Source organism: Nelumbo nucifera, chromosome 4, assembly GCF_055504915.1.
Source record: "Nelumbo nucifera cultivar China Antique chromosome 4, China Antique-T2T, whole genome shotgun sequence".
In the NCBI taxonomy this organism is placed as follows: Eukaryota; Viridiplantae; Streptophyta; class Magnoliopsida; order Proteales; family Nelumbonaceae; genus Nelumbo; species Nelumbo nucifera.
The window spans coordinates 46,165,468-46,237,556 of NC_142652.1; the positions used below are offsets into that span (position 1 = coordinate 46,165,468).

Sequence of the window (72,089 nt, forward strand, 5' to 3'; positions counted from 1 at the left end):
ATCATCCTCAATATCCTCTATCCTATCATCACCTTCATTTCCCTCCACTATGTTTTCATTTTCTATTTTGTTCTCACTGTTAACCTTTTCTAAACCCATTACCTCATTGGGGTTTGACTTCCATTTCACCCACATCATATTCATAGGAATGGTTCTTTGCCACCCGAATGGAGCTCAAGGTGAAGAGGGACAAGGGATGTACAACCTAGTCGTATCATTTTAGTTCTGGCCAGAGCTTTGGCCTTGGCCACAATGTCTTCCTTCCTGTCTTTGATCCACGAATATTTTGTCCGTTTCCATCCTTCCTCAGCTCTAAAGTTTTATCAAACTTGTGCCTCTTGGTTGTGTATTTTTCCTCTTTTTCATCTTAGTCCAGCCCTCACCTATGATAGTGGGGGGCAATTGCAAGATTTGTTTCCCAGATAACCACACCCAACACAGAGGTCATTAATATTCTCAAACATGACATTAATGATATGTTCTATCCCTCCCACAATTATAGGAATCTCTAGAATTAATGGTCTTGTTAAGTTCACAATGACACGTACACATGGAAAAATAATTCTACATCTCTTTTTAGTGTTCTCATCCATCATTATTATAACAGGCCCAACTTTCCTAATAACACTGTCGAGTCTTTCTAGACTCCAACACTCAATAAGAAGGCCCGGTAGGCTCACCCATATGTTGTCTTCATCTATGGTAGAAGTAAGTGGATTAAATCCTATTTTCCATTTCATAATAACTAGGAACAAACCATGGACCCTTGTCCATGACATATTTGTAATCAATTTTAGATTCAAATGTAACGAGTAGGAAGCCATTACCTATGCTTTGAATGTCCACTTTCTTCTTCAACTTCCACATAGTGGCTATCTTGGCTGTTATCATTTCGACCGGGACCAGTTCCCCTAGAATTTTGGCATGCATGCATCTTTTCCATTCTGTGCTCTTCTCATCTTCATTGTTGCATAAAAAGTCCATATTGACCTTCCCTGCTCTCTTCCACAAGTTTTTTCTTTTGAATTTGGTTGCTGATTTTTTTCTTGAACCTTCAGTGTATCAGCTTCACAATACATATGAGGTGTATCAGTAATGGTAGGAGGGTTGACTCAGGTGTTCGTTCTACTTCGCCTCACGCTCCACTCTATTTATATTTTTGATGGTTGCTTTTTAATTAATGTAGGTAGTTGGGAATCAATCCTTACTCTTCCTGAATCTGTTCCTATCTTTTTCCTAGGATTATACCCTTTGTTCCTAACTAACTCTCCATTGGTTACTGGTAGAGGAAATCTATTTTTTTCTAGAGGCAGATTCGAGCTGAGTTATCTGTTCCTTACAAGTCACATTGAGAACATAGCCTTTATCTTTCAGACTCTCCATTAATTTTTTACTTTTTGTTCATTCTTTGTTCCAAGCAACTCTTCCCCACTTTCATTTTGCATGGATTTTCGAGGTCCTTTTAAGGCTCCAAGTGATTGAAAATATTTACCCTACCAATATCCATAGTGTTTAAATCATGTCGAACTTGTGTTTCAAGCACCATAAATCTCTTTTTGATACATTATTGTACATAGAACCATTGGGTATTGATTGATTTTTTCTTCCGAGTAGCTTTTGTTCCACTAGTAGGTTACAAACCTTTTGTCTCGTTTCGTCGGTTCACTAGTTTAACACCATGCAAGCATGTTTACGTCTTCAATACTCATGGTTCTTAATGATGGACGTACATCCATTGACATATTTTCCCTCTCCTATAGTTTGAATTTTCTTTGTATTACCCTTTTCCTCACTACTCTCATCGTCTTCTATATCCTCATCTTTCTCTTCGACTATCTCAGCCACATAATTCATGTGGACGTGATGCTTGCCTACCACGAGTAAATTGCCCTTTATATCACTTTTAATTTTCTTAGGTATACCCATGTCCTTTGATTCATATCTTCCCAGTATTTTGTTTTGCTCCATAGTCTCCCCCCTCATACAACCCTCTCCAGTTTGGTCCCACCCTGCTTTGGGTTTGTGGTTGTTTTCCTTTAACTTCTAGACATTCATCTATTCCTCGCAGGTGATAGATTCTTTATTGAAATGGGTATCTTTTGTGTATAAGTATTAATTGTACCCCTATTATCACTTTTATATCTTTACATTTCTTGCTCCCATTTTTTATTTGTTTTTTTTCATTCAAATCCCTTAGTTTCTAGGATCTAATGTGGTTTGGTTTTAGACTGTGATTTTTCCCCCATCAGATTCACTTTTCACCATGGGGTTCATAGTACAAACTGGACATGTTTTATCCTATTAAGGGTAGCTTAGACACGTAACCATTACCGCATGAGAAGAGTCCTACATGGATTTGTATTTTCCGGTTTCTTATCACTTGGATTCTTTATCCTTATTCCATGTAATTGATGGCAGAGTAGCCATGGGCCCTCGTTTAATCCTTAACATGTTGGAATATCCAATGGTCATGTGACAAACTCACCAGAGACAACTTCTTACTCTAGAGGGCCCAACTTTTCCCATCCTTAGAACTAACAAACTCATGGGCATCTGGAAGGAAAGATTGAGGCACCACAAGAAGAGATCGTTGACCCAGCAGATCCTCAACCCAGAATATGATACCTGGCACCAGCTTGTTCAATTCTTAGCTGAATTATTTCTTCACTCACAAAAGGAGTACTTGCCCAATTAGTGGGCATGACAACCTTAGTGGAAGTCTAGAAAGCACTATAGGTCTCTTTTCCTTCACTCTCCATCAATGGTCTTGAAACTTAGATGCCACTCCAAAGTCTAAGGAAGAAAGCACTCTCTATTTTAGAATACGTGCAAAAAGAAAAAACTATAGCAGATAATCTATCCGTCGTAGACGAACCAATTTCAAAGGGAGATATGGTTCTATATATCCTCAGAGGAGTCGGAAGAGAGTATGAATCCCTAGTAACTATGATCACCAAGCGATCTGACTCGAACAGGTTAAGTATTAATGATGTTGTTGGTCAACTTTTGAAGCACAAGGATCAATCTAGTCCATCTGATCAGCCCTCTACAAATATAGCCTCATCGAACACCAAAACAACTTCTTCAACTCCACCTTCTCGGTCCAACTCAAATTTTGGAAGGGGTTGTGGCAGAGGTGGTCGAGGCCATGGCCAGTATTATGACAACCAAAGACATGGCCGTGATAATCCCAACCTTGTGTGCTATCTTTGCAAATTCTAGGCCATGGTGCCTAGAAATGTAGGTGGTGCTTTGATCAAACATTTTCTGATCCTGTAGCATATCATAGTGACACATCGTCTTTCTTCAATCCAGCCCGGTATCTAGATTCTAGTGCAACACACCACATGACGTCTGACCTTGAGAATCTTTGGTCCATATCTGAATATGGTGGCTCCGAGAAAGTTAAAGCTGGTTTGCCAAGTTATCATGTTGGATATTCTCTACTCTCATATAATGAACATAAGTTTCAATTGAAGGATATCTATCATGTCCCTAGTATTACAAAAAATCTTTTGTTTGTTAGCAAGTTCACTAAGGACGACAACTTGGTGTTTGAATTTCACCCTACATTTTTCTTATTGAAGGATCATATGGGAAGAATTCTTCTTTAGAGGACCCAATAAAGATGGATTCCCTCAATTTCCAGTTCCAACTTCATTATCTCCAAGCATTCAAGATGTTGCAACTTACATTGGTGAAAAAGTTCCTCTTACAACATGGCACCATAGGTTCGGCCATATAGCTTACAAAGTAGTTAAACATGTCTCATCTAGATAGTGGAGAATAATTTTTCTTGTAGTTCATATCAATTAGCAAAGAGTCATAGGTTACATTTGTCTGAATCAATTACAAAGATTGATGGTCCATTACACTTGGTTTATTCTAATGTATGGGGTCCATCCCCCACAACTTCTAATAATGTATTTAATTACTATGTTTTGTTTATAGATGCATATTCCACGTTTTCATGGCTCTGTATTTGATATTTTTCTTAAATTCAAAAGACATGTGGAAACTCATTTTTTGGTGCCAAGATCAAGATGTTCCAATCTGACGGAGGAGGAGAATACAGATATCTCTCTCTCACTATCTCGACTCAGAGGGTATAACTCATCGGCGGCCTTGCCCACACACCCATGAGCAGAATGGAACCGTGGAGTGAAAACATCATCATGTGATAGAGTCCTCTCTCTCTCTCTCTCTCTCTCTCTTTCTCTGTATCTATCTATCTACTGGCCTTGGCTTCTCTCCCTCACTACTTTTGGGTTGATGCAGCAAATACATTCTCAAAGAACCATTCAACCTAAAAACTTAAGCTGTTATAGGTTGACATTCTTTAAGAGGCTCCACCACCCACTACTCCGGGTCCACCAATGATCTCCTTAGAACAAGTGCAACCTTCCTCCACCAACTCCTCATCATTTGCATCATCAAATTCTTTAGAACCTCTGGTGCTTCATAATCGGTCTATTCAAGAGTTACTAGATTTGACACCGGTTATTCCTGCCCCGCCCATCAGATCGCGACTGGGTGCTCCACCACTTCCCTCTCTACTCATCATCCACTGCCAACTGGGCTTACTGTTGTTGTTTCTCCCTTAGAGGTTTGGCCTTCCACCTATTCCCAAGTGGCTAAACACCCACATTGGTTCCATGCTATGGACACTGAATTCAATGCACTACAAAAATATTTTACGTGGTGGCTTCTTCCCTATAACAAAGATATGCATATTGTTGGATCGAAGTGGATATATAATATATTAAGCACTAGACTGGTGGGACTATTGATCAATACAAAGTCCGTCACCTAGTCTATGGTTTCACCCAACTTTCGGATATGGATTTCTTGGACACTTTTAGTCCAATCGTAGAACCTTCTACGGTGCGCACTATTTTGCCTTTAGCAATGTGGCCCGTCTCTTTTTATCTATTCCAAGAATGGTGATTGTGTTTATTTGCTCATCTATGTCAACCATATTCTCCTCATTGGTTCTTCCTCGAGTTGTGTGGGTTCTTTCATTGCAGCACTCTCTCGTTGTTTTAAATTGAAGGATTTTGGGTCGTCCTTGCATTTTTTCTTGGGCATTGAGGCCCATCGTGATTCAGCTAGTCGATCTCTTGCATACTCGATGAATATACATCGCTGAGATTCTTAAAAGGGCCAATCTAGAGGGGGTTAAATATTTAAATTCCCTCATGGATGCTGCTACCAAGTTGTCTAAATTCTAAGGTGATCCTCTTCCCCATCCTTCTCTATACAAAAGTATTGACGGTGTTCTACAATATCTTACTATCACCAGACCGGACATATCTTTCATTGTGAACAAGGTATGCCGGTTTCTCCATGCTCCCATTGATGCCCACTGGACTGTGGTCAAGCGAATTGTCCGATAACTGAAGAGCACCATCGAGTATATATGGTCTATTCTTCTCCTTGTCATCTCAGTTACCTCTTGAAGCTTTTTCCAATGCCAATTGGACCAGTTTCCCTAACGATCATGCATGATCAATTGGAGGGTATTGAATTTTCTTGGGAGACCATTTAACCAGCTAGCCAGCTAGAGTGCTAAGAAGCAGCCAACTGTTGCATGATCGAGTACAGAGGCCGAGTTCCGAGCACTTACCAACACTACTACTGAGCTTCTCTGGTTACAATCTCTCTTACGAGACCTGCATGTCGCCTTGCCAAATCCCCCCACCTTGCCACTCATCCAGTCTTCCATGTTTGGATGCGCCACGTTGAGGTAGACTTCCATTTTCTCCACCATCTCATTCTTCAATGCTCTCTTACAATTCAGCATCTTCCCACCGCACATCAGTTGGCTAGCATCTTTACGAAGCCCTTACCTTCTCCTCACTTCCACCAACTCACCAGCAAGCTTCTCATGCAATACCGCATGAGAAGAGTGCTACATGGATCTGTTCTTTCTGGGTTTCTTATCACTTGTATTCTCTCTATCCTTATCCCCTGTATTCTCTCCATCGAGAGTTGTATATCACTACAACTAGAAGCCTTCACATTACAAATATTAACTGGGTTATGGAGAAACAACTACCGAACCCACTGTTTAAATCTCTATTATTCAAACTGAGCCTTTCCATCGAGAGTGTTCTTATCCAAATAGCTATAGTTCCTGATGGGTTCTTCAGACTGTCCATTTCGTCTGAGCTGTTCATTAAAACTTGCCTTCACTGTGTCCACCGTTACAGGTTCATATATACATATACTTGTCTTTTTCCCTTTTCTTCCTCTTGCCCTTGATTCCCATTGCTAAGTGGAAGACCACCAGGGATTATCGATTAGTTGAAATCTAGAAAGAAGATCATTATTGAGCGTTTTAAAAGAAAGTGAGGAACTTTCTTGATGCCTCGATAATAAAAAAAATGAAAATTTGAATATAACTAATGTAACAAACATACATAACTCGCATAATTAATATAACAAGAAAAACTTATAAAACTTACATAACTGACATATATAAAAAATTTACATAAAAATTAGCATACCCTTTATATTAAACAAATTAAATATTAAGTATGATAAATGAGGATTTTCTTATTAATGATGCAAATGAAAAACATATCAAAGTACTGCTCAAATTTCATTTGACAAAGCCTAAACATCAAAGGAGGCCTTCCTAGTGTTTATTTTAACTGGATATTTTATACTTTTTTTCTTTTTTCGCTTCATGGAGTTACATAGGTCATCTCTTATTTGCATAACCCCCAACCGTGGTGAAAGCAGGATTCGATCCGAAGGCTCAACTACAAAGTTACCAATTGAGCCCACCATCAGTTGGTGATATGTTTTACCTCATTTGTGACCTGATCTGCTAATAAAAGCCAATATAATAATCAGCAAGGAAGTTGATGATCATGTCGCTTTGCCTCCTGAACTCCTGCAAAACTAACATAACTAAAACTTATAAAACTTGCACACCTGACAAATATTGAAAAAAATTACATAAGAGATTAACATGCCCATGGTATCGTGTATTCATAGTATTAAATAAAAAATAAGTATGGTATAGGAGGATTTTTTTAGGGAAAATTTCCAATTAGTATCTTATATTTTGAGCCTAGTGCCACTTTGGTCCCTGAATTTTAAAACTGATAATTCAGTATCCGAACTTTCAAAATGTGTCAATCCGGCACCTGTTGTTAACCAATCCATTAACCAGCCATTAAGTGACATTTGAAAGACAAAAATGCCCTTTGAGTGTCATTTAATTTTCTTTCAACCATCCACATGTTGATAGAAATGAATAGTCTCAATCCTTGCTTCTTCTATTCAAGAAAGTTGGGGTTACTTTTCAGTAGGTATTCTGGTGATCCCAACTTTCTTGAACAAAAGAGGCAAGGATTTGAGATTGTTTATTTTTTGTCAATGTTTGGATGGTTCATAAAGAGAATTAGATGACACTCAAAGGGTATATGTGTCTTTTCAAATGGCACTTAACGGTTGGTTAACGGGTTGGTTAATGGCAGGTACTAGATTGGCACATTTTGAAAGTTGAGATACTAAATTTTTGCATTTTAAAATTCAGGGACCAAAGAGGCATTAGACCCAAAGTACAGGATACTAATCTGGAATTTTCCCATTTTTTTATTAATGATGCAAATGAAAAACCTATCTAGTTCAATTTAATTCATTTAACAAAACCTATATGGATATTTTTATATTTTTCCCTTTTTTTCTTTTTTCTTTTTTTTTTTTCGTTTATGATAGTTTGCCCCACTTGGTGGCAGCGGGATTTGATCCCAAGGCTCAGCTACAAAATTACCAATTGAACCCACTATTAGTTGGTGATGTATTAATTATACCTTATTTGTGACATAATCCACAAGTAAAAGCCAAATAATAATCAGCAAGGAAGTCAAAGATCATGTCACCTTGCCTCCTGAACTCCTTTGGGTCTGGAGACTAAGGGAAAAAAAAAAAAAAAAAAAAAAACTTAGAAAAGTAATGTAACTAACATATATACTAAGGCTATCTTTGGGAGTGGTTAAAAATAAGTGCTTATTCCAAAAAAGTACTTATTTGGGCTATGACCACACGCACTTATTGGTGTTTGAGGAATAAGTGGTTATTTTAAAAATAATGGCTTATTTTTTAAGCCTAAATTTCCAACTTTTTTTAAGTGCTCATACAATAAGCAGTTATTCAATTTTTTTTCTCCCAAAATTGTTCCCAGTACATTTTTAGAATACAACTATACCCTTTCAATATTGTTACTTTCATCAACAACATTGTTACTTTTGTGAAAGTAAAGTACTTTTACAAAAAACATTTTTATAAAAGTACTATTATAAAATAACTTTTATGAAAGCACTTTTATGAAAGTACTTTTACATGAAAGCATTTTTATGAAAGTACTTTTACATGAAAGCAAGGTTCAAAATATTGATACGCCGATAGGGGCGTATTGGGCGAATCGATACTATTTTTTGTTTACTTTTTTTTTATTTTTTTCTGAAACCGGTCAGACCCCCGATACACCCACTATAAGGGCATACCGAAGGGATACTAGAATGATACATATCGTCTATACGGGCCGATACGTGTTGATACTTTGAACCTTGCATGAAAGCACTGTTACGAGCACTTTTATAAAATCACTTTTACAAAAGCACTTTTATGAAAACACTTTTATGCCAACACTTTATCAAAGTACTTTTATGAAAGCACTTTTGCGAACTCACTTCTATCAAAGTAATTTTATTCATTCACTTTGGATTGAATGTTTTGAAAATTTGAAGAAAAAATGGACAAAAGAGTCACAAGTGCTAAGTGCTTGTTGGAGAAAAAGACCACCAAATGCCCAATATAAAATAAGTGCTTATTTTTTTAATTAAGCACTTGAAAAAGCTAGTTGCCAAATGCAAATAAGTGCTTATTCGAATAAGCACTTGTTTTTAAGCACTTATTTTAACATAAGCACTCAAAAACATGGCCTAACATCCATAACTAACAAAACTAATATACACAACAAAAAAAAAAAAACTTATAAAATCTGCATAATCGACATATATACAAAATTAACATGCCCATGATATTATATATTCATTGTATTAAATAAAAAATAAGTATGATAAATGAGGATTTTCTTATTAATGATGAAAATAAAAACTTATTAGAGTGCTACTTCAATTTCATTTAACAAAGTTTATACATCACAGGAGGCCTGACTAGTGTTTATTTTAAATAGATCTTTGGGTTTTTAGCATATAAGGGCAACGTTTGGGGTTTAATATCAATAAAAGTAATATATTTAAAAAAAATCAAAATTAGCTAACTTTTTAAAAATAATATCAATAAAGGAAAAAAACAATGTTCATCTTCTTCTTCTTGCCATTTGTTCACTAGAACCGTCGCCCGCCATTTGTTTGACCTAATCAGTTGGTTAAAACTTAGATATTAATTTCCTCTTCTTCTTTTTTTGTATTTTTAGCCATTTTCATAGTTAATGACAATAGTTCTCATTTATCACACATTATTTTGATGAATACATGATATTAAAGACAACTTTTCTACAAAAGCAGCTAAGTATTGTTGTCACTAATAATAATAAATTAATAAGGGAAAATCTCTTAAAATACCCCTAAGTTTTAGGAAACTGATTTATTCACCCCTATTGTTTAGAAATTGATGTTAGTAGCCCTAAGTTTTCTAACAATTGATCAAATCCTCCCCTATCACTAGTATCTTTTAATATAGATATGAAAAAGATTATTTTACAAATCATTTTTCTTAAAACTTTCAAAATGAAACACTTCAATAAGCATGCAACATTTGAATAACACCTTGCTGATCTTCTCATAGAATTTTTCTCCATTGGAAAAGCTTTCCAATAGATAAAGATGTCCAACGAAACCATCTACAACCCAAAAACTAAATGGGATCATCTCCCTTCTTGGTTGCTCCAAAGTCCTCTAAATAGGTGAACAGGAGGGACCATCTCCCAACCACAAATTAGATTTTAAGGATGTCATCATAGCTTTAGCTCCATGGCCATGTGTGTTTTTGACCTTCAACGTAATAAATGTTGAATGATGTGTTTTTATCCACAAGGTAGATGTTGAAATTTTGAAGAAAAATGGAAGGCAAAATCAACCATAAAAGGATTATATTGGATTTAAAAAAAATATATATCTATACATCATGTGATGTCATATTTGATCAGATTGATAAAACACTAACAGTGCAGGGTTTAGCCAATTATCAGAAAACTTGAAAATACCTAAACAATAAGGGTAAAGTTAATCAATTTCCTAAAACTTAGGAGATAACCCGGATGGTTGAACCACCAACTCACCAATGAGAGGAGAAAGCAGTTGTCCTGGCTGACTATTCTTCATAAAGGACTCGTACAAAGCACAAGCAACTAAATCCATTCATATTTTCCACTTGGTTCACAATGTTTCATGTTTCAATCTTACCCCTGATTTTTGTATTGACATTTACCAAAAATGCACTCGTGTCAATTAGCATCCTAAACCTGCACCAGTTTGATTTCATTTCGTGATTTGTATACCAGTAAATTCAGAAGAGCAGAAACTCGACACATGGCTGCATGTATGGGTCCAAAAGGGCTCTCGTCCTCTTACCGCTGGCTCCCTTTAATACAGAGTAAGATTCAGCCCAAAAGATGTTTGCCACTTGACCATCAGTTCATTCAACTGTCATTTGGAAACTCTAGAAATGGTGGAGAGGTCTATTCTTGGAGCCATTGAACTTGGCTTCAGGGCCAGAGGCCACCTCATTGAAAACCTAATAATATTAGGACTTGGTAAAATTTGAAATTCAAACATCAATCCATCCATTATCTATGTTACGACTTGGATAAACGAATGAAAATAAAACCCTAATGTTGTAGAACACCCACATCATTGAGAAAGTTTGCTCGACTGCTTTCTTGGAGCTCAGTTCTAACCAGCATGCATGATCACCTTTGGAAAAGGAATATTGTAAAATCATGTGGAGGCATAAACGATTTCAACCATCCCATTTCCCCTTGGAAGGGAAACAAATTGAGAACAGGCACACAGTTCAAAGCAAAAAAGATTCTGCCATCCATTCCCTACCATTTAACCCTATTCAGTTAACCTTTTTAGTGACACTGATGGAAAATAAAAATTGAAAAATACAATAAATTCAAATTGAGAACAGGCACACAGTTCGAATCCTTGGAAAATGCAAAACATTAAAACTGGCACCGGTGAAGCAAATTTTAACCTAGCAACTAGCATGTAGAGGAAACGAACTACTCCACTTCAGCCAAGTAATCATCAATTTCAGCCGGGGTCAGTACTCTGAAACAAACCACCTTGAAATATCAGTCTTCCCTCAGCAAAGAAATACAGTTGGTGCAAGATGTTCATGAGACGAATAGAATCAATGCTCAAAAGTGAAATGAACTTGTAATACACTGTCCGCATTATGCTTCTATTTTTTGGTAAAAGAAGTGGAATTTTAATTTCTAGGTTCTTTCAATCTCTCAGATAACAAAAACAGCCGGAATTCATTCAAATAAACCATCTCGGATGACTTTAAGCATTGCATTGCTTTTCTTTTCTGTATTCGACCGTCAGCTTCATGCTGAACATGTCCCAATGCCAGGATTCTTGGGGTGCTATCTTTTATCTTACACTTCAATAAAATTTCTATATATGATATCGCCACCATAATAGAATCATTTCTTTTTAGCGGGAGAAAAAAGCATAATAAAATCTATTAAGATGCAGACCATAATATTTTTATAAGTGAGGCCAGAAAGTATAGCTCAAGACGAAGCCCCTTCTCTTCCCTCCCTGGATGAGTTATGTCCAGTTCATTCATAGAGGGGCAGTTCCCCATACTTTCCCTCAAGGAGATGGGCTGAGAACAACTCCAACACAAGATCCATCCACAGCCAAAAAAAGATACAGAACATAATCATAAATATGACAATTTATTTACATAAGAGGGGCACTTCTAGCATAGCACAATTTCTTCAAATATTTAGTGCATTTTATTCAGTTAGTAATAGTTAGGCCACTATCTTTCTTACCTTGGGTAAATTCATTTACCCAGCAGATAAAATTTACTTAGGCAAGTTTATTTACCCATGTTCTTTTGAGTTTGGATCTGTGCTCCTCACAGAGCACGCCTAACACCATCCTCACAGTGCATCGCAGCCATGCATTGGGAACATCTTCCCATGAATGATAATATCAAGTATGGGAGATGTTCTCAACGCACGGATGCTTTGTGCTGTGAGGGTGTGAGGCACGCTCTGTGGGACCAAAATCTGATCTCTGTTCTTTCTGTTGAAATTCACTCAGATAAACGAGACACCCCAACTTACCCATGCTCTTTCACCTCACCAATTTTCCTAGGTAAGATGACCATTTTTTTCTTCTATTGCCAATTTTAAATAAAACCTTATCCAATAAATCAATAATCCTGAAGGATTATAATCATTATGCTTGCAACTATGTCATAACAATTTTTGTTTCTTTAAGTTTCAGCCACATAATAGACTAGCTGAGTGTTCATTAATGACAAAACAAAGATTATTGCAACTTGGTAATCCTTCAGGGGTATTTTTGTCAGATTAAAGTTGGTCCATTGCTCTCCACAATGGGAAAGTAACTTACCCACCTCTGAGGTGGGTAAGATTTTCATTTTCCCAAGTAAATGGCCAAATTATTTACCCAGGGGAATGTATCTTTTCCGTGGGTCCTACAAACATTTGCAAGAGAACATGGGAAAACTTTCCCACCTCAAGAAAGTGGCAAACGAACAGGGTCTTAATGGCTTAATGTAATAAAAATAAAGAAACTGCATACAAACATTTGCTATAGTCTAGGCATCTCCCTAGTTGTGTGAGACATGGGATGAAAACAACACTAACTGCAGGCTTCATGATATGGCAAGTGGGGCTTATGCAAACCCTGCCCAGTCCCCAATCTGTGTCCCAATAGGCAATCACCCAACTATTCAGACCCCCCCCCCCCCGAAGAAAAGTGAATGCCTCACCTCTTTAACTCATAATTATTCTCTACAACCAGTGTTACTTGTTTAGCTAATTCACTTATGAAATACCAGATTGTGTCTATAAACTACCATAGGATGTTTTACTTTTACCCAAGTAAAAGTTGTCCGCTGTCACAAATCAGAGCTAATAATTTCATCAAAATAGTAGGGGAAAGCTGGAAAGGGAGACAAACAAGCATTTTAACGTATATTTACATGCTAGAGGCAGCCAGACTTTGACATCTAATATGAACCTCATTCAGATCAGCAAACTCTACATCTGATTCTTTATCAAGAGGAAATAATAGAGATGACCTGTATTGGGGTCTCCCATGGAGGAGCCGGGGAGGGCAACACTATCTTTTGAGATACATTAGTTACCATCAGGTATAATCATAAGCCAGTTTTAAGCAGCTAGCTCTTATTTTATTTAGACTTTGAAAATTCCGGTTGATCTGTTAATTGATCAAAAAGGAGGGCATTTGTTGATCACATGGGATTTAATGCCCTTGAATGAAGTTCAGTACAGAAAATTTCAACAAGAACGGGGACATTCTATAACCACGTCAAAGGAACTAAAAGACTTGCCTGAAGTTTCTGTCAGTGCCAATTATCCCAATCTCAATATTTTTGCCAGAAATCTGTCCTTCAAACCTACAAACATGCAGAACAAGTCATCAGTAGGAATGGAATTAGGATTCAAGCAGAAGAAAGAAACAAGAGCAGCAAGGAAAAAAAAAACATTCATGATTCTCTTTTTATTCCTTATTCCTTCCTTTTTTTCAATGATTAACAAAATTTCATGCAAAGGTACAAATATTAGGAAGATTTAAAAGAAGCCATTCACAGTTAAGAACTTATTCATATTCAATGGATTATCTTCTAGAAAAAGCCTAACATATGTTCTTTTTCAATGTTAGGTCAAGAATTACCAATAGTAAAAAGAGCTACCTAACCTATAGGCAATTATCCCCTACTAGCCACAGTATACAGAAATTATGAAACAATATTAATGGACACAAAACTTAATTAATTTGGGGATGGCTCTACTCAAAATGAGTAGGGCATGTATCCCAACTAACCAAATAAAATAACTTCACTCATAAGAGCTGAGCAATGGTTAATGCAATGGGATCACTATGTGGCCTACATCTACCAAGTGGAACTTGTACAATCAGCTCTTCTCTTATGCATGTCTACAAAATATATATAGTACATATACAGCAACAGCCCTTCCCAACTGATCATCACATACGCTGTTATCTGTAAAACAAAAAATTAAATATACCCTTCTTTTAGTGTCAAAATAGCCGTGTGAACCGCATCATCTAGCTCCATATCATCAGTGTACCTACAGTAGAAAGGAAATTTTAACTAACATTGTTTTTCTACCGACAAAAGGACAAAAAGTTCCATAATGACAAAAATAAGCCAATGCACAATACTCAAGTCTAGATGAAAGAAATTGCAGGTTCTGTTTTGAAAGATGGAAATCTAGCAATACTAGTAGTGTTAAAAATAACATGTACCTTCAAAGAAGGGTAAAAGACTAAAACTTCCCTTGACATGTACACCAAGTACTAAGACCCCTCTATTTTTAAAATGGACTAAAACCTCCCCTATCAAAAGAATTAATGGTTGTTTCTAACGGACAAGTCTAAATGTCTAATATACCCTTACAGTCTAATCAAATTATAGTATTATACATAAAACTCTTTGATCATTTTCAACCTTGGACCAATAGTAACTGCCACCATCACTGCTGCATCCATTATCATTAAAAGAACCCTGTGCAAGAACAATAAAATTCTATTCTGGCCTTCAAGGACGGAGCTCCAAGTCCTCTTGAAATTGCTCAGACTTTGATTTTGTGGTGCTGATCAGTGTCATCGCTACATTTCTCAACCACCTATGCGTGTCACCTGTCACTATGCATCGGATTTGGATAGCTACATTGGAACAACTTGTTTTCATTTCAATGAATGAATTGAATATCTTTCCACAATAGGAGAAAAAGAAAGAATGGAACTTAGAAATAGGTAAACAGACCCCATTAAGGATATGTATGAGGAGGTAATAATCAATGTTAGGAACACCAGTGGAAGAGACTTCAGATTTTACAATTACGATGGGTCTTTATCAAGGTTCAGCACTTAGCCCTTACCTATATTGCACTGATCATAGATGAATTGACTAAGCATATTCAAGAAAATGTTCCATGATGCATGTTGTTTACAGATGACATAATTTTAATTGACAAAGGCCTTAGAAAAAAAAAGGTTTTAAAATAGGCAAGACTAAAACAGAGTATATGACATGCGAGTTTAGTAATTACAGGAGCGCAAATCAGGACACACTTGGGACTGAAAACCAAAAAATAACTCAATGTGAACAATTCTAGTACCTTGGTTCAACAATTCATAACAAGGGAGAGATTAAAGATGTCACTTACAGATTTAGAGCAGGATGGGCAAAATGGAGTGGTTCATCTAGATTAAAAGGAAAATAACTGTGGCAGAAATGTGAATGCTAAGGTGGATGAGTGTAAAAACTAGAAAGGATAGGATTAGGAGTGAAGTCATCCATAAGAACCTAGGAGTAGCTCCAAGTCATAAAATGAGAGAAAGTAAGGTAATAGAGAAAAGAATCTGTTTTGAAGTGGTCCTATAAACCTTAAGATTCAGAACTTTATAATAGAATGAGTTAACGAAAAATTTAAACTCAAAAAAATGTAAGTGGTTGTAATAGATCAACCAAATTTTATATAATACACAAAAAAACTAATGTTTAACTTCATGTTTTAAATGTATATTGAGCTGCTCAAAGTGGTAATCATGTAAGTTAGGCAAGAAATAACATTGTTACTCCACATATCTCCAATATTGTCACCAACTTATGTTATAAAACTATCTCCTTATGGTGCTGTGTTGGAAGTGTTCACTGGGGAACATGTCGATTCCAGTAAAATTTTGCATTGCTAGCCATGGAAGTGGAAATGGAAATATGTCACGGAAACTATCTCCTGTACTCCACATAGTGCTGGTAGTGTTCATTGAGGAATATGTCAATTCCGGTAAAATTTCGTGTCACTACCCATGGAAATGGAAATGTCATAGAAATATTAGGGAATTAAGGGACATTTTAAATCATGATGCATAGAGGACCATAAACAGTACCAGTTAGAACTTAGAAGAATTGATTTGTCACAAGTTGAAGGGGCTACAAGAGCTAGGGATAGACAAAGGACATGAGTACAAGTAATAAGAAATGATTTAAGCACTAATAATTTAACAGTGAATATGGCATTAAATAAAACAAATTGGCAAAACAGGATTCATGTAGCCAACCCCATATAGTTGGGATGATGATGATGACATTGTTGATTATGTAAAAGCTAAATAGCAAAGAAAAACTGCAACCTCAAAGTATCCATTTTGGCTTACTAAATTGACTGCATTAATGCATGAAGAATACTCTATCAATTTAAGTAGAAGGGTTGATCGACCTTCGTAATTTTTTACGGAACATAATAGCACAAACTCAAACCAAGAATAGAGGAGCCACCTAAACTACTGTGCTCAGAATGTTGATGGCATCCCATATCTATTTTAAAGTATAAAGGTACCTCTTCTCAAGAAATGTCTTTGCATTGGAGACATTCTTTCCCATTGCCGAAGCCTTCCATGAGAAGTATGAACCAGATGGATCCACCTGGAGAAAAAGTTAAAAAACATAAGCAAACTGTAAAATTCATATCTTTGTGAGTATGTCAAGGTTGCAGGCATAACAACTGAAGTAATGACCAATGACTAGAAAAGCTATCTGATAAACATATCAAATCTAAAAATAAGCGTATAAAAAAACATGAAAGAAAAGAGGCTAGTTCTAACATTTTTATGGGTGACTGGCCCTAACATTTTTTTGGAGAGCCGGTTCTAACATTCTTTTTCTGTTTTCTGTTTATGACTTGTATTTCTTAGGAAAGATAACTTATCCCCTGCATTACTAATAACAGATTAAGAGAATTTCTATTTAAAATAAGTAAAAAGAGAGGTACCAAGGAAGGAAAAAAGCAGGGAAGTTGCTAGTCCAGAAATAGCTCTCCAATATACAAGGTTCCCTAATAAAACTATTACCTGACTCCTAGATCAGTCCCCAAGTATAAATCTGGTCTATTGGCTACTTCCTTAACTAAAGAAACCTAAGATTTCATTTACATTAAACATCTGATGTTTCGTAGATTTCACATTGAAACTCTGAGTTGAAATTGGCCAATCAACAAAAATGGTACAGTGAGAAAAATGGTGTCCAAGATATGCCTATACCGAAAAATGTGTAAATATAAAGATACTGGAACCAAAGCCATTTTTTATCAAACTTGAACCAAAGCCATGGGAAGGAAGAAAAACCTCCTAGTACCAAATGGAAAGCAAGGAAGAAAAAGAAGATTAAAAAGAAATTCATAGAATCCATATATTCATGCAAGAAAAAGATAACAAGAAGAAATTCATAGAACCCATATATATTCATGCTAGAAAAAGATAAAATGTTACCAAGTCAGAGAGTTTGAACAAAGTACCTGATACAGTTGGGGACCATCGTCATCAAATCCAGCAACCAGAAGTGAAACTCCAAATGGCCTTACACCACTGGCATAACAAAGAAAATAACTAAATGAATAGCATTCCAAAAATATAGTTATAGATATTACTGAAACTTGTTTAGCAGTAATGATATAACAATTTATTAAAGGAAATCAAAGATCAAGTACAAAGCAGAGCAAACAAGGAAAGAAGCAAGTAGAACTGTCCAACATAATTCCCTCATTCACCCATAACAAGAACAGACACTATGAATCCAACCATGAAGCATGGACCCTATCTTCTACTCCAGCAAAAATGATGTTCACACTGGCAGCTAATCATCTCGACTCTCAGACACAGTGGCAATAAGCCAAAGGCCATCAATCCCCTCTCTCATCCAACCCACAACAATATACAAGTCACTCATCTCAAATCTATCATATCCAAGGGAATGTGCAAGGCAAAGCCCTCTAAAAAGCAACTACACCATGTCCCTCGAAGTATCACCTTACCAACTAGACCCAAATAGGCCTGTAAACCACACCTCTGTAGCTTCTGTAACCTCAGCAAAATCATTATTAGAAAATGCTGGAACTTATCTCTAGTGTGTACTCAATGTTTTACACAAATAGCAATGATTTTGATCCGAGCACTCATTTTTCTTTTATGAATAACAATCAGACAATTTTGTTAAGACGAGGTGGAGAACTCAATTACCAGTGATTCCTAATAGCAAAGCAACAAAAACAGCAAGTGCACAATAGCCAAAAGCTGAACAAAGAAGGGAAGACCAGTGAAAAATACTACCAAATTAATTGATCAATAGAAGGACCTGGAGCCCCCCCAAATCAGATCTGATATCCCTACTGGCACTAGCGAAGGTATCAGATAAAGCATTGGCCAATAATAGGAACCCATCTAAATGAGCTGTTCAAGAAAGTAGTTTGTGCCTTTGCTTCTCTAATGGCAAATCCAAAAGGCCATGGAGCTTCACATTTCAAGACATCCATTTTATTACCATTTGGCAGTCCCCTTCTATCAATAGCCACCTCTATCCTAAAGAGAAAGACAACCTAAGCACTAGTTAACAGTTCATCTCTAAGAGAATTCCTTTACCCCCACTGGCTCTGAGAAGCTCAGTACACAACAAGAATAGTGATGCAGGAGCCAAAGTCATTGGTTAAGTTGATCAGTTTTCTAATTTTTTATATATTTTTATACTTTTAGATAGCAGGGCTAATCAATTTACTAATTTCTGTACGGTCAGGCTCAGAATTTGATATGTATAGTCATATTGAGTTTGTGTTTAAAATTCCATAGCCATTGGCTAAGATGTCTAGGAATTACTTAGTTTTCTAATATTAGTGGCATGTAAAGTGCAAAAAACAGTGTATGTGACTGTGAAGTGCAGAAACATGGAGTTATGAATCAACAAAGTTTTTTTTTTGATAAAAAATAAGTGAAAAGTATTCATTAAATAAATTAAGGAAGTACAAAGAGAAGGGAGAGATAAACTCTCTTAACTCTCCCCAATCAATTTCAAAAGGTTATGACATATCCCAAAATAATTGACCTCCTCCCACCCCTTGTTTGGTCAAAGCATCAGCAAATCAGTTAGCATCTCTTTTCACTCAAATCAGATTCACCTCCATTCCCTGCGTTAACCACGTAAACCTTCTTTTTTCATTAATGTAGTCCCACCAACTTAGATCCTCTTCATTTTGAAGGAAGATTATAACCAACTTTGAATCCCCTTCAATTATCAGCTTTCAAATATTCATCTCCTTGGCCTTTTGACCCCTTCCAAAGCAGCTAGAATTTCAGCCCTCAAAGAATCTCCCACACCTCCAATTCCTGAGGGGCCCAGATTTCCTTCACTACTACCACCGAAGTTCAGCTTAATCAAACCACTGATGAGGAGACCAAGGGGCCTCAAGAAAGGCTTACTAGGAGTAGAATTAGCCACTTCCTTCCACCTTCTCATCAAGCGTGCCCCTTTCACCCAATGGATCGCTCTTACGGTGATGACTTCGATTGGAGCATCTCTACACCTCTCTGTTTAGAATCAATTGAGTTCATTTAAGTTCTTAAGATATATGGTAAGGATAGAGGATGTTTCCATGTCCTACCAAACATGGTTGCCTACTACAGCTATCTATGCCAAAGCTACTCAAAAACTTTATTAAAAATCTTCAATCATAGACCTATTTTCCTCAATTTGAAGTTTTTCACCATCTTGGGGCAAATTTGCAATTCATGCAATTAAACCTCTACAGTTAATACCCTTACTAATGCAAATGATATCTTCCTTTAGTCCCTAAACCTTCTCTAAACTCTATTCTAGCTAATCAACACCTTCTTAGGTCACCTTGGATCATAGTGATCCAACATCAATGACCGTAGCCTTAACTGGCTATTCTAATATTTCCACACTTCCCCAGACATTTTGCACTTCATACCAACCAGCACGAAGGCAGTTTTTTTTCCAATAAATCAGAGGCAGTGTCTGAGAGTGCTTATTGTTGTTTCTAAATAGGCTTTAATAAGTGCTTAGTAAATCAGCAGCTTTTGTGTGTTTGGTACTAAATTTCAAACGGGCCTTTTCTTTATAAAACCGCTTCTCCAAAACATATTAAAGAATAAGCCCAAAATTTCTCACACTTTCAAAAAGGGCTTTTGGGGTGAAAAAATATTGTTTTGGGCATTCTTTACTAGACATCCGAACAAGCTCTCTCGGGTTCTTTTGGAATCTAATAAGCAATAAGCCCAATAAGCACTTAAAAGAAGCACTCCCAAACATGGACTATATGTGATAAATGTAGTGTTAGATATATTTTGGTGTCAAACAAACCTACAAGCTTCATTATTAAAGTGCATAATGTTTTCTTCTAAATTCTCAACAGTGAATATGTTTTTTCTTTGAAGAGTAAAAAGGAAAATTTGAAAAGAAAAGGAAAGTGAATGTGTTCTCTATTTGCAGAGTGATGTTTTGAAATTCTTAATATGATGCTTCTCATGGTATATGAAATATGCTGATGAGGAAGACATGCAACAATGGAAGATTTATAGCTAAGTCATTCCAAAATACTTTGACCCAATGGTGAACCATTGGGTAAAGAGACCATGGGGTAATCCTATTCCTCAAAGAGTGGAGGCATTTGCATAGCTCCTATCATTGGATAGCATTCTAATTGTTGAACATTTGAAGAGCAAAGAACTCTGATAACCATCCTTCATGTTATGTGTAACATGAAGAAGATATGTAGTATCTTTTAATTCACTGTAGAGTTACAGCATTTGTATGACCATTCTTTTGTGCTCTATGATGAAGGCCTTTATACAGGTTGGCTGACCCTAAATGGATTTCCATTGAGGCTGTCATTCACTACACGAAAGGAGGCAAAAGTATTTTGGATATTGTTCCCCTTGTGGCATGTAAAAACGGCTTCATTTGGACTAGAATTTTGGAATAACCCTGATTTTTAATTGGTAATAAATATCCTTGATATTGTACTGTCCAGATGATTGTAAAATTGCAGCATTTCTAATTTACCTGCAATTTGTGATTCTAGTTCATTCAGTTATCTTAACATAACTTTCTTATAATATTCCATTTCTCTAATAAAATCTTCCTTTTATTTCATCAATCATAAAGAAAAATCTAATATGTTTTCTTAAGGTTTGGTTAAAACCCAGCTCCACCCAGATTTTCATCAAGATAGGGAAAGCCCCCACTTTTGTTGTCAATTAAGTCATCCTTGGTATAGTCATCTTTCTTCTTTAATCTTCCCTTTTTAACCACATTTTCTTTTTTTCTTACAACTTTGTCACATTCTCTTTATCTTCAACTTAGTTATCTTCTATTCTTCTTCCCCATATGGATTTTTCTAATTGATTATTGTTAAATCCCCACTATATTACCTTAACAAATTCCTCCTACAAAATTGTTTCTTGAGAGGAAAAGGAGAGGAGAGCTTGAAGAAAGTGGTTACTGGGGGAGGGGGAGAGACATGGAACAACGAAGACGAAGGTCAGGAGGAAGGTCTTGAGGAGACGGCTAGTGTTTGTCAGTGTTTGGTTCCAAAAGATAGATGTGTGCAGGAATCTTTGGGTTCGGGGGCTTTTCTGTCCTTTGTCTCAGTTTATTAGATTTTTGGATGTTTGAGGTCTAGTATGTTGTCTCTTTTGATTTCAGTGGGTGTTTTCAGTGTTCAGTGTCTGCCTCTCTCTCGGGTGATGTTGACACACACACACACCCCTATTTTCTTCTAAAGCATTTCCCAAGTTGGTCTATGGCTTCTTTCACAGATCTATGATGTCTGTTCCTCTATTTATTATTTTTTTTATCAGCAACTCTGAAATGATTTCATTAAATAGAAAAATTATGGATACAACAAGTTGTGAAAGAGACCAGCTTTAGTAAGCTGACCCAAACCAAAATTACAAATGAGACCAAAACATGTGTTCGTTCAACCCCTTGCTTAGCTAAGCTATCTGCCAAACTGTGGGCATATCTCCTCACCCATCTCACATGGATTGACATGTCCCTTGGCAGCCATTTAAATCCTCCTGAATTCATTCCTCAACTGCCAAATCACCCCTTCACCCTTTTTTTGATGTATACCCCTTCACCCCTCTGTAACCACTTTATCACAGTTTTTGAATCTCCCACAATGATCAGTCTATTAAAACCCAAATCTGTAGCCTTCTCAACCCCATATGCTGCAGCTAGAAACTCTGATCTTGCCACTTCACCCTGCTCCACAGGACCGGAGTACAGAGTAATGATATTTCCATCTTCATCTCTGATGCCCCCCCCCCAATGCCTGAGGGGCCCAGATTACCCACACAACTCCCATCAAAGTTCAGCTTCTTCCAGCCATCGATTGGGGGAGACCATGCCTCAACAAATTGCTGTCTTGTAGATGAAGAGGCTGCAATAACACCCCAAACCCTAAAAAAGTCTTCAACCTTAAAATCTGAAAACATCTTCAAGCTTTTCGCCCAATGTCTCACCCTAAACATTATTGTTTTGACCAAGTCTTCCTTACTTTTTTCTATTCCTTCAAAAATTCTTGCTTTGCTTTCCTCCCAAACAGTCTAAAGTAGTACTGCTCTAGCACACCTCCACAGGATCCTACCCCTCCTTTTAGTGCCACTGATACCATTAGGGCAGAACAAGCCATCCAATCTGTCATGAGAAGACCACCTGCAACCACAAAGGGAAGAAAACCAATTCCAAATAAAGCTAACAAAAGGAGAAGATATCAGAAGGTGAAAATCAGTCTCACCATTCAACCTACACAGGACACACCAGTTGGGGAACAAACACCAATTTGGTCTTTTTCTTTGAAGAACATCAAATGTGTTAATACATCCATGAAACACTTCCCAACAGAAAGCACTGATTTTAGGGGAAATGGGAGAGCACCAAATTTCCTTGATTGGGAAAGGATGAGAGGAGGTGGCTACCAACGAGTGTAAGAAGGATTTACAAGAAAACAACCCATCAGAATTAGGACTCCAAATCCTAGAATCTGATCCACCTTCCCCCAAGAACACTGAAGTCAGCAAGCCTAACAGCTCAGACACTATAGGAAGTTCAAACTCTCTGATGTTTCTGTTAAATCCCAAGTTCCAATTCAACCCTGGAAGGTGAGAAGGCTGACTTAGGAAATTAAAAATAGGCCTACCCTTGAACCTCCGAGAACCTCCTATTTGGTAATGTTGTTCATTCATTCATCCTACTAAAATATCTTCTTAAAAGGCAATTAAAATTATAAAATCAGTATTTCTTGTGTGAAAACTAAGAATTTAAGACCCTAACATGGACTTGTTTGGGCTTGCCTCGAGGGGTGTGGCACAAAGGCAGCTCATAGAATCAAGAATGTAATATGTTTTACATCACGTTAGCTACGTTAAGTAATGCAATTGAGGAAAAAAAAAAAGAGATTGTCAGTTTTACATGCTTGAAAATGTTTTATATGTTTGATTTTATTTTTAAATTCACAGTTGAATATGCTTTACATGTTATGTTTATGTATTTTAATTTTAGATAATAGGTTTTTTAAAACATTTATGTTCAAACTTAAAGTTTATATTTTTTTATTAATATTATGTTTAATATTTTTTACTTTTGCATTTTTTAATTTTTTGTAATTTTTTTGTGTTTCTGACATTTTCTATTTTTTAGCATTTTTTTTTATTTTTGCGCCTTGCTTCAAAAAGGCGTGTACCTCGCCTTCTGCCTCAGGCACAAATTGACCTATGCGCCTTGTGCTTTTAAAACACTGACCAATTCCCAAACCCTCTTCTTCCTTCAATTTCACCACCTTTTCCCATCTAACCAAATGATCTTTCTTTTTTCCCCTAGATCCCAAAGAAAATCTGTCATGATTTTTTTCAATTTTCCTCACTATCCCTTGTGGCATCCTGAACACTTGCATGTAGTATACTGAAGATTTGCTAGGGTATACTTAATAAGAGTTATCCCCCCCCCATCGGGATATAGTTCCTTTTCTACCCTGCCAATCATTTCTCGACTCTTTCCACCACCGGAGGCCAAAAACAAGAAATCTCGAGTTATCTCACAGACCTAAGTATTTCATTGGCCACTCACCCTTCTCGCAACCTAGGGATTCTACCAAAAAACCTCAACTCATCCTCTTCAATGTTGGTTCCAACCAATAAGCTCTTTGACTAATTAATCCTCAAATTAGACATCCTCTCAGAGTTTCACAACCAACCTCAAGTTTTCCACCCCCCTCCCTACAATCTCCATCACAAAAATTAGAATGTCATCTACAAACTGCAAGTGAGTGACCAAAATATTATCTCTCCCCACTGACCACCCTCTGAAAAGCTGTAGGCAACTTGCTCGAGAAATCAATTTGCTTAGTGCTTCAGCAATCAAGGTAAATAGAAAGGGAGAAAGGAGGTCACCTTGCCTAAGCCCACGGAATCCCTCAAAGAAATCATACAATGTCCCATAACTATGACTGAGTAGTGACTAGTTTGTAAACAGCCCTTAATCCATTTACACCACAAATCTCCAAAACCACACCTCATAATATCAATTAAGAAGTTCCAATCCACCAAATCATAGGCGTTTTCCATATCCAATTTGATAGCCACTCCTTTCCTCTTTCACCAGCCATTCAACAACCTTTTCCAGCCCTTTCCAGCACTGCCACCATGGAATTGAACCACCAATACTATATTGTTTTCCATCACTAGCAAAGTTTGATTTCATACCCAATCAATCAAAATTGCATCAGTTCCCCTTTTTAAAGGTAAACCATGTTGCATTGTTAAGAGAGGATGAGTTTAGATCAGGCTAATTAACAAAGCTCATTCACGGAGATTCAACCAAGACAACTTTGTTTCACCAAAAGCTCCCTAGAATCTTCTAGTCCACCATAAGTTTTGGGATTTCCCTTGTAAATTAGTTGATTGATTTCAAATTAGATTATTGTGTGACAAGGGACTAGAGAAGGACCATTAATCTCACATTGATTTTACCTTTTCCATATATCAGTGCAACTAGTTAGTTTAAACTAGCATGTTGCAGTGCCTTAACAACATGAATGCTTTATTTTTAGATTTGTCCAGTCTTTTAGGGTCAGTTTGGGAGGAGTGGAAATACAAATATGTTCAGTGCAAAACCTTGTATACAGAATATGGTGTTTCTAAAACGTGTATGCACTCCTCCCAAACTGAGCCTTAATTGGAAAAATTATGTAGCTTACTTTCCACAAATGGAGTACTAATCTTTTCAGTAGAAGCCTGCAACAAATGGAAACTATGTAGTAATAGAGGATATTAGTACCCAGATTGAGTGAACTCCTGCATAACAGCCGCCGTTTCCCTAACAAGTTGTGTAACAGGGATTTGTTCCTGCATTCACCCCATCATTATGAAGGTTAGAATTTTTGCAATCTGCAATCTGATATCACTAATAAACCATAAAGTTCAATATTAGAAAATCTTAAGTTATTTTCAGTACTGAGTTGAGATTCTATGGGAAGAAATAGGTCATCATAGTATACACAAATGTGAAGCTGTAGAAAGGGGGGAAACTGTAAAAGAAACTAAAGAAAAACAATTCTTCATCCAAGAATAGCAGGACCAAATCACGACCCAAGCAATTTACATAGATATAGAATTGGAGCAAAAAGCATCCTTGAATCTAATGACTAGAATGAGAAGCAAAACATAAATGGCAGCTACGGGAATCAATGGAAGGAGGGAAAAGAGAATAAAGTTATGAAAAATCAAATGTTACTTTATATAATCTGAAATACTGTTGTGCCTGCTTCCTACTTTTCCGGACCAATACTCGAAAATCAGGACCCATCCCACTGCACAAGAAAAAGAAACAAAGATCGCCACCATAAATTTCATGTAAACATGTGGAATAATAGAGAACAATATGAGTAAAATAAACAATGCTAAGCATGACAGAAACTAAGGTAGTGTTAACCACATAAGACTATTAACTAGAAACTGCCAATTCATAGTTATCCATAAGACACAGAGCTCAATGGCACCACACCTTGACAAACAAATAAATTGTCCAGAAGGCAAATCCAGGGAAGCATCCTCCAAGGGAAAAAGGTCAGACAAGGACCGGATCATTTTAATAATAAAAAAGGGAGGATTTGCTTTTACAAACCATTTCCCCATCCTTTCCTATTAGCTCAATAACTTGACCTGTATGAAGAATTTAATTCTAAATATAAATTGTTCCATGACACAAAATAAGACTCAGTGGAAAGTCAAAAACGTGTAAACCTCAAGAATACTAATAACAACAGGAACAACCAGATGTATTATTTAAGCATTGTCAAATTTGCAAAAGCTTCTCTAACTCAGCTATCAGGAATAATACCTCATGGGTAACTTCCTAACCACCACCATAATTGAAGGTTTGAAAGGCTCAGGCCTTTCAAACTCATTTCTTGGTGCAGTGGTAAAACCTTGGGCTGACAAGCATGAGAACACAGGTAAAAAGTCAGATAGGGTCACTATGTGCAAGAAAATACAATTGCTAGGCCCATAACCAGTCCACACTCCCAATACCCCAAATAGCAAGGATCAATATAGGTGATGGCCCACTTTTTCTCTTTAGAAAATAAGGACTTGTGAAAAAGTCAACTCTGAGTCTGATGCTACAACAGTTCTGCCTAACAAAGCCAGAGGGCCTAGCACCATTTGCCACACCTTCATCTTTTAAATGCTAGCAAATATCAAGAGCTTCTAAGCATTAACAGAAATACTCGTTTCAAGCATCTACGAATACAAAGACAAAGGACTCTTGCAGTTTTTTTCCCTTTTTTAGGGATGCAAACAAAACGGATCAGATTCAAATTAGGGTATATCCAAATCTGATCCGATAAATTGTAGATCCAATCAGATCTCACAAATATTGATCCGAATTTGAGTTCAATAAGGATGCTGGATATCCGAATTTCATCTGATCCGATTTATTTTTTAAAAAATAAATAAATTATTAAAAGGAAAGAAAATATAACAGTTTAAATAAAGAAAAACAAAAAATAAAAGTAATCTTTCAACTATTTTCATCAAATATATACATATTTTTATAAAAAATATATTATATAAAAATTTTACAAAAATGAAATATAAATAACATATTTATAAATAAATAAATAGCATATATATGTTATATATATGTATATATAAATAACACGCACACACACACACACACACACACACATTTTCTGATAAATATCGGATATGAAACTTTCAGATTGGATACTGGTGACCCAACCTGATCCAATTTTTAATAGGATCCAATTATCCAATCCGATTCAAAAATCTGAAATGAGGATATCATAATCCGATAAAATAGGATTGGACTTCGGATCGGACCGGATCGGATTGGATCATGATCGTACTATTTTTTATAGTGAAGGCCTCTTTTTTTGATAAATGTGCAGCTAGTCTTGCATCCCAGTCTCAGGAACCCCTTGCTATCCTCTTGTTCTTTAGTTGTGCTTCCGCTCCCCTCTTGTTTTTAAAATATCGAAGCAGCTTTGCTTCATAAAAAGAAAAATATATGGTAGTTTACAATATAGATATATGAAACTCTAATTCTATGATCTAGATTTTGGAGTGTTATTCTATAATTCTTTATGCAATTTCTGCATGCAATGCAATTCAAGTGTACCATTTATCAAAAAAAAAAACAAAACTATTCAACTGTACCAATTATTCCCAAGTAGGAGATGCATGTTTTATTAATTCATTATATTCTATAAATTTGTAACCTCATAGTAACAACTTAATTGCAAAATTTTAATTGGTCTTTCCCCATCCATAGTGTTTTAAAAGCGCAAGGCATAGGAGCCAATTTGCGCCCGAGGCGCAAGGCGAGGTGTGCACCTTTTTGAATAAAGGAGCAAAAATACAAAAAAATGCTAAAAAAATAAAAAGTCAAAAAATTCAAAAAAATGCCAAAAATTTCCAAAAAAAAGCCAACAAAATATTAAACATAATATTAATAAAAAATATAGACTTAAATTTTAAAATAAATGTTCTAAAAAACCTAATATCTAATATTAAAATACCTAAACATGGCATGTGAAGCGTATTCAAATGAAAATTTAAAAATAATATAAAACATTTCCAATAATGTAAAACCCACAATCTTATTTTTTTTGCTCAATTGACTTCAAGTAGCTAATGTGATGTAAAACATATTACATTCCTGAGTGTACGAGCCACCTTCAAGTAGCCATGTGCCACGCCCTTTGAAGCAAGGCCAAACAAGTCAAATAGTTAAGGCCTCTTGCCAAACTAAAAACTAATTCTGGGAACCAGTTATACTCCATGTCTCCATCCAAAGAAATAGATGCTTATACAGAAGCAGATCTTATTTATGTAGTTAATAATATAAGTACCAACAAAGCCACCATCCTATTATCATGTCACAAAGTCCTTTTTATTGGCAGACAAACAAGGGATAGGTGTTCTCTCTTCACATAAGTAGACTGAAGGAAAATCATCTAAACCCAAGCCATCATTTGTGAAAATAAATGATGATTGGAAATATAATAAATCTTCCCACACTCACAGACCATGTATCCATTAGAGAAAATTTGCCAACAAATGTTATCCTGAAGATAAACATGGTATGCCCCATTTTGACTATTACCAGAAAAGTTTTTTTAGGAAAATAAAAATATGCAAACCAAGAAACCCCACTCATATTTATTCCAACCATTTTTTTATGGTAACTTTTGTTCAAATCTAAATAAAACCACAGACTCAAAAGTCATATATCCTTCGTTACCTAATCTTCTTCCTAACATGAAACTCCAAATGAATAGAGGATCATAAATTCTTTCATGACCTTTCCAGAAGAAGAAATTCAGAATCCTTCTACTTCTTTAGTTCTTTCTGGAAATTAGTTTGAATAAAAAAGGGTTCTACTGTTCTTCTCTGAAAGACTGAAGCCCAATTACAATAGACTAAGGCCCCATTTGGGGCGTCTTTTCGCACGGGCTGTCGGCTTTTTAGAAGCCTGGAAGCCCGCATTTTGGTCTTTTCCCGTTTGGTTGGGAAATGATCTAGCCGCTGAAAGCCACAGCCCCGAAAAGACACAGGAAGCCCACTTCAGGCTATTTTCAGGAAGCTCCAAATGGAGCTTTTCACCTTTTTTCAACTCATCTTCACGCGGAAAGATGCATGGACAGATGTGCCTTCACCAAACGATCTTCATGCAAAGGCTTACATCATCTTATGACTGTCAGAGCTTCTAGGAAATGATGACAGGCATGTCTTCCCTGATGTAGTAACAATCTTATTTAAAGATGCCTTAGATTATCCTTGTTTTCTGCTTATGCATTCAAATTTTCTAATTGAGGTAGCTCACATGTTATGCAACTATTTTATAGGCAATAGCCTTTATTAAAAAAGGAAATGCATACTTTCATTAAATATAAAGGGAAAACCCCAGGATGCAAATCAGCATTTATACAGTAAGGGGCAGTCCATCATTAACAAAAATTTCAGAGAAACAAAACCATGAACCAAAAAATCTATGCTCCAAATCACAACAAGTGGACAGACAGCATGATCTCAAAAGCAACCCCCTTGAACTCCTTGTGCACTCGAAGCCAACAGGGAAGAGAACTGAGAATTCTTCTCATCACTTCATCTGCCTAAGAAAACTTAAAGTTGAATTCTCTTTGATGTTGTAGGTAAAGGTATATTGATTGTTAAAGGATACCATAGGGTGTCAACTGCAGCCTCAACCTAGAAAATGATGGCAGTCACATCTTTTCTGATTCAGTTAACAATCTTATTTATAGGTCCCTTAGATTATTGTTGTTTTCTCTTTATGTATTCAATTTTCTATTTGGGTACCTTCATGTGAAGCAACTATTTTATAGGCAAGGGTTTTTTTTCTCTGAAAAAAAAAAGTAATGGAGGCTTTCATTAGATAAAGGGGAAAACCCCAGGATGTACATCAGTTTCTATACAGTAAGGGGATGTACATCATTAACAAAAATTTCAGAAAAAACAAACCCATAAATCAAAAACTCTAGGCTCCAAATCACAACAAATGGACAGAACACGTTTTCAAAAGCAACCCCTTGAACATAAAGTTGAATGCTCTTTGATTTTTACAGATAAAGATATATTGATTTTATATGATACTTGGTTGCCAAGGTGTCGCCTAGGCACCTAAACACCTTATAGCAACAAGAACCCCTCACCTCGGCAACAAAAATAACAAGGTGGACACTTATTATCATTCATGATCCAACATCTTACTAACATGTGTCCTAATATATTATATTATATGCTAGATATATCAGTTATACCTTGTTTTAAAGTTTTACTATTGAAAATTAGGAGATCCAAGGGTTTTAAGAAGAGAAAAAGAACGAAAAAAGTAGAAATATAAAGGGATTTGTTTTCTTTTTCTTTTTATGTTTTTTCCATCTTCGCTCTCTCTCTTACATTAAATAAAACAGCAGCCCCACCCTTGTTCGTTTTCTCTTTTACACTCTCTATCTTAAATTTTATCATACAAAATTGTAACCTTCTTTAGTTTCTTATGTATATTAGTATTAGTTTTTTTTTGTAAAAGGTAAGGTACTTTATTAAATCAAATAACAATACAAAGGAGCCTAGGCCAATAGGTACTTTATTGAAAGGTAAGGCACTTTTTTGTATATTAGTATTAGTTTTGAAAGTATTCAAATCAATATAATTGAAATACTATTGTCATAGATATGATGATTTGCCATTTTTTTATCAGCAAAAAACAATTAATTTTATTAATCAGTGCCAAACAGGTGCCAAGTTACAATACAGCCAACATTTCAACAAAGCCAAAGAAACTACAACTGTGCCAAAAACAGCTGTCGCCTATGGATCCCCTCCTTAGCTAATGAATCAGCCATTCCATTTGACATGTTTTGAGAGAAAACATAATGTTTTTAATAAAGAGAATTGTTATCTTTTTCAATTAATATGCATGTCGAAATGGTATACTAAACTAGGGAACTAGGTAAAACTTAGTTTTTTATTTTATGAAAATCTTATTGCCTAGGTGTCACCTAGTCAACTACTGCTAGACAGCTAGGCATCCCACTTCCCAGAATCACCTAGGTGCCTTGACAACCATGAGGATACTACAGAGAGCTAACTGGAGCCAGTTTCATAAGACTAAAATCCAGCTTAGCACAGTTCAAATTATAGTTCGGCTGCCTACTGGTAAATACTTTGAAGCATTATTGTGCACTTTTTTGATCAATCATTATTGTGCACTTTGACTGACACTGTTCTTAGAAATTCACCAAAGCTTCTCAATGTTTATTTTTTTATCAGCAACACAGAAAAGAGATTTCATTAATTAGAAAAAAAAACAAAAAAAAAACACAGGATTACAACAAGAAGTTGTGAAAGAAACCAGCTTTAGAAGCTGCCCCAATTCTATATTACATTTGAGCTTCAGTTTGATCAAATGCATATCTGACTATCACCCAAATAAACAAAAGCTTTTCTTTCATTGGTAACAAATAAAAGCATTTTTCATTAGAGGCTTTGGCATGAAGTGGTGCAGAGTATTCATGGGTGCTCAAAAAACGGATGGGATACCGGTGCATCAAGGAGGGCTAACATGGCAACTCCATGGAAGGTAATTCGCAAACTTCTCCCACAGTTCCTCAGTTATGTCAGGTATGATGTTGGTTCCGGTAATTCTGTTCGTTTTGGGGAAGACACTTGGGCAGGGGATCTTCCTTTTAAAGCCCTTTTTTGTCCTTGTTCTTTGTTTCTTTGTTTAAAAATGAGATGATTTCAAAGTCGGCCTTGAGTTGGGATTTTGGTTTCTGTAGAGGGTTAAGGGATGAGGAAATTCAGTGTTTGTCTAATTTGCTTTGTCTCCTTCCAAAAGTTTGGTTGGACCCTTCCAAGCCAAATAAGAGGATTTGGGCCCCTCATCCAAAAGGGTTTTTTTCTTGTGGTTCCTTTTACAAATCACTTTGCAACTCACCCTCTCAACAGGGTTTCCCTTTCATGTAGGTCAGTTCACCCCAAGGTTATGGCTTTATGTTGGGAAGTGTGCCATGGAAAAGTTAACACTATGGACAACCTACAAAAGAGAAGACCTCTTCTTTGTATCTCACCTAACTGGTGTACTCTTTGCAAATCTCATGGCAAGAACTGTTACTACTTATTTTTATCTTGTAATGTCATTGCAAAGCTTTGGATTTGGCTTTTTTCCTTTCTAGGTGCAGCTGGGAGATGCCAGCAGAAGTATGTATGTTGTTTAACACTTCTACTCTCTCTTGGCCCCATAAAAGGGGAAGAAGCATGTGGAGGTGAGCGAGAGCAGCTTTGATTTACAGTTTGGGAAGAAAGGAACGCTAGAATCTTCCAAGAGAAGGGGAGGAGCAGAGAGGCCTTGAAGGACTGCATTATGAATAGAGCAATACACTGGTTAAACCATTAAAGACTGTGGAACTGTTTCACCAAGATTCTTTTAATGATTTATGGAGGAATTGGTTAGCAGTAGCAAACTGTTCATCCTCAAAGGAAAGGGTTTCTACAAACTCCCCCCCCCCTTTCAAGGTTTTCTTAAGATGAATTTTAATGGGAGTAGCCAGGACAACCCAGGGCCCTCTGGGTTGGGAGGTGTTTTGAGAAATGAGGCTGGAGAGGTTATCCTCCTCTATTCTGACCCATTGGGCATTCTGTTAAGGCAGAATTGCTAGCGGACATACAAGGGGTCCTCCTTGCAAAAGAATTGGGTGTGGAGCAGCTGATTGAAGGGGACTCTAAGGTAATGGTGCAGTGGTTAAATAATCCGGAAATGTCGTGTGAGGTTACAAGAATGAGATAAAGAAATACAACTGGTTGACAAGGAATATGTCTGTTACTGGACAGTGGGTGAGGAGATCAGCTAATGCCCTTGTGGATAGCGTGGCAAAACAGCTAATGCCCCATTGGGCATTCTATTAAGGCAGAATTGCCAGCTGCCATACAAGGGGTCCTCCTTGCAAAAGAATTGGGTGTGGAGCAGTTGCTGATTGGAGGGGACTAAGGTAGTGCAGTGGTTAAATAATCCGGAGAATGTCGTGTGAGGTTACAAGAATGACATAAAGAAATACAACTGATTGACACGGAAAAAGTCCATTACACTGTGGATGACATGTTGAGGAAGTAGGGTGAAATTGCAAATTGCACACAGACCAAGGCAGTAATGAATGTGGCTTGGACTCCCCCACCTAGTGGATTCTTGAAATTAAACTTTGATGGATGCAGTAGGGGAAATCCGGGGCAATCGGGGATTGGAGGTGTTTTTAGGGACGAAAATGGGGTCATCTCTGCCATGTTCTCAGGCCCAATTGGAGTGGGTGACTCCCTTAGAGCTGAGATCTTTGCAGTTTTGGAAGGAGTCTAGAAAACTGAAGAGTTGAACATCAAGAAACTCATAATTGAAGGGGATTCAGAGGTGGTGATAGGGTGGCTGACTAAAGATCAAAATGGTTTATGGAAGTACAACAATGAGAGGAGGAAATTCATGTGACTGGTGCGGGAGATGGAAGTTAAGACATGTTGGGTTAAAAGATCGGCTAATTCCCTAGCTGACGGTTTAGCTAAACAAGGGGCAGAAAGGGATTCACTGTTTTGGGCTAAGCTGTAACTTTAGTGTCGTCTTTTTTCCTTCTTTTTTTCCTTTTATGAGGCTCTTTGTGGCTCTTGGAAGATAAGTGTGTTTGTCTTCCTCCTGTAAATTTTCTACTGATGATTTAATGAAAGTGTTATTGATCAAAAAAAAAAAAAAAAATAGGTCCGTTACTGGACAGTGGGTGAGGAGATCAGCTAATGCCTTTGCGGATAGATTGGCAAAACAGGGCACAATTCGAGAGAGGCAGCATCCCACGCCTTCACAAGTGTAATTTCTTTCTGATTTAATGGAAATATGATATTTTATCCAAAAAAAAAGCATTTTTCATTCTCTCATGAAACTTAAATATTTTAGGAATTATTTTTTTTATTGGTATATTTTAAAAACTCCAAATAAAAAAAATAAGCTTGCATACTAATCAGATCAGACATGTTTATACAGGCACACATGATTGGATCAGTAAGGTGAAGTAGAGCTCATATCATAAATCAATACTAATTGTTGCCAAAAATAAAAAATAAAAAGCAAGAGGGCATATACAAGCATTAGAAATTAGACTTCCTAAAATTAGCAAGAGGTAGGACATAGACAGAACCTATACACAACTCCAATATTTGTCGTTAAAGGTTGAATCTTTTGAACCTGCAAAAAAGGAAAATGCAACTTATCATCATTCACCACTTAGTGCTGGTTGCAAAAAACTTCGAGGAGTTTCTCATGCATGCTTTCCTTTGAATAGAAGGAGGAAATAAAGACAATCGCTGCATTGTCGTTGTGGAACCATAGGAAGATTGGGGGTGGGGGGTGGGGGAGAATAGTCCTTGAAGACATGCATTAATGCAACAAGGATTTAGATATTGTAAATGTAATAGAAAACAGAAAATAATGGCCGAAAAAGGAATTTTAAAGATTGAAATGAAGATCCAAATGCGTGGAGAGCCTTTAACATGCAAAGTACAATTCCAAGTAGGAAAACGAACCAAAACTGCTAATAGTTTAAATGCTTCTCCAATGTGCAAGGGAAAACCTAGGTTCATGGTTGCATTTGGATTAGTACAACTTGGAGCTAGCAGCAGAAAGGGTACTGAAAACTCCATTCTCATAGTTTGTTTTCATCTTTATCAGAAGTGGAAGAAATTGGAAATGGATGGATCCTGAAGTGATTAATACCATCCGCTTGTGCATACTTGAACTCCTTAGGGGGTTGTGAATTTGAAATCTCTACTTGCGTGTGCAATTCAGAAACTTGCAGAATTTATTTCCATTTCTGCAACTTGATCTAAAACAGCATTTAATTTTGTTTGACCAGTAAAAGGAGAGAAATCGGAGCCCCAAAAAACAAAAACGATGACAACAATCCCCTCAAAGAAAATACAAGAGGCTCACCAAAAATGACATCGTTTCAAGCACCATTTGAGAAAACATCAAAAACCAATTGCCACTCCACCAGTCAAATGTGCAATTACAAGAGCAGCCAATGGCCCCACATGCAGTGGTAACAAGCACTTCAGGAAAAGGAAGGAAAAAAAGCCACATCCACTCAAATACCCCTGGTACAACAAAATCAAAAATGCAGAGCAATCTCCACCAGTTACCAAAAGGATATACACAAAAAGAAATGGAAGTCAATAGACCCTTCTTGACGCCAAAAAGAGGATCACAAAAACCCAGATGACCCCCTACAAAATTGGCCCCTTCCTCTCTCCTCCTAAGAACTATAACCAAGAAATTTATAGTTCAATATTTTAGAGATATTGCCTCTACAGCCTCTTTTTTTTTTATCAATAACAGAAACTCTACAGCCTCTTCCCCTCTCTCCTGAGAATTAGCCTCTAGCTCTCCCTCAACCCCTCTCTTCTTTGATATTGTAATTGAGCCATCCACACCATTCCAGGCAGTTAGCATCTAGATTCATCACTTTCTTCCTCTCTACTCCCAACACATCCCTTGTTACCCTCCTACCTAGCATGATATCTTAGTTATTGCCTGGAAAGAGACCCTCACATGGCATGAAAAAATAAATAAATAAAAGGAAAAACTTCTTCATCAGCCCAAAATGTCTCTTAACTCTTTAGGTTTGACCTCTCTCTTCTCAATTCTTTAGCCCATCACCTAATGTTGGACCCAGCTAACTTGGGCCTTGGGAGGGGTGAAATGGATATAGACCTAACCATTTACATTATTTTTTGGCATAAACTACTCTAAGATTCAAACCCATGTTCTCACACTTGTCAGCCTGAGATTTCACTATTACACTAAGCAGTGGCCCCAATCCAATACAACAAGCAATATAAACCCGTGGTCACTTCTCAATTCCTTATTCCATACAATTCAACACATTAATATAAAATACAAAAAAAGATGACAACACTAAACCAAGTTTCTTGATCCAAGCAACCATCTTTTTCCTGATCTCCCACCCACCCCCTCATCAGAAAGACAGAAACCATTACACCCGTCACCCCCCCCCCGTAAGCACTTCCTCACTTGTAGCATTCAATTAGAGAAAGCCCCCATCTCATTCCTGATTCATGAGTACAATGGGAAGGATCTGGAGTTGGGATCTTTTTGAAAGGGGTTGGACAGGGAAACACCTTAAGCACAAATTGATCTCAGAATGTATTTCAGCTGCTTTGTACTCAGTCTATTTGGAATCCGTAATTCGCCCTCTTCCAAGATGCAGGGCTCCAGGAAGGAGTTGTAACTTTGTCTTTTTTTATCAATAAAATTTTTACCTTACATTCTCAAAAAAGAAAAAAAAAAAAAGAGAGAGAGGGGGGCATCAAGGAGTTCAGGAACCAATATTGATAAGTTAAAACAAGGAATATAAATGCCTAGAGGATGAAATATTACTCACAGATGCTTCATCAACTAAGATCGATGGTAATTTCTTCTCAGTTGCAATAACGACTCCATTGGCAGCTGCAGAGGTAACAATCAATATGCATGAATATATTAAGTAAATAAATGGATAAATCAAACATAAAACCATTTGACTCAAAAAAGAAGACATGTATACGAGCTAGTTTTTCCCTTTTTTCTTCTATTGAAGGGTGGGGAAAGACAAAAATAAAAGCTTGGGAGCCAACAGTATTTAGATTTAGCAATTATGGATGGGCAGTGATTTAAAAAGCGCACCTAGGCACGCGTAGGCGAGGCGCATTTTAGGGTATGCGCCTCGCCTAGGTCCTAGGCACAGCCCTTACAAAAGGTGTGCGCCTGGTGCGTCTAGGCTTGTGCCTGATGCGCCTCAGCCCAGGAGTGTGCTTTTTGAAAATTTGATGCTTTTTTGCTTTTTTTGAACCTAGCAACTAGGCTGGCCCATGGACCCCCATGCCACGCCCCTCGAGGCAAGCCCAAAAAAGTCCATGTTATGGTATTAAATTATTAGTTCTCACACAAAAAAAAAATAATGATTTTATAATTTTAATTGCTTTTTAAGAAGATACTAGTGGGGACCCATGCAATGCACTGGATTTGTTAAGTTAAAGAGAAACAATAGAAACATGCAAGAGTATACAATTTTTTTATATAATAATTAATAATCATTTATATTTTATATACTACTTTTAATAATTTTTTTACAATACAAAAATAACAATAATTAATTTTAGATAGGGACATCTGGAATAGGAGGGATTCTGAGAGACAAAGATAGCAACATGTCTCTATTTTCAGGACCAGTGGGTGTTGGTGATTCTGTAAGGGCAGAGATACTAGCAGCGGTACAAGGTATACAGATGGCCAGAAGGGGATTCCAAGGTAGTAGTGGGCTGGTTGACAAGTCCAGAGACAACTTGTTGGGGCTACAGGGATCTGTTAAAGAAAGTTAAATGGCTGACAAGGAATATGTCAGTCAGGTTTCAGTGGGTCAGCAGATCAGCAAATGCAATAGCTGATTCTTTGGCCAAGCAAGGGGTGTCAAGGGGAGATCTGTTTTGGGCCACTTTGTAACTGTGTTTCTGGCTTGTGTTTGTTTAGTGTTTATGACTCAGTCCTAGGGGGAGGTAACACCTCGTGCCTCTTCCAAGACTGAATGTACTACAATTTTTTGAATTAATAAAACTACTCTCGTTTATCAAAAAAAAAAAATTAGATAGGATTGTTTATCAAACTTAGGGATGGCAAGTTTCCCCATTTCCCCAATCCCTGTGGAAACTTGCCACCTAATAGGATTGTAAATTTTAATCATTTTATTTTATTTTTAAATTAAATAAAAAACGAAAACATAATAGTTGACATTATAAGGAATCGCGGGGAGAGGGGATCCCCGCGGGGATGGGGATAGTTTTAACCCCATTAGCGGCGATGGGGATGGGGACGTGGATGGGGTTTTTCAAGGGGACAGGGATGGGAAGAGGCTCCTCATCCCCACCCCACCCTGTTGCCATTCCGAAACAAACTAATGAAAATGACCAACCTGATTTCTAGTATTTCCTGTCAGCTTTGGTTCGACAATTTAATTTTTAAATTTATTTCCAATAACACCATTGTAATTTTTTTTTATTTAAACTTAATTTTTAAATTTAATTTTTTATTTTAAATCATTTGAAAAGACCAACCAAAGCAAAAGTTCAACCAAACTGATATAACTTGAGTGACCAACCCCCCAACCTAACCAGGTCAATTTGGTTGGCCATACAAACTATAAATGAACCGAACCAACCCATGAACAATAGTTTAATCTCCAATAATTATTAAAAAATTTATAGCGAAAATACAAATAAATTAAAATTAAAAAGCTAAACAATAGTAGTTTAAACTCCAATAATTATTGAAAATTCTCTATTAAATAGCAAAACAAAAATAGATTTACACATAATTATTGGAAATATATTTATCACATAAAACAATAAATAATTACTAAAATACAATACATATGAACTTTAGTATAGATAAATATATAATAAATAAAGATTAAGTTTTTAAAATTATTATTAATAAACAATAATTTTTTTGAAAGTAATTTTCTAGAATTATTAATCGGTATAAATGAAATTAGTTATTTATAATATTATTTATTTATTGAAAAATTATTTAAATTTTAAAATATTAATTACTTATTGAATTTAATAATCCATAAAATTATAGTACTATTAATACATAAGTTTGTTATTTTAACTATTTCAAATCTAGTTATGTTAAATATTTCATTATTTAAAATATTTAGTTATTTAACTAAATATTTAAAATCTTAATCTATTTATTATAATTGAAAGTTATTCAATAACTATTTAAAATATATTATTGATTGATTTGAAAAATTAATTTTAATATTTTGTTATTTAAGATATTTAGTTATTGAAATATTTAAATAATATTCCATTTTTAATGTTAGATTTTTATCATTTGAATAACATTTAGATTGAATAATCCAGAAAATCATAATTTATATTTTTGTACATAATTTCGTAATGAATTTTGTATAAATACATAATTATTAATAATATGAATATTATTAAATTGATTATAATTATTTTTTGTTTTTTAATATATACTTTAAAGTTATTATATAATTTTGTTAGAATATTTAAATAATTCTTAAATTTTTTATTCAAACTTTCTTTAGATAAATGTAGATAAAAAGTGGGAGAGAAGATGAATAAGAAATAGAGATAATTTAGGAGAGAAACTCTCTACTAAATTAGAGATACCTTGGGAGAAAGTTGAGGATAGTGGGGGAGGTTGTTTAGGAGAAATTTTAGGATATTGGATTATTTAGGTTATTGGAATGTGTGTGGGAGAGGAAGAGAGAGAGAGATTATGAAGATTTTTTTGGGGGGAAAGTAGAGTTTCTAGTTGGTAGTTTCAAAAATGACATGGATTAAAAAATTAAAAAAAAAAGTAAATTTTTAGACTTCCTTGTTTTAATATATATATATATATATATATATATATATATATATATAATGAATGAATGAACAACATTTAACTTGTTTGGGCTTGCCTCAAAGGGCGTGGTAGATAGCTACTTGAAGGCGGCTCGTACAATTAGGAATGTAATATGTTTTACATTACATTAGCTACTTGAAGTAATGCAATTGAGCAAAAAACAAAAAAAAAAAGATTGTGGGTTTTACATTATTGGAAATGTTTTATATGTTTGATATTATTTTTAAATTTTCATTTGAATACGCTTTACATGTCATGTTTAGGTATTTTAATATTAGATGATAGGTTTTTTAAAACATTTATTTTAAAATTTAAGTTTATATTTTTTATTAATAGCATTTTTTGTATTTTTGCTCCTTGCTACAAAAAGGTGCACACCTCACCTTGTGCCTCGGGTGCAAATTGGCTCCTATGCCTTGCGCTTTTAAAACACTATGGATGAGGAAAGACCAACTAAGATTTTGCAATTAAGTTGTTACAATGAGCTTACAAATTTATAGAATATAATGAATTTATAAAACATGCATCTCCTACTTGGGTATAACTAGTACAGTTGAATTTTTTTTATAAATGGTACATTTAAATTGCATTGCACGCAGAAATTGCATAAAAGAATTACAAAATAACACTCCAAACTCTAGATCATAGAATTAAAGTTTCATATATCTATATCATAAACTACCATATATATTTCTTTTTATGAAGCAAAGCTGCTTCGATATTTTAAAAACAAGAGGGGAGCGGAAGCACAACAAAAGAACAAGAGGGTAGCAAGGGGTTCCTGAGACTGGGATGCAAGACAAGCTGCACATCTGGATGAAGTGAGGCTCCAGTTTGAAAAAATATATGAACACTTCAATATACAAGAATGAAGTAATCTAAATTTTGAAAGAACAAAATATTTCAAAAAGAATATTAATTCATTAGTTAAAGTTTTGTGCTATTATCACAAAGGTTGCAGCCTTGTAGGTTGAAGTCCTATATGGGCTAAATTGTTTAAACTCCAAACTTGCTACTTAGAAAAGAATTTGCACAAAAGAAAGAAAGAATATTAAAAGAAGTCCGCTTGAAAAATAACGTCTTGAAAATTTTTGAAAAAGAAAATTAATGTCTCAAAAATGACTCCAGTATATAAAACCTTATCCAGAGAGCAGGATCAATTTAACTTCTCAATGTTCTTTTCATTGCTTATAGTTTGTATTCAAGCAGAAGAAAATCCTGACAATGAAACATCCCCAAAGCCCAAATCCCAAACTATATTGTTTTTTTTATGAACAAAAATCCGAAACTATATTGTTGGATACAAGCTTTGACACTTTTGAGCATTATCCACCCTCTTTTTTTCCTCTTTTTGTCTTTCTAGCTAGTCAAGGGTGGTAAACACATATCTGTTCGATGCTAAGGGCAAACAGCAGGCAAATGGGATTGGCAACCAAGATTTATAAGTTAGAAGAACAAGAACCCTAATCATCAAACATATGATGTAGCATATCCTATTAGTCATGTTTTATTTACTGCCATTTCATTCAATGCTGACACTTCCAAGAACCAACTTATAGATTAGCTATTGAGTCATTCATTGGGTTTAAGGCATATATAAACCTCATCTGGACCATATCAACATTCAATTAATCCACAGTAAAATCATAAGTATCAAAAGGTGCAATGAATAAAACATCTGAGATAATCAAATGACTGAAATAAGCGGAACTCATAGGTTAGCCCTACATTGTGGATTATGATCTATATGCAAAGATTTTTTTATCAGAAGTCTAAATGCAAAGATTGCTGCACGTAAACACCTTAGGCCTACCATCGTTGATGGGACAACCCACGTGAGGCGTGATGTCTCAAAACAAACCATTACATTTTTAACTTGTCTCTTTTATCTTTGAATTATACATTTTTAAGTTTTCTTTGTAATGCTTCCAACCAAATGTGTCTTCCGAAGTTTCTTTTAACTTTTCATTTTATTTGAGGCTGTTATATGATCATAATATGTCAGGAGTTCCTGCATTTCAACCAAATATGACAATAAGACGTCAAAACATAAAACACCATTTTCTTCTCAGTTCTTAAGCTGCTGACCACCAAGACAAAAGCAACAACCTAGCATGTTGGAATCTACATTCGATGCACCTGAGAATACCATCACTAAAAAAAATCTGCAAAAAGCTAGGGTACACAACAGAATTAGTACAAGCTCTTATAGAATCACGCCATCTGGTTGAACATCTGGGCCCAATCCATCTGATCTGACCATTTGCATTTTATAATAAAGACCTAAGCCTGAATTGGAGCAAGTCACACAACCTGCTCTGAATCTTGAAACCCTAGAAGCAGCTAACAAGGGGAGGGTAATGGGCAAAGCTGAAATTTTAGGGCGAGAAACAGAAGCCATTTTATTGTAAAAAGGACGAATCGAAAAGAGTGAGCATAGAGAGAGTCTACATACCCTTTATTCCGAGAGACGTCTGGCCGGATCCGACAGCCATTAGGGCATACTCGATCTGAACTAGCTTTCCGGAAGGACTGTTTCGGAGAGAATGTATGCATCGTTAGATTGCAGAAAGAAGGGAAGAAAGGCGCAAGTGGACAAAGACAAAGGCGTGCACTGCGTACCTGAAGGTGGTGAGAGAGAAGGAATACTGGCTATCTCCCATGGCGAGCGTGTGAATGAAGGACTGAAGGAGGAGAGCGAAACCAGAGAAGCGAAGAGTGAAGGCCGAAGTTGATCGAGAGAAGAGAACAAAAAAGGAATGAGAAGACCCCTCCTCCAAGAAACCGAGCAAACTAGAAAGTGGACCGACCCAAACCGAGCTTTTGTACGAATAGGGCTGAAGATTTTCGAACTACGGTTTTGGACCGATTTGAGAGACCGGATCTTTGCCTTTATGGCAACGGGGCGGGTATGGGGCGGGGCACCCCTTCCCCATCTCCACCCCGTGGCTAAAATCCCTTAGCCCGTCCCCGATATCAGGGCAAGGATTCAAGTCTCATTCCCGGCTACATCCCTACCCCGCAATCAATGAACCTGGGACAGGGGAATGGAGAGATGCCCTAATTGCATAAGTTTAAGTTGTGTTTGGTTTGAAGGAAAAAGTAGGGAAAAGAAGGGAGCATCATGTGCTCTTTAGAGTCTCTAGTGTTTTCATCTCCCACCTCCACCAATGTGGTAAACTTGATAAGACATTGAGAAATGTAGTTGTATCCCAAATACCCATAAACTCCTTGCAAAGATGCAATGTATGAATAAATTATCTACCTCTTCTGTTGCCTCACCACACATCATGCATACACCATGAAAACTACATTCACAAGGGATGTTGATTTCCACACTCCACAATGTAGGGATCAATAACATATATCTATTACTAGGAAATTACATGTAGTGTAAATGTAAATTTTTCTTGATAGAGCATATTAGTGGGACGGGATTTGTGGTATGTAGGTCAATTGAATTCAGTACATGTGTCAAAGGATTACAAAGAGATTAGGGACAACGACCAGCTCACAAGCTAGCATTAATATATTGATTAAAAAAAATACTACACATTGATAAAGGAGGTAGAAGAACCAAGCAAAGCCAAAAAGCTGAGGAAATATCAAAAGAAAATTAACACCCATGGGTTAATTGAAAAATAACAACTTAAAAACTTACCAACCCATAATTAACACCCATAAGAAGATCAGAACATTATAAATAAGAAAAATCTCAGCATATTAACCTGAATAAAGCAAAAAAAAAATAATAATAATTGTTAAAAGGGAAGACATATTGACACCATCATTTTTTCAAGAAACAAACATGAGGAAAAAAAGAAAAGAAGTAATGAAGTGCCAAATAAAAATCCCACATACCTCTTTTGCATATCCTTTCATGGGCTTATTTGGAAGCACTGCACGCTGCACACACATGCCTTCTCCATGGACTAGCTCCTCGTAGAATTGCAAAATAAAAAGAAATGCTAACTGCAGGAGTACAAAATCTATTCAAATCTCAAAGTCAGGGAAAACGATTTATTTCGTGGTTGAACCCACAGGCAAAAATATTGTAAACATATTTCAGAGTCATGCCAGAGGAAAAGTTAAATTTAAAACCAATGGCTCTATCAAAATGTCACATAATATTTTCATAACAAGAACATAACAAAAACTTTTAGCACCATATTCTTTGTAAATTGTAACAAAGAAACTCTCTCACTCTCATATCATGAATTCATGAGCTGAGAGCAAATTCTTCTCAACAAGCATTATTAAATAAGTTTCCATCTCAAGTCTTAACAGCTCAAAAATTAAGCCCTCCATCTCAATGAAACAATCTCCTACTTCAATACACAGCCTTACCTTTCTAAAACAATTAAAAATCAAGAATAAGTATATGGAGACTAAATTAAACAAATGATTTTGAGTTATTTAAAATTCAACAATATTCATTTTAAACCATATACCTCATCATCTATATTAGAATCATCACTATTGAGTGCAAGGATCCTCACAAAGACAAGCATCTACATAAAAGAAAAAAAAATAATTATAAAGGTGAAATGATGATGAACGTTCAATTTTTCGATAGATAAATCTTCAATTTAAATATAATCATTTTAAATCATATACCTCATCATCTATGTCAAAATCATCACTATTAAGTGAAAGGATCCTCACAAAGAGGAGCATCTACATAAAACAAAAAAATAATAATTATAAAGGTGAAATGATGATGAACGTTCAATTTTTTCGATAAATAAATCTTCAATTTAAATAATGTTACCTTGAATTTCATATGCCAACCAATTTTGAGCACACATTAATGCCTCCAATGTCTTGACATGAAGTCTACTACGATGTGGACTTATTAGCCTTCCCCCAGTGCTGAAGGTAGATTTTGAATCAACTATGGAAATAAGAATAGTTAGAACATCCATGGCAATTACTTGTAAGGTATGATACTTGAGTCAATTTGACTTCTACCGAGCTAGAATATCAAAGTTCTAAGTTCTAGGCAGCACATTTTTTTCCAAATAATAGTTCAACTCTGACTTCACTATTACATAATTGAACTCTTATTAACAAACAAGTCGTAATTGGAAAATAGATCTTGTTCTTCAATATCAACATTTTCAGAAGTGCAAGTTGTATTAACTAAAGTTTCACTACCATGTCCAACTTCCTTATTCTTGGATTTGGATTGGTACTCGTGAAGTAAGTCATAACACAGTTGATGAATCCTCTCAATCCCATCCAATGCACCATCACCATATATCATAAGAAAATAATATGCCATCAACTTCATCTTGCTTGTGATGAGGTCAACTACTTAACTGTCCTCTTTGTTTAGATGGTGCACATGATGATGATGCATGCTTACTAACCAAATCAAGTAGGAAAGTTCCCTACACAACAATCAAGAATACTATACTAAATACCACCCCTAAGTGGTATAGAAATGTTGAACTGAAACGAGAATTTTAGCAAAAACAATGCTCTATACCAAATTGATGTAGGATCACTAGGTAATCTTAGTAAAGTACACCTAATTTATGATTTAGGACATGGGTTGGCTATATGGGTTCTATTTTGCCATTCCATTTTGTCTATTGCCATATCCATTTTTAAATTATGATCCCTCAAATCATTTCACTCTTCTAACCCATGTCCTTTTTGGTTCACCCCTAATTCTTCTAGTTCTGGCCCCTTACACTTTGTAACAATTCATTTCTTCTTCTTATATATAACTATCTATAGGAATATAATACCACATAAAAAAGGGTAAATCTCTTAAACTTCCCCTACTATTTAGCGAATTGACATGTGGTACCCCTATTGTTTAGATATTGTCTTGCGGTACCCTTCCGTTAACTCTCACTCAAATAGAACCCATTTTGCACCATTTTGTAAATTATGTTTTAACCCTTCCTTAATGAGGGAAGGATTAAAGGATTATTCTCACCCGAATGCTATTTATCATCGTTCAACAGAGAAGAATATCATTGTTCCAGCGGAGAAGATCCACATTTGGTGTATCCGAAAGCATATCATTAACCACTTTGAAACACTAGTTTTACTATTTGTAAATTTCTCTATTTCATATAACAATTAAAAACGCTGTAAAATGGTGAGAACTACTCGTATTCACAGGGAAGCGAGGGAAAAATCGTTACAAACTTTAATATGAATAAAAGAACACAAAGGGAAGTTGCAGAATCACAAAACTTTAATTAATTAAATTGAAATTCGTTAAAAATAAAATCCGAACACTATTGAAAGTGAAAAGTGAATAAAAATAAATAAATAACATAAATAAATTAATTAAATTAATTAAATAAATAAATAAATTGTAATCCGATAAAAGGTCTTAGTCTCTAGATCTCTCCTTTGACCCTCAAACTTCTCGATCTACGCCTTTCGTCTCACCTAGCCGAATTCCAGATCTGTAGAAAAGAAGCAAAGCAAAAATTAAACTGAATAAAAGTAAATTTGCACGAAGGAAAAATCAGACTTGAAATTAAACAATAGAAGTTAAATCTAAAACTGAATTAAAATGGTTGGGATCCGATTCCGAAGGTGGCAGTAGTGGCTTTGGCGAATTGCAAGCAGGAACACTTCCTCTTGCCTGCGCGTTCTCCTCTTCCTTTACCCTTAAACTTATCAAGATCAACCTTTCGTCTTACTTAGGGCAGAATCCAACCCCTTCTCAGGGCCCCTTGGGTCCTTTTTATAAAGAAAGGTGGATAAAATTAGGATTAAAGAGAAAGAGAGGGCCGACAACTGGGTTTTAGAAAAAATATGGGTGCCCTAGGGTTTTGAATGAAGGGTTAGGATGGTTATAAGGTAATCCTAAGGCTGAGAAGAGAACGAGAGGGCGCCCAATATTATGTAGGGCTAAGATTTTGATGCCCAGAATTGGACGGTGGAGATTTGGGCACCTAGGGATAAAAGGTGAAGATTAAAAGGAATGTGTGGCACCCTAGAGTGAATGGCTGAGATAAAGAGTGGAATAGAGGGCTGAGATCTAGTGGCTAAAAGCTTAATGGTGATGATTAGAAGTTAAGTGGCGCCCTAAGGGTTAGAAAGCTAAAAAGAGAGTGCCTTAGAATGAATGGTGGAGATTAAGCAGCTAAGGGCGGCTAGGGTTTGGTAAGGATGAAAAGAATGAGTGGAAAGGTGCCCTAGGGTTTTCTAAAGAGAGGGGGGTATGCTAATATAGTAGGAGGGGCGCCATTCTAGGTTTAGCAGATAGGAGGCGCCCTCCTGTGCCCAATTTTTCACAAAAACACCCCCTCTTTCAGTTGGACTTCTCACCAACTTTCCAAAAGCTGCATTTCAGCCATGAAACTTCTCCAGTTTTCCACAAGATTTGCACTGAAATCCTCTAATGTCACAATATTGAATTTAACTGAGAAAAGGGGACAATTTGACTATTCTAAGGCCTATAATACCCCTGAAATGATGCCCTTAAGGCATTAAATTATAGAGTTATCACACCCCCAACTTAACTATTACTAGTCCCTTAGCAATGCAGCCTTAAAATTACACCGAGTTAAGAGACCATTCCCATTGCAAGATCATCCTTGACAAAATTAACCAAGTATCCTGATTTCAGAATTCTCAAACTTTGGCTTAACAATCTTATATACCCTTCCATTTGTAGACTGTCTCGATATGCTGAGATTAATTTTAAAATCAGGCAGATATTCTTTTTATCATTCTTGATAGTGGATTTCTACCCCTGAACTTGATATGCACACTTCTTTTGATTGCTACCTTTCACCGTTTGACGTGAATCTCGACACTTGTCCTAGGTGAAGAGACCCGATTACTAAGTGTTAGGTGATTGTGTTTGGCATTCCTTTTTCTGTTTGACATGAATATTGACAATTAACTTAGGTGAAGAAACTCGATTACTAAATCTAGGATGTCCATTCACCTTTTATTCTTTTTTTTAGAAACATTGTTCAGGGTAATCCAACATCTCTAACAATTTGAAGAATATTTTTTGTGTTTAATTTCTCAATCTTTCTCTTCTTATCCTATCAGGCGCAAGCTTGGGAGTATTTTTCAATTTCTAAACAGTTCAAACAATGGCATGACTAGAATATTGCAAAGGGACTTTGGCCAAAGGGAAAAATCATGAGGGTTTCCAAAGGGGTTCAGGGTCTATCAATTAGTCTCGAATCAAGAAAAGAAAAACTCAAATCCTAACAGTAGAAACACTAAAAACTACGTTGGATTGCCTCTCAACCAGCGCTTAGTTTAACGTCTTCAGCCAGACACATTCATACACATCTTTCATCCAGACTCTCAGGCTCACTTTCTTCTTCTCACTGATAGGGTTCAGATTGGACTAACCAAGGGGTAGGCAGGAAATCTAAACGATCGTCCACTATATCCATCTTACACTCATCTTCCCCTAGGTTTGGATACTTAGAGGCACTAAAAACATTTAATCGGACTTTCTGTTCCCCAAATGAAATGTCAATTTCTCCAGATTTACAGTTGATGTTTGCATTAGCCATTGCTAGAAATGGTCATCCTAAGATTATCGGGTTATGGTTCAGTTCCTCAGTTGATGTTTGTATTAGCCATTTCTTCTTTCACAACGGCCTGGCTGTGAGTGCGGTTGGAAAGGGGACTACAGGTTGGTTCACTATGGTTTCTTCTTATAAATTTTCCTTTCCTCCTTCCCCCCTAATTTAAGGTCTTCTTGCTCCTTCTCTTATTCTTCGACTTTCTTTTTCTCAAACAGATCTTCTTAAATCCTCCCACTCGTTAAGGTTGTAACAATTTTTGCATTTTTGAACTGATGGTTCTTAGGAGGTGGGGGAATTTGTTGTAGAGGAAAACCCGAAGTCTGATTTCTAGGATTTGCAACCGGTTTACTCGGTAATTGCCTACTTCCCTCCTCCCATTGGCTTCAGGTAGCTGTCCTATTTGGATTTCTAATCTAGCAAGGGACTACTGTTGGTTTAGGATTAGTTGTTGATGCAGCATGAATTGATCATCTACTATACGGGTTTGAGGAGGATGAGGGTAAGCCTGATACGATTGAGTCGGTTGATTCCTAGGGTACATCTACTGGAATTGACACTATACTTGTGGCATCTAAAATTGTTGGGCCATAGAGTTAGATGGATGATGATACTGTTGGGATTGTGTTTGGTTGAGGTGTCCTCCAAGAAAAGTTAGGGTGATTTTTCCACCCAGGGTTGTAAGTATTTGAGAATGAATCATTATTGGGCCTTGGGAAACTCTGGGCTGTGTGAACTTGTTTTTGGATAAACGGCGGAAACTAGGACATCGTGGGACAATCATCAACCTGGTAGGTCAGGCTAGCACAATTGGAACAAACTTCAAGATTGAGTGTAGATGGGCCTGGTTGCTGGTTATAGGTGAAAAACTTATCAAGCTTCTGGGTTAAAATATCTACCCTATCCAATTTTCTAAACATTGCATTCAAGTCCATTTCTCTCTCTCCCATATGGAAATCACATTCCCTATTTTAGATAACTGCATTTTCAAGGATCAATCTTGAACCCTAAACTAGACCAGATCTGAAACCAAAAGGTAGGAGAGGGATGTACCTGATACGGAGCAACAGTAACTCCCAATGAAGGTGTTCACGCCCAAGGAAAACGCCAAATACTGCTCCCACTAAAGATGGCACAGCGTAGGATGGAGCAAAATCAGCAGGTGGTTCTTCAGCAAGAACCGAACTCTTCAGCAAGAATTCGATGGAGGGTGAGTGAGCATGACTTCAGATCAGTTTTTCACCAAAAACTGATATCAAGAACGTTTCTTGATCGCACCTTTAGGTGGAGAACAAACCGGCTATGGTAACAACAATAGAGGGAGGCAAGAGCAGAAGATGGCATCAGCCTAACTGGAGTTGTCTTCTCTCTTGAATCCGTAATCTTGTTGGGTGGACTGGGGTTCGCTCTCCTCCTTTATTTATAGCCTTAAAGAGAGTTTCACCTAATCCCATTAGGAGTTTCATAATCCATATCTTATTTGGATCAGGACTTTCTTTAAGAGATAAGGATAAACCCTTATCTTATCTGCAGATAAAGATCAACCCTCCTAATCTTATTAGGAGTTTCTTAATCCAAATCTTTATTTGGATCTGGACTCTCTGAGTGGATAGGGATAACTCCCTATCTTATCTGCTGATTTGAATCCCAAAACCGCCCCTCCTTTAAATAATCATATTATACCAATTTGAATTGGGTTTTAGGCTCATTAAGTCCATGTGCTCACTTTTCCTCCAAACCGCTGACCAGTTGGATATCCTTGTATGGCATGGGACCCAAACATTAATCTACACATTAGCCACATGGGTTCAGCCCAGCTTCTGTTACAAGGCCTGGCCGAATTCACTATAGGAAACAATGAACCCCTGAGCCCATCTCCATGGGCTGTTAATGGGCCCAACACTTACACTAAGTGGTCCCTGAGTCAAACCACCTTATAAAAACCCAAGGACTGTGGGCAGACACAAGATTATCCCATCAGGCATTACCCTCAATTATGTAGGACTAAGATTTGGGCGCCCGGAATTGGATGGTGGAGATTTAGGCTCCTAGGGCTGAAAGGTGGAGATTAAAATGAATGGGTGGCGCCCTAGAGTGAATGGCTGAGATAAAGAGTGGAATAGAGGGCTGAGATCTACTGACTAAAGGCTTAATGGTGAGGATTAGAAGTTAGGTGGCACCCTAGGGTTAAAAAGCTAAAAATAGAGTGACCTAGAATGAATGGTTGAGATTAGAAGAGATAGAAGGTGGAGATTAAGCAGGTCGGGGCAGCTAAGTTTTGGTAAGGATGAAAAGAAGGAGTGGCAAGGCACCCTAGGGTTTTCTAAGGGGGTATGCTAATATAGTAGGAGCGGCACCATTCTGGGTTTAGCAGAGAGGGGGCACCCTCCTATGCTCAATTTTTCACAAAAACACCCCCTCTCTCAGTTAGACTTCTCATCAGCTTCCCAAAAACTACATTTCAACTATGAAACTTCCCTAATTTTCCACAAGATTTGCACAGAGACCCTCAAAGGTCATAAGCAACCTTGGTTTTGTTGTGAACCTACATGCCCCACTTCTCTCAGAAGAAGAGACATATGGGGTTTTAAAGAGAGTCTTCATATACCTTGTAGGTCCAACTGATGGGTTCTTGGATGGTTGTAGAAAGATTATTGGATTGGATGGTTGCCACACCAAGACTGGTGCAATAGGGGGTATAACACTCACAGCTGTAGGAGTTGATGGTAAAAATGGAATCTTTCCTATTGTATATTCTGTGGTGGAAGCAGAAAGTTGGGACAGTTGGACATGGTTTTTTGTTGAGTCAAGAGATGCTCTAGTTATTGATGACCCGCAAAGGTAGACATTTATGTCGGATGGGCAAAAGGTATGTATATATTTATTTGTAGTTAATGCATAATTTCCTTTGTTTTGATTACAAATAGCACTAATAAATGTAATGCATGTTTGTAGGGCATTGTTGAAGCAGTATCATGTTGCATGCCTTGTACAAATCATAGGTTCTGTCTACGACATCTATATAGAAATTTCAACAAACTCTTCAAGGGGAAGGCATTGAAGGATGCCATATGGACTGCTGGGAAATCATATACCCATGCTAACTTTGTTCATTACATGGGAGTAATCAAAAACATATCCAGAGATGCATTTGAATGGCTTTGCAGAATCCCCTCGACGCATGGTCCAAGCATGGCTTTGACCCATTAGTAAAGTCTAGTGACATAATAAACAACTGGGCTGAGTCATTTAATGCATGGATTAGGGAAGCTAGAGCAATGCCAATTGTTTAGATGATAGAGGACATAAGGAAAAGATGGATGCAAAAGATTTATTATAAACACAAGGCATCCATTGCACCTAGGTCTGATCTGTTACCTAAGGTGCAAACAATCATTGAGTATCAAATGTTTATTGCCCATATACTTATTGTGTTTTTGGTTTGAGTAGTTCATTGTACATGTACTTATTGTGTTTTAACATGTCTGTTAGGGTTTTCCAATCAGAACAATATGAGTATCAAACACGAGGAAATGACTTAGTTGAAAATGTCACCAAGCTTGATGTACTTATTGTCATGCACATATAAGGTTTGGGATATAAATGGCCTACCTTGTTTTCATGCACTTGCATTGTTTTCTTTTACAAGAGGTAGTGTGGAGTACCTATGTGACAAGGCCTTCCACAAACCATCCTATGCAATGGTGTACAACCATTTTATTCATGTTATTTCGGGATAGAAATACTAGTAACAAGTGCAACATCATCCAGTTAGACCCCCCATAGTGAGGAAGAGGCCAGGTCGACCCCCAACTAGAAGAAGAAGAGAATAGGATGAAGCAGCTCCATTATACCGTGCCCCACTATAATGTAAAATAGTTAGGTGTTCCATTTGTGGTATAACAGGGCACAACAAAGGAATTGTAGAGCACCTCCTTCGAATATAAACAGAGAGACTCTAGTGGTAAAACTCACTCAAGCCTCAACACAAATGAACTTAGGAATGGTATTTTATTTGTGTACTATGTACTAAGTAGGGTATTTGAATTGTTGGGTGGAGGGTCTGTTGCTGATCATGATCCTACCCAAACTGCAAGAAGGAAAGTCTTGCCTCCCAAGAGAAGGGCTATTTCTACAGAAGTTATTGTTGACTCATACATGCCCCATCACACTCCAACAACTTATCAAGTTGGGTCATCATCAGGAGCAACAAATGTTGTACAAGTGGAATGTCTTATAGGGGTGGTAAAACAAGGGGGAGGGGGAGGTAGAGGTGGTAGAGCTGCATGGGGAACTTACAACATCCAGACATTGTCTTCATTAGGAAGACAAGTGAGGATATTTTAGTTATCAAAACAGTTTAGTATTTCACCCAAAGTTTGTACTGACCTTCATTCCAATTGGTGTGTGTAGGCAGAGGAATAAAGTAGTCAGGATTTGAAACACTCCAACCATGAGAGGGGCCATACGAGGACATGGGTTATTTCAGACATATAACTTTCAGTTGTGTATTTTTTGAACTTTGGTATATTTTGAACTTTGATATATTTTGATACACCCATGTCGTGATATGCTTTAGAATTTGGTATATTTTAAATATAATATAATTTAAACTTATACATAGATGTGATGTTTGTTTTATTTTTGACACAGTCATGTTGATATGTTTCAGAATTTGGTATGTTTTGAACATAACAGAATTTAAATTTATACATAGATGTGATGGTCATTTTATTTTTGACACACCCATATTGTGATATGTTTCTGAATTTGGTATATTTTGAGCATAACAGTTTTTTAACTTATACATAGATGTGATGGTTGTGGAGATATAAATAGAATTTTTTACACACCCCTAATCAGAATTTACAGGTACATAGTGGAGATATAAATAGTTTATATCACTATTTACTGTTCAAGAGGCAGCTTGGTTGGATGAAGGGGTTTTCTAAATTAGCTCCGTTCCATCCCATGCATCAAATATATCAGAATTTACAGATACATAGTGGAGATATAAGCAGTTTATATCACTATTCACTGTTCAAGAGACAACTTCATTGGATGAAGGGGCTTTCTAAATTAGCTCCATTCCATCCCATGCATTAAACATATCAGAATTTATAGGTACATAGTGGAGATATAAGCAGTTTATGTCACTATTCACTATTCAAGAGACAACTTGGTTGGATGAAAGGGTTTTTTAAATTAGCTCCATTCCATACCATGAATATGGATTCAAGAGACAACTTGTTTTCTTAGATGTCCGCATCATGCTACCTATTGTATAACAAAGGATTATTAGGTTCAAATATATTACAGTTTGTTTTCTTACAGGTTATGGGTGTGAGTCAAATATATTATAATTTGTTATGAGTGTGAGCCAAATATATGATAGTTTGTTTAATTGATATTTGTTTTAGAATGATAATTGGACAATAAGCATACTATAGTATTATATTTAACATTATATGAAAAAAAGGTTCACAATTGTTTGATAAAACATATGAGAGAGAGAGAGAGATAGGGAATTATGAAAATCATCCCTACATATTAAACACACCTTCAAACACTAATGCAAAAATAGAAAGCTACATCATGCATTTTTATGCGTAAATCCTTGATACGCTTCAATAACTTATCATAAAATCGGACATCCTATTCAAACTATCATTCCCATATTGTACAGTTTCTACTACTTTACCCAATGTGTCCCTAGAGGACTTTTCATTTATTTTTGAAGGTCTTGAACCATCATCTGCTTTCATGATTACACTATCCACCGGTGTTATCCATAAAAAGAATTTTCAGCCACTTGCATCATACAAAAACAATTGACTTTTCATCAGTCATTAAATAAAACAATTATGGAATAACAATTTTTTTCTTACCTGAGGCTTTGCGCACACTCAGAACCTTGGCTGCTAGGCTTTTTCGATGTGAACACTCGGCATAGCCCAATGTGGGGTGGGGGGGCTAGGCATACGGGGTGGGGGGCTGGGTGTACGGGGTGGGGGTGGGCACTTCGTCGAATAGATGGCAGTCATTAACTGCATTTATTTGAAATCCTACCACCGTTCTCCTCTCTTCTTCCCCATACCGTAGTGGTAGTGGCATAGTGTATTGGTCACCGCCGTTATCCTCCCCCACATTAGAGTTCCAAAATAATGCGGGTTTCAAAACCCTCCTTAGGGTCACCAACGATGGTGTCGACACTACCGACACTGCAGATTAAAATGGAACCGTCGCCATTTTGTAAGAGGGCGTCGGTGACGAGCCCTACTGTAAGAAAATGTCCATTGCACTGACGGTATTGACACTAACAACCAACGGTTCAGTGCTGGTGACTAGCAACAGGACACCAGTGAGCCCTACACCGCAATTGTAGTGCTAGTGACAAGTAATAGTCCAATCGGTTCAATGCTGATAGAGCCAATGAGCCTGAACTAAAACCAAAAGGGTATTTTTTATTGTAAAAGAGTAGTTTGGGAATTATGAAAAAATTTATCAATCACGTGGTGTCACTTGAACGGGACCCGATGGTCGAGTAATGGTAGGGGAGGATTTGGACAATTGTCAAAAAACTTAATGGTACCGCAAGACAATAGCTAAACAATAGGAGTATCGCGTGTCAATTCACTAAACAATAGCGGTAGTTTAAGAGATTACCCTTAAAAAAAAAAGAAAAGAGTTTTTCTTGGAAATGTTTCTTTTGTTGTTAGACTTTAGTTGGTTCTTGAGTATCCATTTTCTTTTTCTCTTTGGCCACATAGTTCATCAGGGAATCATTGAATAGTGATGTAGCTTTTAGGAAAGAACCTATAGGGTATCCTTCCCTTTCTCTACCATCTCTTTTGCTATTCTACTCCAAAGCCTTTTTTTTGTGTTATCTACAAGGAGATTGGTTATGCCTAGACTTTTCTTCATTTGCCATTATAAGCAAACAAGGGACAAGGCATCAGTCTACAAAATGAATGGTTTTTGACATTAAGGATCCCCACTTTGCAAAATAAATAGAGTTTTCCATATTATACTTTTTTTCTGCTAGTGGGACTCACATGAATTTTGCAATATAGGTGTTTTTGGGTTAGTTAGATTTTAAGAGAAAATAGGTAGATAAAGAAAATAAAGAAAGTTTAGTGGGGTATTTTGGTAATTTAACAATTTTTGTCACTTGACTTAACAACCAAGGGGGTCTTTGTCTCATAACAAAAGTTCGAGGGGCCTTTATCACAAGAAAAGGTACAAGGGGTCTTTCTGTTGATATATATTCTAACTTTTGATGTTTCAGTGAAGACGGACTATTAAGCATTTTTTAAATTTTATTTTTTTTCTTGACTTTCTTTTTACATTTTTTTAATTGATTTCCTAACATGTGTATCCTTTTTTTCTCTTTTGTGTAGGAAAATGAAGAAAAAGAGTTTAAATCAAGAAAACTATATTTCATCCCATTATCCATTTTGAAGAATATAATAAAGTATTTTATTTTGGACAACATATGAATTATTAGAGTCTAAGTTAATTATAGTTTTTGAGAGGATGGAGAGTTATTTATTTAGAGTCATGGATTTTGTAAGTTTTGTGGTTATTATAATTATTAATGATTTTTTTTTCTAATTTTGCACTTGTTTACATAAAAAGAATTTAAACATTCTATATGTCAATTATTTATAGTTTGATAAATTCCATTTAATCTATGGCAATATAAAGTGATCAGAATTATAATTACCTTACAATAAAAAATAAAATCAATGGCAATAATACATATATTGATTGTTATTAATTTGAAATTCAGTGATGATGGTATTTTTAATCGTTATAATGTTTTTAATAGTGACAAAATATGTTGTCGCTAATAGTTCTAAAATCTTTAGTGACAACTACAATAGTGATGGCATGACTTGTCCTCAATGGTTTTGAATTAGCAGCGATGAAAGCATGAATTGTTGTTAATGGTTTTGAATTAACAACGATGAAAACATGAATTATCATTAATGGTTTTGAATGAATAGCGACGAGAATATTAGTTATCGTTAATGGTTTTGAATTAATAGCGATAAGTTATTCTCGTCGATATTGTATAACTTTTAACGACAGGTTGTATCTTTGTCGTTAAAAAAAATTTAGCGACTAAAATTTTCAACTCATCGCCTAGACTTTTAGCAGGAAAGCTTTTAACGACGAGTGATGATGACATATATTCTCGTCGTTAAAGACTTTTAACGATCGAATTTGGACTTTTAGTGATGGTTTTTTTGTCATTAAAAAGCACATTTCTTGTAGTGTTTATTTGTCTATCTTTAAGGCAAACAATTAGGCTAAGATATTGTTTGATTGAATTATATTGACAGGATTTGGATTGGAATACCCTCATGAAATGGTAGCAACTCAACCTAATCTCAAGTAATTGGCCTTCCTGTTCTATGTACTTTATGTGTTTCCCAAGTTAAACCTATTCTAGTTGAATTGAATTTATATGTAATGAGTTGCACAAGTATATGTCATTTTTGAAGATACAATTGTTATTCTCCTTCCCTAAAGTTGGGAAAATTTTATATTTCTAATGCACCCCTCCTAAGACCTATATAAATGTGATTGACATTGGTAAATGATCATTTTTATTACGGGATTATGAATCTGAATTAAGTAATACAAAATGATAAAAAAGGGTTTGAATATGATACGGAAAAGATATGATATCGAAAAATCTTTGGACCAATCAACTGGTATCATAAACGTGATAGCCAATCAAGTGCTATGTATCAAAACTCACGGGTGGGTTTTGATTGGTTGAAACTCTTCTAGTGCCATGTCATTCTCACATCATTGATTTTCCCAAAATATATTGGGTGGTGGTCTTTGTATTATTACTAATTGATATAACTATTATTTACCAATTGACATATCTTGTGAAGTAAAGGAGCAAGCATCAATATAGAATGATGCATGGAATAAAGGATTTTCTATTGCCACAATTTATTTGCTTTGTTGATGTCCTATGAGATGATCATTTCAAACTTATATTTAATAAAACTTGGGCAAGGCATGGTTAAGTTGAGTTAGTCTTTTATTTAATTATCTGAATAGTAGCATGCAACTACTACCCTCTACTCTATTAGGATTGGTAATAATCATTAATTTCCTTTCTTTGGATTGATAAAAATACATAAAATGTATTATAATTTGATAAAAAAAAAATCCTAAGGTTAAAGGTCCACCTAGGAAAACATAGAAAAATACAATGCCAACAATTTTAGTTATCATAATAAATCTAAAAATAAATAAATATGAGTGTATGCAGCAAGGGAGAAAATAGTTCCCCAAGCACACCCACTAGCTTTGGAGTTACTTTGTATTGAGATAGGCAATCCACTATCAAATTAGGGCCTTCACTTTTTCTAATAGGATGATTTCGGATTTGTTCAAGTTTATGGAGTTACTCTGTTTTTTCTGTTTTTTCCCCTTTTTGTTATAAAAATTTTCTCATTCCCCCATTTTCACTTAGAAGAAGCATTACATGTCCTAGAAATTAACCTTTGGAGCATCTTGCCCCATCTTTATGCATAGAGACTACGTAGGTGTGTGAAAGAAATAGTTTTCTCTTATACATACTCTAGGCTTGATAAAGAGGATTGAGAGGTGGCCCTTTTTAGTATCTTTTTTTATTAATAACTAAAACATTATTACTAGTTCTTAAAAGAATAAGGTATGTACAATAGCAACAGCCTCAAATTATAGTCCAGATTACTTGCCTATCCCATTTATGTAACATGTTACATATGAGCCCAGAGGCGATATATTTGCTTATCTCTCTCACCCACTGAGAAATGGCTAATACTTCCCTTGGTAGCAATTTGATATCCTTAATAATTTGCCTAAAGTGCCAAATTGGCTGGTTGTTGTTCCCCAGTCAACTTACCACCACTTTTGTCCCTTCAACCACAATGTTGCTGAAGTCTTCAATCTTGTGAATCTCAAAGCTTGCTAAAAGAAAGCAATTTTGTACTTAGTGATTCCTCACTTCCAATAGAACCTGAGAACAAAGTTAATATTAAGCAATTTTCCATCCCTGAGCACCTACCTACTCCAAAAGGATATAGAATTTCAAGACCGCTACCATCAAAGTTAACTTTTATATGGTCACTCCAAGATTTTCCTATTGTCTTTGACACACTACTCTCCTAGTGGATGAATCTGCATCATCCACTAAAAAATGGAACAAAATGTACCCATTTAATGAAACCTATATTTCTCTATTTTGGTTTCAAAGTAGATAAATCATTTGCTTAAGGCTCCATTCTATGTCCCTCAAAAACTAGATTGGTTCATGGCTTGACGCAAGCCATCAGTTTAATCTACATGATACTGTTTGGTTCATTCCTTGTAAACGAGAAAAAGGTAATGATATCATCTCTTTCAAATTGGGTGAGCAACCTGACCATGCAAAATATTGAAATGAAAGTCTAAACAAGATTTTGTATTTTGACTTAGTTGGCCATACAAAGCCTTTGAATGGGTAATTGTTTGGTACAATGGTAAAGTCTCATAGAACTTGATCCCTCTATTGCAATCTTTCATTGCGCTTCAATTGCAATTCATTTGTAATCTAAACATATCCTTAAAGCTACATCGAAGTGGATTTACAAAATTTTTCAACTGTTAAAATGACATGTTTAGCCCGAGAGTCTTTGAATGATTGTTTTCAAATAACTTTAATTTTCTTGCAGGTTGTGTTTGCGTTCCTATTGATCTTGAACACTATGAAGAATTTGATTATGTGTACCAACTCTTTCTTCTGTTAACATGATTAAAATTCTAATTTCCAAGGTTGTTTGCTTATCAGTAGGAAGATCCACAAATACGAATCAAAATGTGTCTTTTAATGTCTAGAATGTCACTTGCTGTCTGTTCAGTTTTCATTGTAAATGGATCGACCTTAGGAAAATCTCTTTTTAAAAACCGACTCCGTATGACTGTCATGGGCATGGTGGTTAGGATCATTTAATCAAACCAGTCTTTTTCACTCTAATGTTCTAGTGGATCATACAAATTGGTGGAAATCTATTGGTATTTTTTTCCCTTTGATAATTTTTACTATGTAACAAGTAGAAAATTTCCTAGTTCTATATGTACATTATACAAGAAGAAGTTTACTTATTAGATCAAGGAAGGAGCATCTCTATGAGACCTACCCTATTCTATCATATGGGTGAACAATGTTGTTGATCCAAATCATATACCTTATAGGGGACCCTCAAATTAGCTACATGTCTACTGTTTAAAAAAGTTATACATTCCATCTTGAATTGGTGGTTTTATGAACTAATAAGATTATTCAAAGTTTTAATTTTTTTAATTCAAATTATTTCCTCAAGAAAAGGACTTTTCTTGAACACATTGCAAGGTCTTTCAGTCCAGTTTTTGTTTCATGTATAGGGTGGGAGAGGAAAAGAAGTCCGTTGGGTAAGTAGATTTATTTATCACACAAAAGGATGTTGGATATTTAGGAAAAATACTTGGCTAAGAAACACATTCTCATGTTTGTCTCTATGCATGATGTAGACACCCAATTTTTACGCCCTTCATTCTTTCTGTAACACTTTGAGCTTAAAGCATGCATCAGCTAACCTCTTAATCAATCCAGGGGAATTTTGCAATTTCACAAAAGATTGGACACCACATACACATAGATCCCAAAAATTCAAATCCGATACTGTACCCCTTTATCTTAAGACCCGAAACTAGAACCGATTCTGATCGTCTGATTGGGATCATTTTTTATCCTGAACTATATGCCACCTGAAATAAAAAATCCAACCTTGTAGATGAATAGAGCTCAAGATTTTGAGACGATATCAAGATCGTCCAATTCCCACACCGTTAAACCATCCATCTTGAGACCCGAAAGTAGACTCAATTCAGACCTTTCTTTTAGAATCATCTTCACTACAACATTGAACCTAGGGACCCTTACGAGCAAATCTTTCTCCAACATCTAAAACCATCTTAAAATTTAAAATTTAACTAGATAAGGACCTCCAATCAATCAAGCCACCTAAACTTGGAATGTTCAATTTTGGTAAATTGGTGAAACTTTCCTCTTATTATCTTGATTGATTGAGAGGGTTTCTCCCAAAGATGTTTTGACAGCCCATTCCCTCAATCAATCTCCCTCCAAAAAACCCTTTAAACTTCATCCATTAATCTCTCTATTCTCAAATCTCAACATTCTATTCCCTTCTAGAATCCTTCCAAAAATGTATAAATACCCCGTTCCTCACACACAAGGACACACATCTTCACCTGGTGAGACATTCGATCTATCTCAAACACATTCTAGGGAGACATTTGATCTAACCCAAGCACATTCAAACCTAGGGAGACACTCTAACCTAGGAGAAGCCCATGCAAGTACATTCACAAAGCCATTACCCACGTCCCAAAGCATCTCCACTCACTCTCCAATGTCCTTAGCATCCTCCCATATCTTTTAGAAGCCAAAGAACCCTTAAGGTCGTGCAAACATCCAAGTTTATCATCATGAAGCAATCTTGAAGTCAATTCACTGTAGTAGAAATCATAGTCATCCAACCACGTTCCCTCAATTTAGGGCTACATATCACACCCAAAAATGGTCTAAAAATTGCTAAGGACCATTCATAGAAGTGTCTCCCTGAAGGAGGGGTTGTGCATTAATTAATGAAAGGATGTTTCAAACTTGATGAAGAGAAAAGATGGTGGTGAGAAGATTCAGTCATCTAACACATTTCTAGACCCATTAGTTGCATTTTTAGGGTCTTTTATAAGATGTAATTGAGCCATACAACTTGTTTACTCTATGGCATGGAATTTTCATTTTTAACTGTAGAAAAAGGCATGAAGTTCTCCAAACCATATGCTTGATTCTTATGCTCTTTTCTCTTTTTTTTTTTCTCTTTGTTTTTTCGGTAATCTTGGTTCTTATTTCTTAGTTCTCCATTTTAAGTAGTCTAATAGGCTTGGCTACTAGTTTCCAAAAGATGAACACATGTTTGTTAGTCTCCATCCTTATTCTCCATTGTTTGCTTTTATTTATTTATTTTTTTATTTTATTATAGATTCCTTGGTTTTCATAAATTTCATTGAGTGGATTTAATAAAAATATGTTTTGCATTTTAGAATTACCTATAGTGTGTTAATTAATTCTGTAGCATTGAATCATTGCATTATCATCACACTAGAGTGGAATGAATCATGTTTGCATTTGATTTGAAATTAACTTTCAACCTTTGAGATTGTCTTTTTTTTGTTGGTCCTCATCCCCATTAACAATCCTAATCCCACCATCCTCATCTTATTTTTTGTGACCTTGATTTTTTTCTCATAAGTGATGAATCATTAAGGTCTGGTCTTTTAGACATCACTCATCCTAGTTCCCAATTTGTTTATTTCATCCATTAACGATCTTGTTAGTAGGGGTTATCATGGGCTGGACCGGGCTTTGCACTTATGATAACGGTTATAGCTTAGGCCCGGTCTCGGCCTGGCCTAGGGTTCTGGGCCTGGATCATAAGCCATAGCCTAGGTTTGTATGGGCCCGGGTCAGGCCGGGCTTGATTCTAGGCCAATGCCACTCATATATAACACATTACATATCTATATATTCAATGACATAACATGCATATAAACTTATTTTATACATTATATAATATAAAATATTACATATAATATACATTATACATGTCATGTTATAATATTTATATATAAATTATATATTATAATGTAAAATAACATGTATACAATATGTATACATTATACACAAAATGTGTAAGTCTAAATATATAAGGGCCGGGACGAGCTTGAAGTATTAAGCCCAAGCCCGGCCCTAAAATTTGTGGGCCTAATGTGGGCCTGGGCCCAAGCCAGGCCTGAATACAAAACCCAAGCCCAAGCCCAAAATTTTTGGGCCGGGCTAGGCTGAAATGATCACCCCTACTTGTTAGCTTAGAGTTTAAATCAATTATCTAGTGTAATTAATAGTCGCATCATTCACTTGTTGATTTTTGTAGAATCATTTCAAAATAGTTCTGTTGATTTTTTTTCTCTAAGTCCCACCCTCAAAACTTGCTTAGTCATCCCCTGCATCGAATTCATATCTTGCATTATAGAGTAAATCATATTCATTTTTTTACCCTAGTTAGTAAACAACAACCTACATGTGCACTTCAAAGTTATGTAAATGCATATTGTAACCTTTAATCTTGTCAATTTTGAAGCTTTTGGATGAACTAAAGAGTGGACTAGGAGGCAGAATTGATAATGGTACATCAAAATTAAACTTGTATAGTTACTATTTTCTCATTTTTTCCTTTTTTAGGTTGGATTAGTTATGGTTGCTATTTTCTCATTTAACTGATTCCAATAAATGATGATAATATGTCAAGACTGTGTCTGCAATTCTGCTCTCCCCACATACACATAAAAAGAAAAGCATAAGCATAAAGAAGATGAAAAATGACAGTCTTGTTGTGGTAAAATATAAGTATCCATGTAGTAATTTTAGGAATAATCTAATGTCATAATCATCATCATCACATTTTCTTTTCCTAGTTGGTGATGAGGTTCTTTTTTATCAGCAATGTTAAAATGAGATTTTATTGAGTGAAGAGAGAAAATATCTTCATTCCAGATACTTGGAATAAAGGAAGGTATAACATGGCTAGTATTTGACAAAAAAAAAAGAATCAAACTTGCTCTTCAAGTAATCAATTTGCCATATTGCTAGAAATTTCAGTCCTAAGGTGATGCACCCGATTTAAAAAACATTGTTGTTGACCCTTACCCAAGCTAAATAATTCACCATACCATTGCAGGATGTATATTCCGACCGGTAGTAGTCTCTTAATGTAGATGGGTAGATGTATATGTCAACAGTTTTTATGTTAATACAATTAATACTATTTCAAAAAGTTCCTTTGGAACTCTCCTGAAAACATACCTGCGTGGTGCTTGTGTTGATCTACTTTAGCCACTATTGCATGTGCTGCCCCTACAGCTGCAATAGCTCATGCCTCTGCTGCTACTCATGTTGTCCATTATGCACTTCTTGGAGTTAGAAATAAGTTAGGCTTGTTTTCTTGACTTGATTTTATTCATATTTGTTTTTGCCATGATAACTCAACATGGACTATCAAGGCAATTGAAGAACTTAATTATTTTATATGGTGTTTGTGACTAGGAACTTGAAGGTGTAAATATGCTTATTTCAGTTTTGAATCATTTTTATGGTTTCAATTTCATTTGAATGAAGAAGCATATATTTAGGATGCCAATGCTATATTAAATACTTTAACAATATATCATTCTGATTGAAATATTGAAACTAGTTAATTAATTTAAAATGCTAGCTATTGTGTTTTAGATATGATGATTTCATATGTTTTGAGTGGTAAATTAATATTATTAGGAAAGAGCATTGCTATTTTTTCAATTTATATGCATGCTAATTGGTGTGTAGAGTTAGGGAAATAAAATAGGTTTAGTATTTTTTTCCTTCAATTTTGTTGCCTTGGTACCCGACTTGCTGACTGGTGACTAGGCACTATACTATTGCCTAGAATCTCCTAGCCACCTCTGACAATTATGTGAAAGAACTTATTAGCCTTAGAACATAAGAAGAATTTGATCGGAAATCCTTTTAACTTATTTCATCTTTTATATGTGCTTGAAAGGTGTATTGGGTTGGGTTTGACAAGTTTGAATTGGAAGGAGGCATTGTTAAATGAGGTTATTTGCGGTGCGGGGTTATTGGTCTAGTTTCCAAGTTTGAGATGTTGAGGAAGTAGACAATGTGTGTGAGCTAGTATCCTTTATTTCAGATACATTGTTTATGATGTTGTAACCTTTTAGAGAAAATATACTATTCTTACATATCTTGTAGTTTCAGGTTGTCCTAAGATATGTCTATTCTATTGTTTTGTGGTTTTTACTTTTCCATATTATAAGAAAAAAGGATTAAAGGAGAAAAATTAGTATTAACCAAGGACATAGGGGAAGATCAACTAGATTGTGGGTTAGGTGTTTGGTGCTAGTCTAAATTTGAAACATGGGTGTTTGGCACACTTTGTATTTTAAATATTTTTTCATAGTAAATAAAGCTTATTCGTCGATCCCAATTTTTATACAAAGTTTAAGAAAAAATAATGATAAGACTAGCAAATGGTGTGGCAGTGATATTTAATGTATAATATATTTTAAGTGCAAAACACGAATAATTCATTTAAGAGGGGTATCAAATATAAAACTATCAAACAGGGGGGATAGTCTAACAAAAATCAGGAGACAAATACTTGACCTATCTCGCTTATTCATTTAAGTATTTATTAGGCTTATGTCCATTTGAAAAATATCATGGAAACAAATCATTCTTCTTTAAGAGAAACAAATCCATCTCTAAACATTAATTAAACATAGGGAAATCAATTGACAGCCTAAGTTAACTCATTTGAACTCAACCTCAATTCCAACCACCTAGGGTAGGCTTGATGAACTAGGAGTTGTCGTTGTGCTCCCTCAATGACACAAATGTGGAAATTGGCTAGCTTTCAGTGGAGAAATCATAGTGTAAAGTCTTTCTATTTTGCTTAAATATTTTGGTGTTCTTGAAATGCTTTTTCGATTCACAAAGTTTGAGGCTTGCTTATTGGAATTTTTCATTTTTGTAGGAGGTGGCCATACTTGCTTCCCAGACAAAGATGAAGCAAGGATTATGATGCAAAGAAAGAAGTTATTGGAAAAGTTTGTGTACATGGAAGAACTATGTGGGCCAGATGGAGCATGGTGGAGTGTTAGGGGTAAATGCAGGGTTATTTCGACCATAGCAAGAAGCCAATTTCTTATGCTGATCATTTTTAGAACAACAAATTTATGGAATTAGTACTAGATGTCTATTGCAAACTTCCTCTAGTGGCAAGTCCTTCCCTTACCCATCAAACAAGATATGATCCCTCTTGTACATAGACACCTCTTTTTGAAGATGGTAGGTTTGGCTTGTTTCTGAGGCTTTGCTTAACAACAAGACTTGAGACTTCTACATTTAATGGGGACACTCGGTTAGCTTATGTTCAAATATTTGAACCTGGGCTCTTGGAGAGATTGAGCACATAAAGTTATGGATGGACAGAAAAGCTGAAGGGAGTTGAGAATTATTTGAGCACTATGATGGGATCGATTGTCCTTGTCCACCTCCATCCAAAGAAACATGACAAACATCTACTGCTCTCTTTTATCAGATATGTATTTGCCATCATGTTTTCCAATTCCATCATTTGCCAAGAAGAATTAATTGAATCTGAGACGAGGGAAGGATGCTCCAAAATGCTACTTTTCGCATTGAACATCTGAACTAAAAATGCTTAAAAGGGGAATTGGCATGAAAAATTCAATGAACAAGAGATTAATGAATTAAATCTAACCTTAGTGAGCGGTGTAGAACTACTAATATGTGCTTGGATTTTTTTTCTTTTGAGTTAAGAAGAGGTGATTGGTTGTGGAAAATACCGATTATACGAGTTAAAAGAAAATAAGTATTTTTCAAATGCTTGTTTTTGTTTTTCTATCGAAATAGCAATTGAAGGACCCTATGTCCTCTTGTTCGATCATGTATGTCATTGTTCTAGTTTGTATTTGTACTCTTTCCAAACAGAGCCTAAAAATTAAATTTGGAACAAACAACTAAGGTTATTTGGGTGGGTGAAAAAGAAAGAAATTAGAGATTTAGGGGCATTCAGTGCATCCTTATAGTGGTTAAAAGTCTTATTTCTAGCATCAGTTTTTTGAGCTTTAATGGTAGTCACCAAAACCGCCACTAGAACCTTTAATGACAACTATTTAAGCAATAGTTTTTTTATTATCATTAAAACTTCTACATGCAGTTGTAAGCAACTAAGAGTCATTTTTCCTATAGTGGCGGGTGTGTGTGCCTTTAATGAAAACTAACAACTAAGGTTATTTGGGTGGGTGAAAAAAAAAAAAAGAAATTGGAGATTTAGTGGCATTCAGTGCATCCGTATAGTGGTTAAAAGTCTTATTTCTAGCATAACTTTTTTGAGCTTTAATGGTAGTCACCAAAACCGCCACTAGAACCTTTAATGACAACTATTTAAGCAATAGTTTTTACTATCGGTAAAATTTCTACATGCAGTTGTATATAGTGGCGGGTGTGTGTGGCTTGAAAATGGTGCGTTTAAGTAAAAAGCAAGCAAAATGAAGTTGATAGTAGAAATATAATCAAACACTATTGACATAACAAACTATAAGCTTAACATGGTTGTGTGATCATAGGCTAAGTCACAAATTGGTTTAGACTTTTGATGGGTGGTCATAGTAAGGGGTGTGGCTCACTTGGGTGGCCACTATCTAATATGCAAACTTAGATATTGGTTGAGCAAGAGACCATGGTAGAAGGGGTCATAGATTGGCTTAGGCGACTAACACTACAAAAAAACACATATATACCTACAGTTACCTTTATTGAAAATCAAAATACATTGGTATCAATGGTTTTTACTGACGGATATTTGCTTCCATCATTATATGCCCTATTAAGTATTGATGAAACCATTTATTCGTTACTAAAACCCTATTTATATTGATGGAATATATACATTTGTCATTGTAATTTTAGATTATATTGATAGAATCCCTAATTCGTCACTATAAATTTAAATTATACTAACAAAATCCCTAATCCGTCGCTATATATGCTCATCTATTCTATCCACCTTTTAACATCTTATGATACAAGTTTCCCTATTTTTGTTTTCTAAACTTTGTTCTACTTTGTATGAATGAAAAGGTACCATACTAAAAAGTTTGATAACCAATCAATTAGTATGATCTAATTAAAAACCTTAAATTTATATGGAGTTTTAACTTGTAAAAGTTGTTTATAGGTATGATACCTCTTCAAAATTCATAGAAATTTTCATTTTTCTAGACACTATGTTTGGTTTGAAGGAAAATGAAGGGAAAGGTAGGGAAACCTTTACAAACCTTGTATTGGTTTCCCTATCTTTCCCTTCCTTTCCCTACTTTTTCCTTCAAACCAAAAATAGCCTAATTGTTCTATTTTTTGAACTTTATTTTATTCGTTTTGAATTGCTTACTTGGGTTAGATCTCATTGATATCCTATTTGATTCTCTATTCAACTTGAGCCTATAGGCTATTCAACAATTGAATGTTGCAATATGTTCAGTTTCCTAGTATGTTGTAGATGTTCATGGACACAAATCTAGATATTACACAACAAGACTATGTTAGAACTACCCAAACCAATGGTAAATCTCTTGTTTTTCTTATAAATTAATTTTTAGATCAAGCCAAGGTTGTCCTAAATTAATCTTTCTTAACTCAACATTTGGGTATGAAATTATGACAAAAATTTAGTAGTCGAGATGGTTGCATAACAACTCCTCTATTTAGGAGGTGTGGGATCAAGCCCACAAAATTGTTGGCTTTCTTATATATACTAGTGTGTCTCATATGCACCCTGCTCTGCCCCACCCTGGACACCTAACAAAAAAGGGTATGACGTTTTCCAACTTGGTTAAATATAAAAAGTACTTAGTTTCGTGCAACGTCCTAGTAGTTTGAGTGCATAGGGAACATTTTCTTTTAGGGGTGGCTAAGATGGTTAAGATGCTTATTGGTGTTATAAATATGAACAAAAGCAACATTTTGGGAGCACTCTAATAAAAGTGTTGTTCTTGCAATGTTGTTGGAGTAGGACATTGGTTATATCTAGTGTTTTTCCTTTTCCCAAATGAAGCTAATAAAATTTACATCAAATTATTGTATTTACCAGCTAAAAACATGCCAAAACCTAGTTGGTTTGTAGGTTTTGTCAAGTATTGTAACTCCATGCAAAAATTCAATTGCTCACAACACTTGTTATGTTACACTTTTTATATTGTTGCTGTAGTGGTTATTTGGAAAATTACAAAGTTACTTTCCTTTTGTAAATTAACTTAACTAGGTATTGAATGAACTAAAAAAATATTTTCTTTTTTCTGCTATTATTTGTTATTTTATTGATAAGAATAAAACTATTTGTTGATATAGTGTCTCTATACAAAATATGGGCATAATACATCAATCCAGCTCCACTTTTTTTAAATTATGCTAATGTTAAACTTGTTTTATTGATGGCATAATTCTTGTGTGTACTATACAACAAATAACATGATTTGCATTTTAGCTACATTTGCACCCTTAGGTGGTATACCTATCAACTTACAAGAGTCATTAAAGCTCAGTTTGGAAGGAATACAAATACAAATACATATAGTGCAAAGCCTTGCATTTTGTATGTATTTGTACTGTATATATTTGTATTTGTACTCCTTCCAAACTGAGCTTAAGTAAGTGGTGTGGAATTATTTTTTTCATTATGGGCAAAATCCAAATCATGTCATGTACCTATTTGATGGTTTGGGCCACTTGATACCCTTTTTTATTTTGATTTTGCGATTGCTATTGCTAATGTTGCATTGACATTGTAACCTACAAAAAGACACTTATTATCTATTTGCTTCGGAAATCACGTTCAAGAACATGTACATGCTTGGTCTGCATTTCTTATACAATTGCCCCTAGTTGTAAATTACATATGTATGTATATGGCTTCTCGTATGCCTTGTACATGATATACGTACAACCCCTATTTGCATGACTATGAGTATATGTAGGGTTGCCAATGGACCAAATATTGGTCCAATCCGATTTAGTCCAATACAAGTCCATTATAGATGGACCAGGGCCAATCCATTCCATGAATACTTTGGACCATTCTAGATTAGTCCAATTCAATGTTTGGACCATCCTTTTTTCAACCCAAAACTTTACTCCCGATGGAGGGCGTTCATTGTAAGATTTTATTAATATTCAAGAAAAAAACCTATGAGGAGGGGGGGCGTACATACCTTACCACCTAGGAAAATCTATATACAATAGGGGTCAATAAACAAATATAGATATATACATGAATATAAAAAAACATTGACCCCTAACTTCCCCAAATTAACCCAGCCTAAGATAAGGAGGACCCAACCATCAAAATGAAGACAATGTTGAAAATCTGCTAGAAAAGGGTCTTCATGACCAAAGTTGGAATTAGATCCAGTGGAGCAAGCAAAGTTTGTAGGACCATCCGCTACATGGTTGCTTTCCCAAAGGATATGATGACATGAGAAGGAATCAATCCTCTAAATCATATTGTTTAGCTGTTCACACCAATACCAGAGGTCCCAAGGACACAACAACTGACCCATTACAATGGAAAAAAGGATCTAAGAAACAACATAATCTTCCACACGATAAATACCAAGAGCCAAAGCCACAATAAGTGTGGAATCTTCAGCCAACAAATTGGAGGAATCACCATAGAAAGAAGAGAAAGCAATAAGCTATCTATTCCTACCATCTTGGAGAACACCACCCCCTCCACTTAAACCCTTACTAACTTTAGAAGCTCCATCTGTTTCATTTGAAAATAACCCTCTTGAACAGGTGGAATGTAAACCAAGTAAGCTTTCAGTTGAGGGATATATATCCGAGTAATTCCTAGAATATCCACAGAGACAACTTGAGAGGTATTGGTACCCCTCTTGAACGACAAGGGGAGATTAATCTCCTCTAGCCAAGCTTCAACACTGTTAATGACAATAAATGAAGTGGTAAATTTGCTATTCATATTCCACCTATTTCTTTCTTTCTAGACCTCCCAAATAATTAAACAATTGCATTCCTAAACCATTGAGTTTCATTGGTTATTTACACCCTTACAAAGCTCAGTATACTGGTGGAGTTTAATCCAAATTGAATCTATAGGTAACATGGCAAGGTGGAGGTTGGTTAATCTTCAAAGCTCCCGAGATATCTGCTTCAAGGATTGACTAGATGTAGAAGATAAATTACAAGACAAGGGAGGGCATGATACTACAGCGGATATTTCACCCAAAGTAGATGATGAAAGTCATGAATGATGATTCATGAATTTGACTACTTGTATAATTTTTTTTTCAAATTATTATAATTTTGTATAGCTTTATTTAATTTATTTGATATATTTTTTAATTTTTTAACAAAGTAATTTTGTATTTTCAATTTGTAACCATATTGTATTTTTTTATATTTTATTAATTTACTCCATTTTCATATTTCATTCATGATTCATCCAAGTATGCAATGATCCAATCATTGTATTTGTAACTTGTACCATTCAAATTAAAATGAAATAAAATTCTTATTTTTCTTCCAATTTGTTATTTCATCATTCTTATTTCAATTGGTTAAGTAGTTTTTTTCATTTATGCCACTATGTGTTAGATAACTTAGATTTCTCATTTCTTAATTTATTAAATAGTTCTCAATTCCCAAAGTCCAAAGGAAAGTTAAATATTTTACTTAGAAAAGAAATCAAAAATTTCAAAAAAAAAACAAAAAAAAAAATAGTGTAGCCTGGTTCGACCCAAGCCCAAGGCCCTCCCTATGGCCCAGTTCGGCATGGCCTAAGCCCATGGCCTGGCCTGCAGCCTAGCTCGGTCCAGACTCATAGCAGGACACAGGCCTGCCTGGGCCTGGGCCATGGACCATGCCGGGCCAACCCCCAAAATGTCAATTGGAGAGGGCGGCACAGCTCGCGGGCCAGCACGGCACGGCCCGCCTTTAGTGCGGGCCGCCCACGGGCAGTGTTTTACCTGCTCGTCATAACACACTTTACACCTCTAAGCCCCCTTGCTTATTGACAAATTCATACTTGTCAATAAACATTGTGGTATATAAAATAAGCATGGTCAAGATTCATCGCACAAATCAAAATATATCCATTAACAATAGTTATATTGTACTATTCAAAACATACCAGTGTATCATAACTTCATCGCAAGATTCTAAATACATTGGAAGATAAAACTCATTTCAAAGATTGTTAACCTAACTCAAAGTCATATTTTTACCGTAAAAAAAGGAGAACCACATTTTGAAACCACGCTTTTGCAAAACAACAATAAAATTTTGGAGATAGATGATAACATATCTTAGATATGATATTGAAAGTATGGAACGCAGGAGTATGAAATCTCAAAAATAGATTGACCACAAGGCCCATGTATAGGCAATCATAAAACAAGTATAATTTGGTTTGGGCAGGCAAATATAAAGCAAAAGTTTTCATAAAAAGAACATAAAAAACGTAGTAACGTAAACAAGAAACCATTCAATTGGACAAATATTAATACCCCCAATCTTTTTAAAACACAAAAAAAGATCATGGTTTGTAAACACGTAAACTTCATTTATACACCAAAGAATGCTGCAAAACTAGTCATATCATCGTTAATACCCCAAATATCATGGTTTCTTTTGTCTCACCTCCCTTACCAGTGACCTAACCAATCTTGTTGTTTGGGACTTTCATTATAAATTGGTCCGCTCTAGGTTGCCCGATTAATCTTGGAGATACAGTGGTAGAACCTCCTACTTCAGCCTTAGCTAGAGGTTGGTTAGTCTCCGAAGGTTCGAAGATGGCGGCAGGAAAGAGAGAGGATGTGGGGAAGAGAGGAGGAGAGAGGAGAGAAGGGAGTTACCTCTCTCTCAGAAACCCTAGGTCAAAGTTGTATTATGTTGTCTCCTATGGGAAGAATTGCTCTCCTCCTTTTGTAGAGAGAAAGTTAAGGTTATCAAGTAAAAAGTTCTTTCCTGTTAGGAAAGGGGATCTTTCCTTTTGTTTGATTATTAAGGGAGCATTATTAGAAAATCATATCCTTTCTGGATTCTCTCCATATGTAACCCTATTACACTGACGTGGCACCGGTGACATCATAGTTCGGCGAGCGTACTTTCATTAAACCTGCATGCAT

At 35.8% G+C, this 72,089-nt stretch overlaps 1 protein-coding gene across 1 annotated transcript; it reads right to left on the minus strand.

The window, feature by feature from the left end:
• Positions 1 to 11,051: 11,051 nt before the first annotated feature.
• On the minus strand, positions 11,052 to 42,462 carry LOC104607011 (proteasome subunit alpha type-2-B). Its single transcript, XM_010272497.3, has 11 exons — positions 42,289 to 42,462; positions 42,122 to 42,198; positions 36,632 to 36,696; positions 34,370 to 34,416; positions 25,888 to 25,963; positions 25,432 to 25,499; positions 17,600 to 17,669; positions 16,646 to 16,731; positions 14,309 to 14,371; positions 13,609 to 13,674; positions 11,052 to 11,315 (listed from the first exon to the last, which is right to left on the minus strand). The coding sequence occupies exons 1-11, from the start codon at positions 42,327 to 42,329 to the stop codon at positions 11,267 to 11,269; spliced, it is 708 nt and encodes a 235-aa protein (XP_010270799.1). The 5' UTR covers positions 42,330 to 42,462; the 3' UTR covers positions 11,052 to 11,266.
• Between the last annotated feature and the right edge of the window lie 29,627 nt (positions 42,463 to 72,089).

Bases quoted from the DNA above. Each gene is read 5' to 3' on its own strand.
- LOC104607011 (XM_010272497.3), bottom strand. From the start codon at position 42,329: ATGGGAGATAGCCAGTATTCCTTCTCTCTCACCACCTTCAG. The intron at 36,697-42,121 runs GTATGTAGACTC...TTACCTCTGCAG, and splicing joins GACGTCTCTCGGAATAAAGG to CTGCCAATGGAGTCGTTATT. The intron at 14,372-16,645 runs GTACCTTTATAC...TTTCTACTGTAG, and splicing joins AAGACATTTCTTGAGAAGAG to GTACACTGATGATATGGAGC.